The sequence below is a fragment of the Macrotis lagotis genome, chromosome X, assembly GCF_037893015.1.
Source record: "Macrotis lagotis isolate mMagLag1 chromosome X, bilby.v1.9.chrom.fasta, whole genome shotgun sequence".
Lineage (NCBI taxonomy): Eukaryota > Metazoa > Chordata > Mammalia > Peramelemorphia > Peramelidae > Macrotis > Macrotis lagotis.
The window spans coordinates 125894433-125966521 of NC_133666.1; the positions used below are offsets into that span (position 1 = coordinate 125894433).

General features: G+C 35.1%; 1 protein-coding gene across 7 annotated transcripts; it reads left to right on the forward strand.

Annotated features, from left to right (window-relative positions):
• The first annotated feature begins 20331 nt into the window (after nucleotides 1-20331).
• On the forward strand, nucleotides 20332-56403 carry LOC141502386 (small integral membrane protein 10-like protein 3). 7 transcript variants are annotated; one of them, XM_074207101.1, is made up of 6 exons: nucleotides 20749-20836; nucleotides 39049-39963; nucleotides 43126-43226; nucleotides 53350-53509; nucleotides 54817-54997; nucleotides 56226-56403. In XM_074207101.1, exons 2-6 carry the CDS (start codon nucleotides 39124-39126, stop codon nucleotides 56381-56383), a joined length of 1440 nt encoding a protein of 479 aa, XP_074063202.1. In that variant the 5' UTR covers nucleotides 20749-20836; nucleotides 39049-39123; the 3' UTR covers nucleotides 56384-56403. The 7 variants fall into 7 exon arrangements, with proteins under 7 accessions (XP_074063209.1, XP_074063207.1, XP_074063202.1 ...); XM_074207104.1 differs by having other exon boundaries at nucleotides 39049-39705; XM_074207102.1 differs by lacking the exon at nucleotides 20749-20836 and adding an exon at nucleotides 20889-21198.
• The last annotated feature ends 15686 nt before the right edge of the window (nucleotides 56404-72089 follow it).

Genomic DNA, 72089 nt, shown 5'->3' on the forward strand with positions numbered 1-72089 from the left:
AAATGAATGTTGACAACTGTCTTTACATGTAGTTGGAAAAAAATTTTTTAAAAATTTAAAGAAGAAAAAAAGACAAAGTTTTAAGTATCATCTTCCCATGTAGGGATTTGAACCATATAATCTTATTGAATTAGCATGTTTCTCTCTTTTCACCTTTTTATGCTTCTTTTGAGGTCTTGTATTTGAAGATGGAATTTTCTGTTCATCTCTAGTCTTTTCATCAGGAAAATTTGAAAGTCTCTATTTCGCTGAAATATTTTCTATTTTCCCCTTGAGAGATTATGCTCAGTTTTTCCGGCTAGCTGATTCTTTGTTGTAATCCAAATCTTCTGGAATGTCATATTCTAAGCACTCTGATTCTTCAGTTGTAAAAGCTGCTAAATCCTGTGTAATCCTAATTGTGCCTCCTTGATATTTGATTTTTTTTATTGGCTTCTTGTTTTTTTCTTTGATGCCATAGTTCTGGAATTTGGCTACAATATTCTCTGGAGTTTTTATTTTGGGATCTCTCTCAAGAGGTGATTGATGTATTCTTTCAATTGCTATTTTACACTTTGATTCTAGACTATCAAGGCATCTTCTGATAATTTCTTTTCTTTCTTTCTTTCTTCCTTTCTTTCTTTCTTTCTTCCTTTCTTTCTTTCTTTCTTTCTTTCTTTCAGGTTTTTGTAAGGCAATGGGGTTAAATGGCTTGCCCAAGGCCACACAGCTAGGTAATTATTAAGTGTCTGAGGCTGGATTTGAACTCAGGTACTCCAGACTCCAGGGCCAGTGCTATATCCACTGCACCACCTAGCTGCCCGCTTGATAATTTCTTGAAAGATACTTCTCTGTTCTTTTTTTGATCTTGGCTTTCAGGTAGTCCAATAATTTTTAAGTTATTTCTCCTTCATTTATTTTCCAGATCAGTTGTTTTTCCAGTGAAGTACCTTACAGTTTCTTCTATTTTTTCATACTTTTTATTTTTTTCAACTGATATTTTATTTTTTCCAATCATATGTTATGAAAATTTTTAACATTCATCCATATGCATATGTATATTTTTAGGTCACAATTTCCTTCCATCCTCCCTTCCCACCCCACTTCCTCTCAGCAGTGAACAATCTGGTGAATATTTTACATGCACATTTGTGTTTGATATGTTTACACAATAGTAATTTCCTGTATGAGGAATTAGGATTAAGGGAAAAGAAAGGAAATCATGAGATAGGAAAGAAAAACATAAGAAAAATTTTTAAAAAGTGAATGCAGTGTTCAATCAGACTCTGTAGGTTTTCTGTTTTGTTTTGTTTTGCTTTCTTCCTCTAGACATGGATAGCATTGTTCATAGCAGATCTCCTAAGGTTTTTCTAGAGCTCTGAAATGCTGAGAAAAGCTGTATCCATTAAGGTTGATCAACTCACGATGTTGTTAATGTGTACAGTGTTCTCTTGATTCTGCTCCCTTCACTCAACATCAATTCCTATAATTCATTCCATGTTTCTCTAGAGTCAAACCATTCATAATTTCTTATAGAACAATTAGTTTTTGATTTTTTTGACTGATTTTCGATGTCTCAAAGAATCATTAGTTTCCATGTACCAGATTCTAATTTTTAAGAAATTATTTTCTCAAATGAAAAATTGCTCTAAATCTTTACTGATAAGAGAAATGAAAATTAAAGCAGTTTTGAGATACCATCTCACATCTATCAGATTGGCCAATATGACCAGAAAGGATAATATTCAATGTTGGAAGGGATGTAGGAAATCTGGGACACTAATACATTGTTTGTGGAGCTGTGAACTCATCCAACCTTTCTGGAGAGCAATCTGGAATTATGCCCAAAGGCCAATAACAATGTGCATACCCTTTGATCCAGCATCACCCCTACTGGTTATTTACCCTGAAGAGATCATGAAAAAGGGTAAAAACATCACTTGTACAAAAATATTCATAGCAGCTCTGTTTGTGGTAGCAAAGAATTGGAAATTGAATGAATGTTCATCAATTGGGGATTGGCTGAACAAATTGTGATATATGTATGTTATGGAACACTATTGTTGTATTAGAAATAAGAAGGATGGGATTTCAGAGGAGCCTGGAAAGACTTGCATGAATTGATGCTGAGTGAAATGAGCAGAGCCAGAAGAATATTGTATACCCTAATAGCAACATGGGGGTGATGATCAACCTTAATGGACTTGCTCATTCCAACAACACAGTAATCAGGGACAATTTTGAAGTACCTGTGATGGAGAATAAATCTGTAACCAGAGCAAGAATTGTGGAGTTTAAACAAAGAACAAAGTCTATTACTTTCAATTTTTTTTCAAAAAAGTGTCTTATGTATTACATAATTTTACTATCTCTAATACTTTATTTTCTCCTCAAGGATATGAATTCTCTTTTGAGACATTCAATTTCAATTAATTTATAGCATGGAAACAATGTAAAGATTATCAGACTGCCTTTCTGTGGGGGGAAGGGCAAGGGAAGGAGGGTAGAGGAAAAATTGTAAAATTCAAAATCATTACAAAAAACTACTATTGTATATAATTGGAAAACAAATAAAATATTAATAAAAAAGAAATTATTTTCTTCAGTGAGCTTTTGTACTTCCTTTTCCATTTGACCAATTATACTTTTTTTAAAGTATGATTTTGGTTTATTTATTTTATATTATTACAATAATTTTGTTATAAGAGTAAACATTAACCCCCCCTTCCACTCCCCCCCAGAAGATGAGAAACCTCAAGAATAGTGAGAGAGAGAAAAAAAATGTATTTCATTCTGTGTTCAGATTGCAATGGCTCTGTCTCTGGGTTGAGTTGTCTTCTTTATCATAAGCCCCCCAGAGAAGTTGCTTCAATATTTTTTTCACAGTTGCTATATTTCCACTTTTCTTCCCCAATCTCATTTATTCTATTCTCTCTCTCCTTTTATCCTGGCCCTGTCCAAAAGTGTGTTGTATCTGAGTACCCTCTCCCACAATTTTCCCTCTCTTCTATCGTCTATTCCCCCTTCTTCCCTCCCCCATTCCCTCTTATCCCATCCCTTTCTTCTCATTTTCTCTAGGGTGAGTGAGATTTCTATATGCCATTAAGTGTGTATGTTATTTTCTCTCTGAGCCATTTCTGATGAAAAATGAAGGCTCACTCGTTCCCCCTTGCCTTTCCCCATTCCACTCCATTGAAAAAGCTTTTTTTTTTTTTAAGGTTTTTGCAAGGCAATGGGGTTAAATGGCTTGCCCAAGGCCACACAGCTAGGTAATTATTAAGTGTCTGAGGTCGAATTTGAATTCAGGTACTCCAAATTCCAGGGCCGGTGTTCTATCCACTGCACCACCCAGCTGGCCCAAAAAGCTTTTTCTTGAATGTGAATTTCTTAGCTTCTTCTTCCTCTTCTTTATCTTCCTCCTAGTACTTCCCTTTATCACCCACTGAATCCATCTTTTTATTATATTATATCATTATATTGTACTCCTTCCTGTGCCCTGTCTATATATGCTCCTTCTAACCACTTTTATAAAGTAAAAAGTTCATAGAAGTTATCAATATCTTCTTCCCATGCAAGAATACACAGTTCAATAACCAAATTTCTCTCTGGCATTTTGTTCCTTTATATAATCCATTTTTCCTTGGTTATAATTCTGTCTTCTCTCCCGTTAGTGATAGTACAGTTAAGTAGTATACTGGAACAGACATAAGCCTGGACATTAAGACTGACAGACACAAACAAAATATAGTTTATTTTAGCATTTTGCTTATATTCCTACAATTATTAAATTTTAACCTTACAAGGTTTTATATGTGACCAAAGAAAATGCACTTAAAATTGTCCTTATAGATCAATGGATTTATTCTGCATTTGTATATTTAATAAAAACTGTCACAAAGTATTTATGGTTTTTGTATGGCTTATGTTCATGGTATTCTAGGTTGGCACAATGAGCTAGTAATTAAAAATGAAATTATTTCTTTTTTAGTATGTGGCTATCAATCTCTTTGAGATTATTTTTTTCATCCCTCCCCATTTCCCCCCACCTCCATTTTGGCTGTGTCATTTATAATGAAATTCTTCATCCAAGATCAGGCAAAGAAATTATTTTCTCCAACTACCATGCCATATACCAACTATATTCCCTTGCAGTATTTGGAGCAGTAAGTTTCTTTTGTCCCATCTTTCTATTATATAGAAAATGATCTTTGCTTGCTACTATGACTGCTGTTAACTCAATTGTGTGTGGGCTACTGATAGACTTTTCACAAGATGGACTCTCTAAATGTTAATATAAAAATGGCATTTAATAATGAGTATTTTTTTTAGGTTTTTGCAAGGCAAATGGGGTTAAGTGGCTTGCTCAAGGCCACATAGCTAGGTAATTATTAAGTGTCTGAGACTGAATTTGAACCCAGGTTTTCCTGACTCCAGGGTCGGTGCTTCATCCACTATGCCACCTAGCCGCCCCAATAAGAAATATTTTTAATTGAGCTCTGTTAACCAATGGCATTACTTTCCTTTTATGCTGAATAGAAAGGTTGATAGCATAATTTCTATATGAAAGCACAGTCAAGATTCCAAACTTTTTGATGTTAGAAAGTTTAAATTCTGCTTTTATTCACATTGCAGAATGCGATTTGTCATGAAATCTGTGTGCAATTTTTTTATTTCTGCACTTTCACTGAAAAATACCCTTGCTTTTGTTAATGTATATTGGCATTTGTGATTTGAGACAGTAATTTAAGTTCCTAAGACTTTTTTTCCTAGGTTTTTGCAAGGCTAATGGGGTTAAGTGGTTTGCCTAAGGCCACACAACTAGGTAATTATTAAGTGTCTGAGGCTGGATTTGAACTCAGGTACTCCTGACTCCAGGGCTGGTGCTGTGCCCTCTAGCTGCCCCCAGTTCCTAAGACTTTAACTTGTTTATTAATGGGATACATATAATTTTTTAATATATTCCTTAATATTACTATGAGTTGAGTTAACTTTCTAATTAGCTAATTAAATAAACTAATTTTTACTCATGTAAAAATAGTTTTGTCTCATGGAACAAATCTGTGGTTTAAAGTTCTTAAAAACACTCAAATCATTTTGTAGTACTTTATAAAATACTACAAGTATTCCAATAGCAAGCTGTTTCAGCTGCTGGACTGTCTGATAGGCAAAGATTTCCTTTGAAGTTTCTTGGTGTTAAAGTACAGTAGAAACTATACTTTGAAGACACATCAGTACCCTATATAGAGTATGGTATTTACCCTATAGCCATTTAAAAGTGATCTTGAATATTGTTGTCTTTGCCTAAAGTTCATGTGAGTGTTCTGGGTATTCTGAAGAGCATAATTTAAAACAAAGATGCCTCTTAATTATTAAGTTGGTTTGAGAAGGAATGCTAAATTAGATTATATTTAATGCATATGATTCAATCTAGGTTGGTTTAAAGTCAACAATGTACAATTAAGAGTTAAGATTTTTTTTTAGGTTTTTTTGGTAAGATAAATGGGGTTAAGTGGCTTTCCCAAGGCCACACAGCTAGATGATTATTAAGTGTTTGAGACCAGATTTGAACCCAGGTACTCCTGACTCCAGGGCTGGTGCTTTATCCACTTCACCACCTAGCCGCCTGAGAGTTAAGATCTTAAAAGAAAACTGATAACCATATAATTTTAAAGACTAAAAATAGAAAAGTTAAAGGAATTCAGATGGAACTGTATTTATAGATAGGAAATAATAAATTATATAACCATCAGGAGGCAGACCAATAAAACCAGGATCAAACCAAGGGTGACGTGAGGAACTTCCAATCTCCTTGTAGTCAAGCACTACATAGTTCTTGTCAAGGCCAGGGTAATTTCTATTCTTATTAATTAGTACTACATAGGAATCATGACATATCTAAATCATGTTTAATGCAATCATAACAGTACAATAACATAAAACAGACAAGGGTCCCACTTATAGGAGGTCCCATTTTTTTATGCATCTAAAATTTTTATGCATCTAAAATTTTCAAATAACACAAAATTTAAATTGTCAAAAAACTTTAGGGATATGTCCATATAAGCATGTTTTCATTTGAATAGGTTATACTATTAACAGTTTCTGATGACTATATAAAATTTCAAAAAGAATCTTATTTACATATAGTAAATTGATAGTTCCTTATCTAGATACAGATCTTGATACCGAGACTCTTGTTGACAGATGTGCAGCCAGTTTGTCTCAGAAATCATGAAAATAATTATATTGCTTTATGGTCTGTATCGCTCCAGATCCTTTTAATTCTCTAAGGCTGTCAATTGTCTGCTGTGGTAATACTGTATCAAATAAGTATATGGAGGCAAATTGCTACCAGACAAGATTTGCCCAAGGCCTCCATGACAATGTTTTAAGGTTTTCCAGTTATTTTCAAGACATACTACAAGCTCCTGCAGGATTCCACAGCATCTATGTCAGGAGTAACTCCATCTGAGATAGGATGGTGGTGAATGATGATTCCATGCTGCTGATAGAAGTCTAAAAGGTTTGGTGCTGGATATTTTGACAACCCTCCTCTGGTACAGAATACAAATATATCTTGTATACCAGGAATTTTTGGGCTTCAGGGCAATAAAACTGTGCATACTCTTTGATGCAGCAATACATATTACTGTGCAGGATAAAAATGCACTAAAGAAAGTTTTCAGAGACTAGTCTGAGCATAAGAAAGTTTTTATTTGCTTTTCTTGAGAGGAGTGCAGACCCATGCAATCAAGATTATATAGGTCCTAATGCAGGTTCCTTGTCCTTAACCACCTTCTTCTTTAACTGGGTCTTTGGGGGTACAATCTTATTTGAGGAAAAATCTACCAGTAACAAAGAAAAGGATGCAATGTTTTCCTAAAATATTATCTCACCTTCCAAATAGTGAGAATATAAAAAAAAAAAAAGATTTTAATGACCTTTTATGCCTATCTAAATGAAGAAATGTCTAAGAATGCAAGGTCTTTTTGGGAATAGTCTATTGACCTCCTAGTTAATAAAAAGTTTTATTATAAAGCTTTATGGAATACAAGGTCTTTCTAGGAGTAGTCTACTGTCCTCCTAGTTAGTGAAAAATACCTTTATCAGAAGACAGGTGCCTTGCTTGGAATGCCAGGTCTTTCTTCTAAGAATGTCTAAGAATAATAGTTTGTTCTTGTCTTAAGGTTTCTGAACCCTGAGAGGACTTCACTAGGAATATTAACCCTAAGAAGGTTTGTTTTTTTTTAGGTTTTTGCAAGGCAAATTGGGTTAAGTGGCTTGCCCAAGGCCACACAGCTACGTAATTATTAAGTGTCTGAGACCGGATTTGAACCCAGGTACTCCTGACTCCAAGGCCGGTGCTTTATCCACTACACCACCTAGCCACCCCCCTAAGAAGGTTTTATTGGGAATATTCCACTCATCTCAAAGAGATCATAAAAAAAGGGAAAAAAGACCCACAACTGATGCTGAATGAAGTGAGCAGAACCAGGAGAACATTGTACTAGTTGACAGCAACATTGTGAGATGATTGACTATGAGGTACAGTTTCTCTCAGCAGTTCAGTGATCAAGGACAATTCTGAGAGACCTATTTTAGAAAATGCCATCACATGGGGCGGCTAGGTGGTGCAAGTGGATAGAGTACCAGCCCTGGAGTCAGGAGGACTTGACTTCAAATTTGGCCTCAGAAACTTAACAATTAAAAGCTGGCTCATCTTGGGCAAGTCACTTAACCCTGTTGCCTTCCCCAAAACAAGCAAACAAACAAAAAAAATGCCATCCCTATTCAGAGAAAAACTATGCAATCTGAATACAGAGCAAAATATATATATATATATATATATATATATATATATATATATATATATATATATATACTATGTTCACTTTTTAAAACTTTTTTGTTTTATCTTATCTTTCTCATGATTTTCCCCCCTTCATTCTAATTCTTCTTTCACAACATGACTATTATGGAAATATGATTGTACATGATTGTTTGTACATGTACAACCCATATCAGAATTTTCTCTGCCATGGGGAGGGGTGAGGTAAGGAAAAATGGTAGAAAAATTTGTAACTCAAAAGCTTGTAAAAGAATGAATGTTGGAGGTAGCTAGGTGGATAGAGTACCTTCCTTGGAGTCAGAAAGACTTGAGTTCAAATACAGACACAGACACTTAATAATTACCTAGCTGGGTGACCTTTGGTAAGTCATTTAACTTCATTGCCTTACCCCCCCCAAAAAAAGAATGAATTATTGAAAGCTATCTTTGGATATAACTAGGAAAAAAAAGTTTAAATAGAATTGTGAACTCTTTGAGGGCAGGGACAATCTTTGCTTTTGTAATCTTTAGTCTTTTGCAAAATGTCCAGCTTGTAATAAGCTCTTATAAGTTGGAAGATCTAGTAGTGAAAGAAATGATTATTAATAACCAATATTTGGGGGGAGATTCAGAGGTCCCTCCTTTTTCTACAGTTCTGATTTTAAAAGTCAGTCTCTTGAAAGACATGGATAATGAGATTGGACTAATTTTCTTGTTCAGGCCCCATCAGGCTAGGGTGGGGCACAAATTCTTTGAATAGATTGCCCAAGGTGGGGTGAAACTTAAGATGATGTTGAAATTTATCCTTCATTCTTGAAGAAGGCCATCACATCTGGGAGGTGATGCCATAAGAACCAAGGGAATTGGATTTGAGTGAGGGCTTGCTGTGCTAAGAAACCAAACTCTCACTTTTTCTTCCTGATTCATCTGCATCCATTGACCTTATATGAATCAGGATGACTGGAGATAGCTTTGGATACAAAGCAATAAGGGTTGTGACTGGCCTAAGATCACATACACAGGAAGTGTCTGAGGCCACATTTTAACTCAGTTCCTTCTGACTTCAGGAAGGGGTCTCTACCTCCTGTGCCATTTAGCTACCTTTAAAAAATAGCTTAAAGTTCAGGTCTAGACCCTCATTTAATATTCATTCTCTCATTAATTGTTAACTAATCAATGTTGATTCCCACCCTGGGGAATACCTACTTTTCAAAGGATATATGAACTGTGAAGCCACTGCCTTAATGTTTGTTGATATGTCCTTTTATTAAAGGACCATCTTTTTTTATTAAAATGCTGGCATTATTAATAAAAATAATTGAATTGCCCAGAAATTATGTCTTTCGAACATTTTTAAATGTCACAGTAGATTACTAAGAAAGTATGAAAGCTACCCCACCTCTGTAAAGAAGCAGGGAAAGGTATTTTCATATTGTATTGGGAGCCTTTCTTTAGTCATTATAATTAGCAATATTCAGCTTCAGTTGTTTTGCTGCTTTCGTGCAGGATGAATTTAAGATTTATAGCTTTTTTTCAAGATATGCTAACTTCCCAATTCAATTTAAAACTATTCAGTGGTAGCTTCTTATGTATTTAATATTGTCTCTTTCTAAACTGAGAAGAAAACAAAATGTATGCCAGATTCAGTAATTTTGTATGAAGAAGCAATGTTGGACTTGGAGTTTGGAGATGGGTTTGAATCTAGAACCTCAGCTGGGAAGTCAGGTCCTTTCCATTCTCAGAACCTGTTTCCTCATCTTAAAATGCGGTGAAAAAATATTTGTACTTTTTCTCCCAAGGTGGTTTTGAGGAAAACTCATTACAAACTTTTTGTCACAGCTATTTTACATATTTTAAATAAAATAATATATAAAAATAATTTTTTTAAAGGAGCAGCTAGGTTGTACAATGGATAGAACATCTGCCCTGGAGTCAGGAGGACCTGAGTTTAAATCCAGTCTCAGACACTTAATAATAATTACCTAGCAGTGGTCACTTAATCCCATTGCCTTGCAAAAGCAAAAAAAGCAGAACAAAACAAAAGAAAGTATGAAACCACAACAGGATATCCCCAGATAGTTTAAAGAGAATTGAAAGAAAAATTGAGCAGGGAACAAATGGAAGATATTATGATCTACACAGCAGAAATAATTAGCATAATAGAAAAATTAGCAATTTTTGTCCATGACAAAAAGTCTCTTAAAAGAAAGCAGAAGACTGGGAAAATAAATTTACTTAAGTGAAAGACAATCTGGAAGAAGAAAAGCAAAATATACTGACTTTATAAAAAATGCATGATATCTATGGAAAAAAAGCAAACAACCAAATACATTAATCTCAAAACCAGGATGTATAGAGATAAATTAAGGATCTTAGCCCTCTAAGAAGAATATGAAAAATTAAAAAAAAAACTTCTGAATGCTGCAAAGTAACAAGTAAAAGAAAGCTTTTTAGAGCTTTTAAATACAGAAAAAAAAGTGTCTGTACATCTAAAGGATCCACAGACCACCTCTAGAAAAATCAATTTAGACAGAGCAAAATACTTTCAACCTTTGAGAGAAAAAGTATATTGTGATTGGTTGAAGAGTCAGTCATGCCTTGTGGAGCTTGAATAAAATAATAAGTTAGATCCATATAGGCAAGTCTAACTGATGGGCATTCATTCTAGCATTGTCATTAGAAAGAATAAAATGGCTAACTGCAGAATTTACATTGGGAACAGGGGAGGACAAAATAGGTGCTTTATGGAAATATAACTTCAATATCCTACAAATGGTTTTTGTCCTTTGTTATCGAAGAAGACCAAAAGGACATCACAGTGTTTGAGACAAATTACAGAGTGTCTTATTGTGGCTGATCAGACCAATAGAACTTGGAATGCTCAATCACAGGCTGGGCGTAAATACTCCATCTGAATACCTGGGGTGGGTACTCTAAATTTACCTATTGTTACTTTTCTTTTGAGCTGCTTCAGTTCTGCCTTCCTCATAGAGTACAGCACCCTTATTGATGAGGGCACTCCATGCTAGGCAGTCTTATGTCCATGTCTCCTATACTGTGCAATCAATTCTGAAGTTCTTCAATGAAACTTTCAGGGTATCTTGTTATTGCTTCTTCTGACCCTCTTGTGAGCACTTGCCCTGTATAAGTTCTCCATAAAATAGTTTTTTTTTGTTTTTTTTTTTAGCAAGCATACATCTGGCATTCTAACAACATGTCCAGTCCATTGCAGTTGCACTCTCTGTAGTAATACTGGAATGCTAGGCAGTTTAGCTCAAGATAGGACCTGAGTGTCTGGTGTCTTCTCCTGCCAGGTGACCTTCAGAATCTTCCTAAGATAATTTAAATGGAAACAATTCACTTTCCTGACATGGTGCTGGTAGACTGTCCAGGTTTCACAGGTGTATGGCAATGAGATCAGTACAATGGCTCTGTAGACCTTCAAGTTGGTCGTTAGTCTAATACCTCTTTTCTCCCACACTTTTGTTTTTGGAGCTTCCCAAATACTGAGCTAGCTCTGGCAATATGAGTGTAAAACTCATTGTCATTATGTACCTCCCTGGAAAGGACACTGTCAAGGTAAGTGAACTTATCCACAGTGCTCAAAACTTCTCCATTTGCTGCAATTGATGGTTCCACATATGGATGGTGTGGTGCTGGCACCACAGGAGCACCTTTGTTTTCTTGATGAATGGGTTGACCAAAATTAGCACAAGCAGCAGAGAATTGATCCATACTTGTATCTCAGCTTCAGAGGATGCATTGAATGCACAGTCACCTGCAAACAGATCATGCATCAACATTCCTGCCACTTTGGTCTTGGCTTATAGCCTTTTCAAGTTGAAGAATTTGCCATCACTTCAGTATCTGACGTTGAGGCTGTGTTGATTTCTTTGAAGGCATTTGATAACATGGCTGAAAACGTCATGCTAAAAAGTATGGGAGCAAGGACACATCCTTGTTTTACTCCCTTGATGACTGGGAAATCTCGAGAATATTGCTGAGCAAGCATGCAGTCATGAAACTGATGTACAATACTGGTGAACTTTTCCAAGCAACCAAATTTGACATAAATGGGGTGTAGGGTGTGTTCAAGGAAGACTAGTACATTGGTGTGAGGGCTGTTGAGTCCTTATCAGGGCTGTTTTCCACTTTTGATGTCTACCTGAGTCACCTAACTCTCACCTATGGCTCCAAGGAATTGTAGCATGCACAGCAGCTACACCTTAGGCAGGCTGAACCCTACAAATAACTTGGAGGAGAGCAATGCCATATATACTTAATGGAAATTTCATTAAAAATATCACACAGAGAGAACTGGAGTCTTAGCAGACAAAAACTATGAGCTTCTCCCTTTGCCATATATGTTCTCTAGTCTCTTTTGTACTTTTGGGAGTTTATCTTTTGGGTTTCTTTTGGGGAAAATGTTTTGTATCAACTGTTCTTACTGTCCCATCTAAGTTAATATCCATTTCTTAAAAGTTAATTATGTCTTTCTGGGTAATTATTTTTGTTTGTTTGCTTGATTTTTTATTTTTAGTTGTTTTTATTGTTTTTTGAATTTTACAAGTTTCCCCCAATCTCACTTCTCTTCCCCCACCCCCTACAGAATGCAGTCTGATAAACTTTACATTGTTTCCATGCTATACAATGATCAAAATTGAATATTTTGAGAGAAATCATGTCCTTAAGGAAAAAAATAAAATATAAGAGATGGCAAAATTACATAATAAGCTACTTTTTTTAAAATTAAAGGTAATAGTCTTTTTGTCTTTGTTTAAAATCCACAATTCTTTCTTTGGATACAGATGGTATTCTCCATTGCATATACCCTAAAATTGTCCCTGATTGTTGCACAGATGAAATGAACAAGTCCATTAAGGTTGATCATCACCCCCATGTTGCTGTTAGGGTGTACAGTGTTTTTCTGGTTCTGCTTATCTCACTCAGCATCAGTTCATGCAAGTCCTTCCAGGCTTCCCTGAATTCTCATCCCTCCTGGCTTCTAATAGAACAATAGTGTTCCATCACATACATATACCACAGTTTCTTAAGTCATTCCCCAATTGATGGACATTCACTCAATTTCCAGTTCTTTGCCACTATAAACAGGGCTGCTATGCATATTTTTGTACAAGTGATGTTTTTACCCTTTTTCAAAGTCTCTTAGGGCCACAGACCTAGTAATAGTATTGCTTTTGTTGCCCTTTGGGTGTAATTCCAAATTGCTCTCCAGAAAGGTTGGATGACTTTACAGCTCCACCAAGAATGCATTAGTGTCCCATATTTCCCACATGGCTTCCAACATTGATCATTGACCTTTCTGGTCATATTGGACAGTCTGAGAGGTGTGAGGTGGTACCTTACAGATGCTTTAATTTGCTTTTCTCTAATAAGTAGTGATTTACATTTAGATTTTCATATGACTATGGATCACTTTGATTTCTTCATCTGTAAATTGCCCCTTTGCATATCCTTTGACCATTTGTCAATTGGGGAATGGCTTGTTTTTTTAAAAAATTGACTCAGTTCTCTGTATATTTTAGAAATGAGTCCTTTAGGGGCAGCTAGGTGGCATAGTGGATAAAGCACCGGCCCTGGAGTCAGGAGTACCTGGGTTCAAATGCGTCTCAAACACTTAATAATTACCTAGCTGTGTGGACTTGGGCAAGCCACTTAACTCCATTTGCCTTGCAAAAACCTAAAAAAAAAAAAAATTGAGTCCTTTGTCAGAAATTCTAGTTGTAAAGATTGTTTCCTAATTTACTACATTTCTTTTGATCTTGTTTACAGTGGTTTTGTTTGTGCAAAAGCTTTTTAATTTATGTAATCAAAATTATTTGTGTTGTTTTTAATGATGTTCTCCATCTCTTCCTTGGTCATATACTGCTTCTCTTTCCATAGATCTGACTTGATCTCCTAGTTTGTTTATAATATTGTCTTTTATGTCTAAATCCTGTACCCATTTTGATCTTATCTTAGTATAGGGTGTGAATGTTGGTCTAATCCAAGTTTCTGCCATATTAACTTCCAATTTTCCCAACAGTTTTTACTGAGGAGAGAGTTTTTATCCCAGAAGTTGGACTCTGTGGGTTTATCAAACAGAAGATTACTATAATCATTTTCTTCTATCTCTTTTGCATCTAGTCTATTCCACTGATCCACCACTCTATTTCTTAGCCAATACCAGGTAGTTTTGGTGACTGATGCTTTAGAATATAATTTTAAATCTGGTAGTGCTAAGCCACCTTCTTTTGCACTCTTTTTCATTAAATCCCTGGAGATTCTTGACTTTTTATTTCTCCATATGAATTTACTTACAATTTTTTTTCTAGCTCATTAAAGTAATTTTTTGTAATTTTGATTGGTAGGGCACTAAATAAGCAGTTTAATTTAGGTAGAATCGTCATTTTTATTATATTAGCTTGGTCTATCCAGGAACAGTTGATATTTGCCCAGTTTTTAAAAATCTGGTTTTATTTGTGAGAGAAGTGTTTTGTAGTTGTTTTCCTAGAGTTTCTGAGTCTGCCTTGGCAGGTAGAACTCCCAAGTATTTTGTATTGTCTGAAGTTACTTTGAATGGAATTTCTCTTTTAGCTTTTACTAGTAATATATAGAAATGCTGAGGATTTATGAGGGTTTATTTTATATCCGGTAACTTTGCTAAAGTTGCTAATTGTTTCTAGTAGTTTTTAAGATGACTTCTTAGGATTCTCTAGTTATACCATCATGTCATCTGCAAAGAGTGAGAATTTTGTTTCTTCCTTTCCAATTCTAATTCCTTCAATTTCTTTTGCTTCTCTTATTGCTGAAGCTAACATTTCTTTTTTTTAAGAAAGATTTTATTTATTTTGAGTTTTACAATCGCCCCCCCCATTCTTGCTTTCCTCCCCCACTCCCCCACAGAAGGCAGTCTGTTAGTCTTTACATTGTTTCCGTGGTATGCATTGATCTAAGTTGAATATGGTGGGAGAGAAATATGGTGGGAGAGAAATCATATCCTTAAAGGAAGAAAAATAAAGTATAAGAGATATCAAAATTACATAATAAGATAATGGTTTTTTTCCTAGTCTTTGTTCAAACTCCACAATTCTTTCTTTGGATACAGATAGTATTCTCCATGGCAGACAGCCCAAAATTGTCCCTGATTGTTGCACTGATGGAATGAGCAAGTCCATCAAGGTTGATCATCACCCCCATGTTGCTGTTAGGTTGTACAATGTTTTTCTGGTTCTGCTCATCTTGATCAGCATCAATTTGTGTAAATCCTTCCATGTGAAGCTAACATTTCTAACACAATATTGAATAGTTGTGGTGATAACTGGGCATCCTTGTTTCACCCCTGATCTTATTGAGAATGCCTCAAGCTTATAATGCTTAGTGGTGGTTTCAGATAGCTACTGCTTATCATTCTAAGGCACAATCCATTTATTCCTATTGTCGCTAGAATTTTTAATAGGAATGGGTGCTGTATTTTGGCAAAGGCTTTCCCAGCATCTATTGATATAATCATATGATTTCTGAGAGGTCTGTTATTGATATAGTTAATTAAACTAACAGTTTTCCTAATATTGACCAACCCTGCGCACCTGGATAAATCCTGCTTGGTCATCATGTATTATCCTAGTGATAACTTGCTGTTTATTGCTTTGCTAAGATTTTATTTAAAAGTTTTGCATCTATATTCATTAGGTAGATAGGCCTATATTTTCTTTCTCTGTTTTGACTTTTCCTGGTTTAGGTATCAGCACCATATTGGTATCATAGAAAGAGTTAGGCCGAGTTCTGTCCTCACCTATTTTTCCAAAAGAGTTTATATAAATTGGAACCAATTGTTCCTTAAATGTTTGATAGAATTCACTTGTGAATCTTTCTGGCTCTGGAGATTTTTTTTCTCAGGGAGTTCAGTAATGGTTAGTTGAATTTCTTTTGCTGAGATAGGGCTATTTAAGTATTTAATTTCCTCTTCATTTAAATTGGGCAACTTATATTTTTGTAAATATTCATCCATTTCACTTAGATTATTAAATTTATTAGCATACAGTTGGGTGAAATTTCTGGGTAATTATTAATCAATTGGAAACATACTGGTAGGAGTTTAGAAGTGCCAATATTAGATTTTGCAAACTTTTAGGGTTACCCCAGTCTCCTGAGGGAAGAAAAAGTTGAGCTCTTAAAGTCCTATCTTCCAATTCTATTGGGGGTGGTTAAGAGCTCATGTGCTGAAAGCTAGGTAAACTTTATCCATAGCATTCTTGATATACATTAGTTATTTTTCCTTGTTCTTTGATTTTTTTTTTGCATTATAGATCTAGTATTGGCATTTTTTTGATCAGAAGTTTTCTAGTCCTTTGAGCATCATTCTTAATTATTCTCTAAAATGGTTGGATCAGTTCATAACTCAGTATACCATTGTGTCCCAATTTTTTCACATTCCTTCCAGGATTTGTCATTTTCCTTGTCTTAGGCCAGGGGTTCTTAATAGGGTCTAGGAAACTGATGTTTTTAATATTTTGGCAACTATAGTTCACTATGATTGGTTTCCTTTGTAATCCTTTATATTATTTTAAAACATTATTCTTGGTGTTCATAGACTTCACCAGATTTTCCAAAAGGTCTTTCTTTTTTTAAAAATTTTATTTATTTAAGGCAATGGGGTTAAGTGACTTACCCAGGGTCACACAGCTAAGCAATTATTAAATGTCTGAAGCCAAATTTGAACACAGGTCCTCCTGACTGCAGGGCCGGTACTTTATCCACTGCGCCACCTAGCTGCCCCTCCATTGACTTTTAGCTAAATAAATAATCTTCATCTTTCTTTTCTCCCTCTGGTTCCTAAATTTCTTCCCTTGAATATGTCTTCTTAATATAGAATAATACCTCCTCCCCTTGTTTCCACCTTGCTATTCCTCTTGATCAGGTATATATGGAGCCTTAATCCATTTTATTCATGGATGGTTACTATTCTCAGTGATATTTATGAAGTTTAATTTGTTTACCTGCTTTTTAAGATCTTTGGCTTCCCAGGGTGGCTAGGTGGCATAGTAGATAAAGCACTGGCCTTGGAGTCAGGAGTACCTGGGTTCAAATCTGGTCTCAGACACTTAATAATTACCTAGCTGTGTGGCCTTGGGCAAGCCACTTAACCCAGTTTTCCTTGCAAAAACCTAAAAAAAATCTCTGGCTTCTTTTTTGGTTACCTAAAATTTGGGCATTTGTGTATGACTGTTAAAGCCATGGATTTTACCACTGGCTTTTTTTCTTGGATATTGCCTATAGGAAACTTCTGTGTTTCTCAGCTGCTACTCTTTTCTTCATTGCAGCTAGTCTTTATGGTATCTATTTTAGAGTATATGCATAGACAATCTTCTCTCTCTCTCTCTCTCTCTCTCTCTCTCTCTCTCTCTCTCTCTCTCTCTCCTATCCTTTATAGTTTAATGTCCTTTTGATTAGATTTGCATGATATACATCAATATCCCACCTTTGTTAGGTATATTCTGTTTCTGTCCAGGAATCTGTTATCCTTTTATTTTAAGCTGTGATTCAGAATTCTGAATCTTAAATATCACTTTTAAAGGATAACTTTTCACTCCTCAAATTTATTTTTCTTATTTAGGTACACATTTTTCCCTTAGTAGAATGTAATCTCATTAAGTGCAGAGATTGCTTTGTTTTTGTCTTTGTATCCACAGAACCTGGTACTCATAGGATCAAAGTCAGAATACTCTCTTTGTCACAAGGTAGGCAGACTCATGATGTTTTTCCCTGAAAATCCCACTTCAGTGGGCTATTCGAGGGTCCCCCAAACAAGATCCAACATGATACTGAAAGAAAGAGGCTGGAAAGCTCCAGACTGATTGTATAATTAGTATAATAATAATAATCAAAGTGGGATATTCACATCGGGCACTCTGGGGTGGCCAACCAGACAACAATCTTCAAACCCCACAAAGATCCCCCCAAATCCCTGTGGTAATTATATAAACCAGACAAAGTAATTAGTAGTTATATGGTATGTTAGCGTGGATTGGCTGATATTTTTGTGTTTACTTCCCTCAGCATTGGGCTCAGGTCCCAGACACTTGGGTCCCTATCAGTGCTGTTTAGAGTGGAGTCCTGGGCATATGAGATTTTGTACTAGTTACTGTGTTCATGCTCCAATCAGTGCGCTTTCTTTTGGCTGACAATAATTTTGGTTTATGTTATTCATGGCTTTAACTGCTTAAGGATTTCACATTATGGCTTTCACCATATGGACCCCACAAATGGAATATTTAGTACTCTCAAAGTAGGATTATAATTCCTTGAGAAGTTTTTCACTAAAAAAACTTTGGCATTCAATTTACTAGTAGAGATTCCTGAAGTATGTTTGGAATGTTAGTAGTGTTTGGAGGCTGCTCTGCTGTCAAAGTTGTTTACCATTAGAAGTAATAATACCTGATACAGTGCTTGAAAGTTGATTTACTTTATGATTTCATATGAGCCTTTTAACAATCCTTCAGGGGAAGGTTTGAATGGTATATTCTCCCTAGTTTATGGGTAATGTAATTGTGTTTCAGAAAGATTAAGTAATGTTTGCGAATGACTACTATAAAGGCAGGGTTGAAATCACTCTATACCCCATTTTAACCTTGGTGGCATAGCTAGATGGGAACATATTTCCATAAGTTAGCCTTAAGATCAAGTCAGAAAAGAACTTTCAATTACAGTGAAGAACAGGCTGAGGAAACACACAATTTACTAGGGGAGAGAGTCAGGAAAGACCTCAATTTCTGACTTGTCCAACTGGCTTCTCTACCTCCATCAGTTGCAGGAAAATTTTGTAAGCTTCCAGGATTTTGAGACTTCTCATCTTCTAATTGGTGTCTTAGTAGTGCACCCACCCAGAAGAATCTACTAAGGCAACCAAGCAGATAGATCGAGTTTTGCCTTCTTTAAGGAGAACTTAAGCACTCCAGGAATATTTAAAAAAGGCAGCATTTTGTACCAATTTTTCTTAGTGTAGTCCCTTATTAAGTACCCCTTTCTTAAGGGGTACTTAAAGGTCTATGACTATCCTACTTAAGGATCTATGACTGAATGCACACCTGTGAAAGTTCTACCCTTGATTGATGAAAGGTACCCCCTAGAATGATGGGGAAAAAGATATAGCCATTTTAACTCTAAGGATCATAGACATCAATGCAAGTAGGAGTAGGGATAAAGATGTGTCAGATCTTAAATGGGCTAATTTTTTTGCTAGGCAATGGGGTTAAATGACTTGCTCAAGGTTACACAGCTAGGTAATTATTAAGTATCTGAGGATGAATTTGAACTCCCATCCTCCTGATTCCAGGACCGGTGCTCTATCACTGAGCCACCTAGCTGCGCCCCCATGAATAACTCTTGTATCTAAATCTAGGACTTTTAATTAATCAATAGTTTTGCTTTGAGATCTATAAATTTATATTTGTATAGAATGTTTCACCTGCTAAACAGCTGGGTGGATTTACTTACGCAAATTAAACTCAAAATATTATTTAACTCTTTTGCAAAGACTACCTAGATATAAAGAATTTTTCTTTTTTTAAGTTCAAATCTCTATTTCTTTTTTAATTAAAGATTTTATTTAGAGTTTTTAGAATTTTCCCCCCCAATCCTACTTCCCTCTGCCCCCCCCCACAGAAAGCAATTTGTCAGTCTTTACATTGTTTCCATGGTATACATTGATCCAAATTGAATGTAATGTGAGAGAGAAATCATATCCTTAAGAAAGAAACAAAAAGTATAAGAAATAGCAAGATCAGACAATAAGATATCAGTTTTTTTTCTAAATTAAAGGGAATAGTTCTTGAACTTTGTTCAAACTCCACAGTTCTTTCTCTGGATACAGATGGTATTCTCCATCACAGATAGCTCAAAATTGTCCCTGATTGTTGCACTGAGGGAATGAGCGAGGTTGATCATCGCCCCCAAGGAATTTCTTTTCTTTAAACGCTTAAATCAGTAATATGCAAAACTCCAAATAAACTGCTTGTGAACTCATTTATTTAAAATTATACTATGCTTTCCGTGGGGGGGGGTAGGGAAGCAAGATTGGGGGGGAAATTGTAAAACTCAAATAATATCTTTAATAAAAATAAATTTAAAATTATAATAGCAAAATAAGATCTCAACTCTTGCCATATTACTGGGCTTATTCGACAAATGCAATAAAATTTTTAAGTAAAATTCTTCACATTTATTATAGCTACATCGTTCCATCCGCAGAAAATAATCAAAAAGCAGTCTTAGGGTACGTCTCTTTCCATTTTTTTAATCAGCCACTAGAGGGTACATCGAGACAAGGCTTTGAAGTTTTTAAACTGCTGGAGCCGCGGCTTAAACCGGGGGAGACGTATGTGCGCGTGCGTCAGGCACCTGGCGGAGAAGGTGGGCTAGGGGTGGGAGGCCGGGCAGAAGGGGAGCGGACTGCGCAGGCTCCGAGTGACGCGCCCGCATTGTGACGTCATGAGGCGCCGGGCCTCGACGCGAGCCGCGGCACGTCCTAGACGTTGCGCCGGGCGTGACGCAGAGGTGTCCGCCGCCGCCGCCGCCGCCTCCTCCCCCCGCCCACCTCCTCCCCTCCCCCTCCCCGCCGGCCCGGCCGCAGAGTGGGGCTTCCCGGCTCGGGGGCGGCCGCCGGCTGGAGGAGCCCAGGGCGGAGCGCCGGGGGCGGAGCCGCGGCCCGGCCGAAGGAGACGCGAGAGGAGGGGCCGCGGCGCCGCCGGGCCCAGCCGCCCGGCCCCCCGCCCCGCGCCGCGCTCCCTCCCGTGCGGCCAGGGCTGCGGGCGAGCAGTCGCGGAGCGGGCAGCTGCGGGGTATATGGCGGCGGCCCTGTCCGCCCTGGCTCTCCGGCTCTCCCGATCAGCCGCCGCGCGCTCCTATGGAGTCTTCTGCAAGGGGCTGACCCGGACCCTGCTCATCTTCTTCGACCTGGCCTGGCGGCTCCGCATCAACTTCCCCTACCTTTACATCGTGGCCTCCATGATGCTCAATGTCCGGCTGCAGGTACCCTCCCCTCCCCCGCCCCGGACCCCGGCAGGGACGGGGGGGGGGGGGGTCCTCGGGCCGAGGAATCGCGGGCCGAGTGTGCCGCCCGGGACCAGGAGCAGCGGGCGCGGCCCCGGCGGCCGAGCCTCCCGGCCCGGGCACCCCGCTGGGCCCACCGGCTGTTCTGCCCCCCGACCCCAGTGAGGACCCGTCCGAGCCCCTCGCCGCGAGGTGGGGCGGGGGCTGCGCGGGGGCGCGGCTTGGCTTCGCGCCGCGAGGTGCATCCCGGCAAGAGCAACACCGGTTCAGGTGTCCTGACATTCGGGGACAGTGAGGACGGGGCTGCCTGGGAGGCTCCATGAGGAAAGTTGCCTAGACAGGTGCAGTTATTGGTATTTGAGTAAGTTTTGATCCCTTTCAGTTAGTCTCTATTGATTTCCCCCGCTGCAAGGTGAAAGGCAGAAATAATCCAAAAGACATTTTCATTCTTGAAGTAGAACTAAGGGTCCTTGAGGTGATATTTCACAAAATAAATGCCTCATTTTGGTTAGAAAGAAAGTTGTTATAAGGTTGAGTGAAAATGAAGGAATCTCCTTCCTTTGTATCTTTCAAGTGCTGTATCTTCTATGGTACCGCTATGATACCTGGTAGTGATTAGTTTAAGTGGGCATACCTTCTGGTGTTTTCTCTGATTTAGCTAGACTCGACTGAGATTCCCCTTAGATTTTTTTTTTTTAGTTTTTTCAAGGCGATGGGGGTTAATGGCTCACCCAAGGCCACACAACTAGGTAATCGTTAAGTGTCTGAGGGTGGATATGAACTCAGGTCCTCCTGAACCCAGGGCCGGTGCTCTGTCCACTGTCACCTAGCTGCCCTCCCCTTCAATTTTTTTGACTCTTCTATCCATAAAATATAGGTCAGGCCATTTGGCGCTTGAAGAATTAAGATAAAATTGGGGAAATTCAGTAAAATTGAGATAAATGGATTGATTTATTTCAGGGTCATTGAAGTGAGCATGTGGCATGATTGTTTTTTCTAACTAACACAATTGTTGTTGGGTTAAAATAAAGGTAAGCTAGTTAGACTTAGCCAGTATCTTAGAAACGTAGACCAAACCCATGTTTGACAGAAGAAACAGAGCCCACTTAGTTAGACTGCTTTTTAGAAACAGGACTAATAAATACATATATTTCAGGTTTTGTGTCTGTTTTTTAATAATGATCATTAATGGATTTATTTAGATACTTATATAGCTATGGAGAAAGGAGGGGAATTTCAACAATTTCATTTCTTAACTACATTAATATTTTTCAAATTCTTCTCAGGTTCTTTGGATTGAATGTTAAATTAAATTAAAATCATCAGCCCCTTCTTGATTTTCTTTGATTGTGGCTAATTACTAGTACCTCCTGATGTGAATATAGATAAATAGGTAGTCATACCTCAATGATATTAAATTGCTATGGAAGTGTAATGGAGTAATTCTCTTTTTAACAGAACTGTTAAAGAGCAATAATACTGCTTAGCAATAGTATATGTCACTTTAGGGGCAACAAGTAAGGAGTGCCCTTCTCATTTCATGCTGCCATAGCATTAATTAATTAGGCCATATATTTAGTAATTTTTACCTAATTTTTGCCTTGTTTTTCTGAACTTAAAAACTTTAATGACTTGTGACTTTTTCAGGCAATAAACCAGAAGTCAACATTAATTCTGAAAATTATTGTGCTTTATACTATAAACATTACTTTTCATTCCTAGTACAGGAATGTGTTATATTTTGCTTGATTTTTTTTTTTGTTGCTGTTGTTGCACAGGCAAATTAGCTTAACTAGTTCAGAGATACAAAGAAGCAAGAAATTTTGTTACATTTTGATAATAGATTCACAGATGAAGATTGCCTATTCTGTCATTGCACTTGTCCTTGTTGAAACAACATGAGTATATATATAGTTCCTCTGTTCTAAAAGCTTGCAATATAAGAAGTCAACTGATGTGGATACATGTATATAGGAAACAGAGTAGACAGTAGAAGAAAAATATTAATACTGGAATGGAAAAGGATTAATTTATAAGAGAAGGATGAGTAGAAGTAACCATTTCTTCTCTGTTCAGTCTTGAAAGCTAAGTGAGGAAAAATATTGTAGGTACATTTTGAATTGCTTTTGGAAATTCCCAATGGGAGGAATAGAGCAGCAAGATTTGACTAGGTGACTCTGGAAGCAGAGGAGAGAATATAATGAAAATAAAAAAAAAACAAAAGAAGTAAAATATAATCCAGGGTTTCAAAATAACAAAGGAAAAGAATCTCAAGCATCGATATCAGTGCATAGGTGTACTTATCCATCTAAGCAATACTCTCAGAAACTGAAGAGAAAGAAATATTCAAATATTACTGGAGAGGTCTATAACTGCATAAAATACTGTATTTAAATACAATACTAATTTAGGCAAAACTTTTAATTTGAAGGGGAGTCATCATTTGTTGACAATTACTCATCCAAATTATGGAGGAGTAATCATTGAGGAGCCATTATTTGCATGAAAAAGTAAATCAGTTATTTCCCTTACCTCTGGATGATGGCACTGGGACACTAGTTTTATTCCTTGTCTGAAAATGTTTTTTGGATTATTTTTACCTCTCATCCCACAATGTCATTTTCCTTCATCTCTATCACCAAAGGAAACAAAATGGAATAAGTAAAGGTATAAAAACTTAATAAAACACCAATAACTCTATTTCTCTAGGCACAATGTATACATTAGCTGTTCATGTTATTAAATAGATAAAATTGAAAAGCTCTTTTACTGACCCAAGTTTCCCATGATAAGTGAAGGCCCTTTTCAGTGCTAACATTGAACTCTTCTGACTCTGAAAAAAACTAAAGATGAGAATCACACAGAAGACAATGGTAGATATGAGCAAGTTTCAACATGTAAGCAATAAGGACATCTGAAGAGCAACATGAGTAAAAGATATCAACAAGTAACTTTATAATGGGAAGAAAAGATGGGCAAAAAGCAAGGGATGATCATTGGATAGCCAGAGTGCCCTGATAATGTTAGGAGGGAGACTTTTAGTATATTGGTTATATGGCCTATGCCAAAGCTGACAAGCGTCATACAAAATGGGGCAAGTATAGATAAGTTGTGCATCCTGAATTGATGAGATCCATTTGAGTGTTATTATTTTTGTTATTCTTTAAATGATCCCCAAATCATTTGCCCTCTTAGTGTTTAATGCTTGGACTATCAACCAACTACAGAAATTTGAGTTGTAGCCAATATAAAGAAAATGCAAAAAGTCAGTAAGATAATCAGGGCAAGACAGATAGCCCTTCCTTTCTCTCCTCTATTCCTGAATATTTACATTAGAACTGGAAGGTCTCTTTTAGATCTTAAATTCTTGATTTTTACTAATTAGGAAATCTAATATTGCCCTGTTAGTTAGTGCCTCCATTATATTCCTTTTGTTGTTGTTTTTTTTTTTTTTTTGCAAGGGTTAGGTCACACAGGCTATCAAGTGTCTGAGGCTAGATTTGACCTCGGCTCCTCCTGACTTCAAGGCCAGTGCTCTTTACACTGCATTATATTCCTAAAACATAGATCCAAACATTTATTTTAATTCCCCTACTCAAAAATCTTCCATGCCTCCCTGTTGCCTCTGATAAAATACAAACTTTTAGTTAAAAGCCCTCACAAACTTGGAACTGCCTGTGTTTCATCATTCCCCTTAGTGTAATCTCTGTTCCAGTCAAATTGGCTTGTATTTCTCATACTAGACATCCCATTTCTCACCCCTTTGTCTTTGTACTGGTATGGATTCCTGTCTCATAGAATCTTTGCCTTTCTTCAAAGCATAGTTGAGGTGCCATCAGACTTTTCCCAATTCTTCTTTACCCTATGTTTCTGGCATCCTTTCCCTTTTGAAATGAGTTTGTATTACTTGATATATACTTTTTGAATATTTTGTATCCTTCCAGTAATAACTTGGAGACACTGCCACTAACTGTTGACCAGGGGCATGGTCTTGAGTTTTCTGAACTATAAAGTTAGATGAATGGCCTATAAGATGGTTTGTAAGGTACCTTCCCTGTGCCATTCTAGGAATTTGTGAAATCTGTTGAGCAATGGTATACTTAGACTGAGACAGAAGTCAGGAGAATAAATATAGAAGTTAGAAATGGAATGATTTGGAAACTGCTCAGATCAGTTTAACAAAGGACATAGGTGAGTTGATGATTATTGTGATTCTTAGAATTTGGTGACATAATTCGACAGGATGAAGATGTTGAGAATCTTGTCAAAAATTGTTAGGGAGGTCTATTAGAAACCTTCTTTGCTATTTAGGGCACAGAATGGGATCATAGGTTTATATCTGAAAATGAACCTTAAAGATCATTTATCAAATCCCCTTATTTTATAGATGAAGAAACTGAAGCCTAGGGAGAGTAAATGATTTCCCCAGATCAAACAGGTCTTAAGTTACAAAACTAGACTTAATGTTTTGACTTCACATGTAGCACTTTACTACACTATGCTACCCATATATCTTATGACACTTATTTGATCCTTAGAACAACTCTGAGGTAGGTATTTCAGATAACCATTTAGTTTAGGAAATGAACTAAAGAAACATAGCAAATTTGGAAAACAGATTTGGATCCATTCCACAATATTCAAATTAATTCATTCAAATTAATTCACTCAAATTAATCACTCATTATTGACTTGAGCCTTGATCTGATACTTGATTGTGATGTAGGTCACCCTGGTTTCATCTCTCTTTTTTGTTTTTTAACAGTATTTTGTTTTTCTCAATTATTTGTTAAGACACATTTTGGCATTCTTGTTTAAAATTTTTTTGAGGGGGCTCCTAGGTGGTGTAGTGGACAAAGCACTCACTGGCCCTGGAGTCAAGAAGACCTGAGTTCAAATCCAACCCCAGACACATAATAATTGCCTAACTGTGTGACCTTGGGCAAGTCACTGAACCCCATTACTTTAAATTAATTTTAACAAAATTTTGAAAATTTATTTTTAAAATTTTTTCCCCAGCTACATGCAAAAACAAGTTTCAACATTTACTTCCTGAATCTTGATATCCAAATTCTCCCTCTCTCTACCCCACTCCCCATCTTTGAGAAAGCAAGTTACTTGGTGTAGGTTAAAAATATGTAGCCATGAAAACATTACTGCAGTTATCATGTTGTAAAAGTAAACATAAATACCACTCCTGACACACACACACAAAAAGAGAAACCTCAGGAAAAATAAAGTGAAAAAAATATGCTTCAGTCTTTATTCAGACACCATCAACTTTGTTTTTGGGATGATAGCATTCTTTATCAAGTCCTTCAGGGTTCTCTTGGATCACAGTATTGCTGAGAAAAATTAGGTCATTCACAAGCTGATCATCCTGTAATATTGCTGTTACTTTGTTATAAAGGTACATTTCCCATTGTATCTCCTCATTTAAGTTTTTTACTGAGAATCTCCTATTCATCCTTCCCTTAATAGAATATCATTCCAAATCAATCACATATCACAATTTGTTCAGCCATTTCCCAACTGCTGTGCCTCCCCTCAACCTCCAATTCCCTGCCACCAAAAGAGAGTTAACATTTAAAAAAAAAATAAATTTGAATTCCAAATTTGTTTTTCTTCTCTCCTCTTCCTAAAACAGTAATTTGATATAGGTTATATATGTTCAATCATATAAAACATTTTCCCATATTAGTTATGATGTAAAAGAAGAAACAAACCAAAAGGAAAAAAATGCAAAAAAAAAGTGAAAATAGTATGCTGTGATCTGCATTTAGATGCCATCAATTCTTTCTCTGTATGTGAACAGCATTTTCCATGACTCTTTTGGAATTGTCTTGACTCGTGGTATTGCTAAGAAGAGTTAAATCTATCAGAGTTGCTCATTGCAACAGCAGTGTTGCTGTTACTGTATAAAATATTCCGGTTCTGCTTACTTCAGTTTCAGTTCGTGAAACTCTTTCCAGGTTTTTTGGAAATCTTAAAGCACAATAGGATTGCATTATTCATATAACATCACCCTGGTTTCTTAAGGGCTATGCCATCAGAATATAAAACACTGGAAAGTTCCACCATTTTATAAAGATTTTGAGGATGACTGTTTTCTCCTCTCCATGGAGCAACCTAGATGACTGGCGAAGCTGATCATTAAGGTTAAGTCAGGAGATGGTGAAAGTTTGATTGTGGAAAACTATGAAAGAAAAACTACCAAATGGTCCTTAGTCATGTGTTGACCCCTTCTACTAAATATAGTGCAGAAGAAAGTTGAAGAAAAGTAGATAGGATCTGTTGGAAATTTCAGTTTATAAATAGTCTCTATACACATTCATTTAACTCAATAGTCATATTTTCACTATAAATGAAATCAGAATGTATATATTTATATCTTATAAATCAGAGCTAAGTGGAAGATGCTTTGGGTTCTCCCTGGAAAGATAAATAAAAGAATAGGTGGAATTGGTTTTACCTTGTGTCTTAAAGGCAATAAGGGGAATCATTTCATGGAATTATTTGGTCATTTGCATTGCCGATCTCCTGGGCATTTGCAAAAGTAGTACCATGAAAATAATAGTGGCTTTTTGCTCAGAAACTTCTTGCAGACAATAAAAAGGTTTAGAAAGAATTTGATATGATTATCTAAATAAAATTAACCTTAATTTTCAATGCTTTTAATGAAAAGTTTAGCATAGGGGAGGATATTGGAATATGACTCAACACTAAGAAATGAGGATTAACAGATCAAGAAATACTCTGTTATATCTATGGAATAGGGAGAAATTTATGACCAAAGAAGAAATAGAGTACATTATAGATTGTAAAACTTTACTTTTTGAAAAAAAATTTCTTTATTTCAGGCAATCGGATTAAGTGACTTAGCCAAGGTCACACAGCTAGGTAATTATTAAGTGTCTGGGGCTGAATTTGAACTCTGGTCCACTTGACTCCAGGGCTGTTGCTTTATCCACTGAGCCACCTAACTGCCCCTTGACTATATTAAATTAAAAAGGTTTTGCACTAATAAAATTAATACTGCCAAAACTGGAAGGAAAACGGAAAGCTGGGAAACAATTTTCACAGATAGGAGTTCTGATAGAGGTCTCATTTCCAAAATATATAGGGAATTGAATCAAATTCATAAGGTTACAAGTCATTCCCCAATTCATAAATGGTCAAAGGATATGAATAGGTAATTTTCAAATGAAGAAATTAAAAACTATTTATAATCACATGAAAAAAATGCTCCAAATCATTACTGATTACAGAAGTGCAAATTAAAATAACTATGAGATATTACCTTACACCTATCAGATTGGCTAAGATGACAAAAAGGGAAAATGATCAATGTTGGAGAGGTTGCGGGAAGATTGGGATGTTAATGCATTGTTGGTGGAGTTGTGAACTGATCCAACCATTCTAGAGAACAATATGGAATTATGCTGACCCAGCAGTACTAGGCCTATATCCAGAAGAAATCATAAAAAGTTGAAGAAGTCCCACATGTTCCAAATTTTCATAGCAGCTCTGTTTGTGATGGCAAAGAATTGGAAATCGAGGGGATGCTTATCAATTGGGGAATGATGGAACAAGTTATGCTTCTCTACAGAAGCAGGAAACAAATTACAGGAACTGATGCTGAATGAAGGGAGCAGAATCTAGAGAACATTGGACCCATTAACAACAACATTGTGAGTTGATCAACCTTGATGGATGCAGCTCATCTCAGCAGTTCAGAGAGCTAGGACAATACTGGGAGACCTGTTATGCACAATGCTATCCAGGGGAAGAAAAGCAAAACACCCCCCCCCCCCCATATACACTGTGTTCACTTTTTAATATAAATACTTTGTTTTCTAATTATATACAATAGTAGGTTGTTCCTATCATCTTTTGGTAATGTTTTGAATTTTACAATTTTTTCCCCAACCTCAATCCCCCCCCCCCCAGAAGGCTGTGCACACTTTTTAAAAATTTCTCTTGTTTTTCCTTCCTATCGCGTTTTTCTTTCTTTTCCCGTAGTTCTGATTCCATATACAGAAAGTGACCAATCTGTAAATATGCTAAATACAAATGTATATGTACAGTGTTTCCTAGTGCCGAGGGGAGAGGGGTGGGATGGGAAGGTGGAAAGAAATTATGTAATATAAATAAGCATATGCATGTGGATGAATGTTGAAAAACTTTTATAACATGTAACTGGAAAAATAAAATAAAATATTAATTGGGGAAAATAGAGTATAGTTATAAAAAAAAGAAGGGATAGGTAATATTATAATCTGAGATATAAAAACAATCTAACCATGGAAAAAAAAAAAGAAATGAGGGTCCAAAGTCATGTAGACTGTTTAGAAGTTTTATACATAAAAATTATGAATGCTTTTTTCAAGAAGAAAGTTGGGAAGTGCTGGAGGTTACATAATTTAAACTCTTGAAACAATATCACAAAAAAAGTCAAATTTGCTATTTTTCACCAGCAGAGTAAATGGTTAACATAGGAGTAATTTCTGAATTGATTGTTACATGCTCTCATTATATAGGGATTTGTTCAATGAGAGGTTAGAATAAATATTAAATTAGGGGAAATAGATGAGAAGATAAGAAATGCATTTAAAAAAAAACACCTTACCTGACCTTCTAAGTAAGCTATTAATGTTGAAAAATGGGAATTAGATAAAAGAATATCAAATTTACAGTCATTTCTTGTGAAAGTTTAGCTGGTGTACTTTTAGATAGGTTTTAATTTTAATCGAAAACTCTCCAAATAAACAAAAAGAATATAATGCAAACTTGTTATTGGCATGCCTATTGAACCTAGAAGTTTGGAGAAATTAGAATCTGCTATGAGCCTATGCAGGGTTTATCTACAATTTAGGGCCCAAATACCACCATTCTGAAGTTTTTTTTCAATTGAGAACCCACTTGGCTGTCTTTTGATGAGTAAGTGGTCAGAGGTGTTTTTAATGAGATGTTTTTAACTCTTTGAAGATCGCATCATCGACTTCCAATCCTTCTGGACTTCAGTGACTGTCCTCCATGCCTAGATTTCTTTCAATTTCAAACTGAAATTCTACTTTCTACAAGCATCTCTTCCCAAACTCCCCTTATATTAGGGTTTTCCCTCTATTGACTTTAATTTATCCTATATAATCTTTTACATATTTGCATGTTTTTACATGTTTTACATGTTTGCATGTTTTTTCTCTTTTCTTAGAGCAGAAAATGTCTTTTCCTTTTTGTATCCACAGTGTTTAGCAAGGTGACTGATGTATAGTAGGTGCTTAATAAATGCTTATAGACCGTCTGAATGACTTAATGAAAGCATAATAAGAATTGGACAATTAATGTGAAATTTTCCATCTAGCTATGTAGTTTGCTCTAACAGGGACACTAAATACATTTGTGGGGACATTTTTGTCCTCCTTAAGGTTAATTTGTAAAATTTTGTAAGTATATCCCCAATCTGTCTTCATTAAGCACCAGAATAGAGTCCTAGACACTGGGAAGATGCACAATTTAGAAGTCATGGTCTTGGCCTTTAGTAGGTTATAGTTTAGTGGAGAGATAAAATGATATCAGCAGAAGTAAGTACAATATTATATATGTGGATTAGAGAAAATAAAAAGGTACAGGAAGTCTGAGGGAGGTTTTTACCACCTTAGGGGTCAGTGGGTAGAGAGGAGAGTTAGGGAAGGTTTTCTGGAGTAGTAGTGTTTGGGTTGAACCTTAAAGGGTGGTAAGGAATATAATAATATATCTTTTATCCTTTTACACTGGATGCAAAGAGAATAATCTTTGTAAAGGCACTGAAGTGTGGAAATATATGGGTCTGGGAGAGTGTCTGTCTAGGTTTGCTGTGGAGTCAAGTGTGTTTTGAGTTGTTTAATGGAAGGCAGAGCCCAAGTTGGGCAACTGGGTGATGCAGTGGATGGAGCACTGGACCTAGAGTCAGGAAGATCTGGTTCAAAACTGTTGTTAGGCAATTAGCTGTGTAACCTTTGGCAAATCACTTAATCCTCTTTGCCTCAGTTTCTTCACCTATAAAATAAACTGGAGCAGAAAACTCCAAAAGGGTCCACAGAGTTAGATAAAGCTGAACCACAACAAAGTAATTGTTACCTAGGAGGCTGGTGGAAACTGAAGATTTTTAAAAATTATATATATTTTTTCTCCTGCTCATTCTTCCCATTTTGAAACAAAGCCCTATTACAAACCTACATACTCAAAACAAATTCCAGTTTTGGCAATGTCTAAAAATTATTTGTCTCACCACCTTTCTGTTAATAGGGTGAGTGTCATGCTTCAACAACTGGTCATCTGGAATCATGGTTGATCATTGTGTTTATCAGTTCTTAAGTCGTTCAGATTTCTTTGTCTTTAGAATGTGTTATTATTGTCTAATTGTACTTATGATTTTGCTAACTTTTATATCCTTCAGTCCATACAAATCTTATTTCTCTGAAATTCTCCTTTTCATCATTTCTTTCAGCACAAAAATATTCCATTACATTTATACACCATAACTTGCTCAACCATCCCTCCATTTATTTATTTAGTTGTTTGTTTGCTTGTTTATTCATTTATTTATTTACGCACTACTAAAATAGTCTTGTAAGAGTGAACATAATTCCCCCCCCCCACAAAAATAGACCATTCTCCTTTTGATGGGCAACTTTGCAACTACAAAGAGTGTTTCTAAAACTATCTTTATACATGTGATCCTTTTCTTGTAGTCTTAGTTCTAGACTCAATACTGAGATTTGGGGCAGATTAATGACATGACCAGATCCTATACTCATGTATCCTAGTTTTCTTTAGTTATTCATTTGGACTCTGGTATTTGTCAACTATAGATTTTATGGTCTCTATTTTTAGGCAATCCAGTCAATATTAAGAGACCAAGGCCATGACTTCCCAATTTTGTCTCTTCCTTGGTTCAGAATAGTGCACTGATGCTTCCTTTATGTGAAGAGTAATTTTATTTATATTGAACATAACACTCTTGAAACTTAAAAGTGCTTCTTCATTTTTTGTTCTTCAATTTTGTGAACAAATTTATAGCTGACTCATTTTTCTGTTCTTGTTTTCTAAATGCCATTTGGGATGGTATTTAGATGGAACTTTTTCTCTCCATCAGATTGCTGGATCACTTTACTTTTTGGCATTAGATTTCTGGTCTGTGTTGTCTTTAATTTAGGAATGAATCTCCTTTTTAAAATTTGAGATTTTTTTTGAAATCAGAATTCATTTTCCTCTGAAGTATGTAGTAAATGGTGGTTATACTTTCTATATTAGATTACAAAAGGTTATTTGATTCGTTATATAGCTGCATTAATACTACCCTTAGTTTTAGGATCAGTGGACCAACCCTCGCTGAAATCCAATTCACTTAATTGTCATGGCATCACCTTCCTGCTGCCATGGTCTTCTTTGAGAACAAAGGACAGACAAGTTCTGGCAGTATTTTGAGACAAAGTTAGGTTTTTGGTGCCCTCCCAACATTTTTGGACCCTTTCCTCCATTTCTATCCAGTACACTTAATTCCCTCTAGCCTTATGACACAGGAAGACTAGCTTTAAGACAGTCAAAATGCTCAGTGGTCTGTATACCTTCCTTTTACAAACTCTTCTCAATGTAGCACATTCCAAGTAGGAAAGCTTATATGATTGAGCTATCAGTATATATGATTTGAGCTATTGCCCTTCCCTAGATCTTCTTAAATATTTATTTATAGAAGATTCTCATTTATACAGATTTCTTAAATATTAGGATTTCACAGAATGTCAGATAATTTCAGACAGGACATTACTAAGATGAACATGGCATTATTTCCTGGAGATCAGATCATTGAGATCAGATTATCTAAAATTTTATGCTTCTTCTTTGGGAAGCACAACTTATAAACTTCTTTTGCCCATTCTCTACCCCTGCTCCCCATAGTGGGTCCCATAGTAGCTTTACTAGGGCTCTGTAAGTAGAAGTGGAGAGAAAGGCAGGGATATTGGAATTTTGGGGCTATTTATAAATCAGAGAACACCTGTATAAGTAAGAATGGGCAAAAACTTTTGTGAACTTATATTAAGGAAATAACTAAAGTTGTTTATGGCTAAAGAAAAAGGCATCCATAGCACTTAATCCAGAGAGGTGTTGATAAGAATAGTTGTAGACTTAGAGCCAATTATATTTTTATGATGACCTGCAAAAGTATTTTTGGAAAATGACCTAACTTCTCTGCAGTTTATTAAACTGTCTTACAAGTAAATGAAGGAACTTGAACACATATCTAGGTTTTTAATAAAAGTAAATAATTATGTTAAGGAATCTTTAAAGAATTTAGCATGAATCAATAAAGAGAAAAAGAACAGAATAATTTTCCTTACACAATAAAGCTATTTTAAGCTAAGCTAACATACTATGCAATGGAGAAAGATTTGAAGCAGTTCCATTAGAATGAAGTAAAAATAGTTTTCCTATTCACTGTTTCTATTTTACATGGTGTTGGAAATTCTAGCAATTTCAGTAAGAGAAGGAAAAAAAATTAGAGGGATTAACATTGGAAATGAAGAGGTTAAAATACTATTTTTTATTATGATAGCTTATTAGAAAATCCAATTGCCTCACCCAAATATTTAAGCCATTAAATGAATTCAGTAAATTTCCAGGATTCAAGATTAACTCATAGAATCATAGACATATTTATTTTAATAATAAAGATTAAGAAAATATAAAACTTAAATTATAGTTAATTTTATCTTTCCTTTTCCTCTAAAGTTTTTTAGTTGCTTTTTTTAAATATATCATCTTCACTTTCCAGTGATTCCCTCCCAAATACACAGTCAAGAAAAACAAATCAACACATAGGCTAAGTCTGGAAGTGTTCACTTCATTGTTTCCTTAATACTTTACTACCAAATCCTCTAAAGTCATAATTGTCATTGCACTGATTCAGTCAACATTAATTTCCTTCATACTGTGTTTATTAAATAAATTGTTCTCATGGGTGAACTTCAGTTCATACTGATTTTCCTTGAATTCTTTATATCTGTCATTTCTTACCTCACAATAAAATTCCAGAAATGATGGGAATACATCTTCGCTACTATAAACAATATTTCAGCACTTTTGTATGGATGGGGGGGGATGGAGAATCCTTCCCCCCACCCCATATTTGATTTACTTGTTGCAAATGCCAGGTAGTAATATCCCTTAATTAATGAGAATGCACTGCTTAATTTTTTAAAATATAATTTCAAATTGTTTTCCAGAACTGTTCCACCAATAATTCATTAGCCTGCCTCTCTTCTTAGAAGCTTGACGGCATATGCTATTTTTGTCTTTTCATCTTTGCCAATCTGATGATTGTGAAATGAAACCTCAGAGTGGTTTTAACTTGTCACTTTTTCTCTGATATTTTGGAGTAATCTTTCATACTGTTAAAGATGGCTTGTGTTTCTTCTGTTAAATAGTCTTCATATTCTTTGATGTTTTATCTATTGGAGAATAATCCTTGTTTTATATATTTGCATTGTATGTATACAGATAGATAGATATACATTTACATATCTTTTAGATTCCAGACCATTTTCAGAGGTGATTGCTACATAAATTCTGTTCCCTTTACTGCTTTTCTTCTAATTCTGTCAGCATTGCTTTTGTTTGTAAGAAACTTTTCAATTTTGTATAATCAAAAGTGGCCATTTTATCTTCTTTGATAACTTCTACCCCTTCTTCAGTTAAAACTTCTATCCCTAGTTTTGCAAGGTACCTTCTTTTAAAAAAAAATGTGACCTCTTATTATGGCATATTGATTTAAAATTTCCTTATGTCAAACTGCTTTCTACTTTTCCCAGAAGATTTTTGTTGAATATGGAGTCCTTACCGCAGTAATTTTTGTCTAGGGTTTTTTGGAACATTAGATTATTACATTTAATTGCTTCTCACTTGCCTAATCTGTTTCATTGTTCAGCTTTAACATCAAACTTAGTACAGCTAATTTTTATTATGTTATACTTTATAGTATAATTTGAGATCTTGTTATACTAGCATCTTCATTGCTGCATTTTTCTTTTTTCATTTGAGATTCTTGATCTTTTTGATATTCTATAAGAATCTCACCAACAAAGTACATGTGTTTAAACAGTTTTTCCAAATTAATGCTTTTTAAAAAAATCTATAGAAAATTTAAAAATGGGTGAGAAGAGTCAAAATATAATAACTTTTTTTGTTATTTGGTTGTATATCAGATAGCGTTTACTCTGTTCCACTAATCTGCTTCTCAATTTTTTGGCCTAAGCATCAAGATAGAAATTATTATTAAAGCTCTCTGGTGCTGAGAAGAAATAGAGAAGTAGTTCAGTGGAACATAATTAGAATTATTGTATATGCAAAAAAATACACACAAAAATTAGCATCTCTTCTCCCCATTTTTTATTTTCTATAAGTTTGGAGGTAGAGTCAAGATGATGGAATAAAGAGGCAGGGACTCGCCTGGGCTCTCCCCAGAGTATCTCCAAATATCTTTAAATAATGGCTCTAAACAATTTCCAGAGTATCAAATTCCACAAAAATTTAGAATAGAACAATTTTCTGGCCCAAGATAACAGGTCAGCAGGAAAAAACTGTCACACCTGGATGTGAGAGGGGTATTGCACAGTATAGCATAGGTTGTACCAGTTCAGCCCTGACCCCTCTAACCAGGAACAGGCCTCAGTAGCCACTGGATTTAGGGGCAGTGGCAGCTGCTTCTGGAGTTCCCAGCCCACACTCAAGGGGATTGCACAACTGGTCAGAATATTACAAAGGTCTCTTTTCTAGCACTGAGGCAGGATTCTATTGCTTTGTCCATACTTGTATCTAGGTCATAGTCCTGGGTGGCAGTTCCAGTGTGAGGAGAGCAGTAGCATATCAGAGTTTGGGGCCATAGTGGGGTGAGGACCCTCCTCAGAATTCCAGGGCAGAAAAGGGTACAGACCAGAGCACAGGTCAGGAGAGTAAGCCAACACCCCTTTCTTAGGTCATATCACCTTGGAAGAATGAAAAACTTACAGGTTCTTAGAAATATCTCTGAAAACAGCAGCCCAGAATCCCCAGAGTCTGGGGAGAGTGTATCATCTACCCTGGAAGCAAAGCCCTACTTTTAACAAAGATTTAAAATAAGAAGTAGACTAGGAAAATGAGCAAACAACAGAAAAAAAATCTGACCATAGAATGTTACTATGGTGACCGATCAAAAACCACTTTCAGAAGAAGACAGAAAAGTCATAGTTTCTACATCCAAAACTCCCAAGAAAAATATGAATTGATTTTAGACCATGGAAGAGCTTAAAAAGGATTCTGAAAATCAAGTAAGAGGAGAGGAACAGTTGGGAAGAGAAATGAGAATGGTACAAGAAAATCATGAAAAATGAGTCAACAGGGAGCACAAAAGGAAAAAAAAACAATACCTTAAAAATACTTTAAATTAGTGCCTTAAATAAATACCTTAAAAGACAGAGGAGACCAAATGGTAAAAGAGGCATTTTCTATAAGTTAATTTTTTTTTAACACATTACTTGGGAAAACCTGGTTAGTAATATGACAGGGAATGAATTTAGACCGACCTTCATATTGCATACTTCAGTTTGTAATATTATTCCTGGAGGATAATCTTAAAAATAAAAATTAACTTTAACATGTGAAAGAAACTGGAATAATGTGTTTATATCCTTTACAGAAGAAAGAAGAATTTTTCTTTTAAATGAACAGAAAAAATTAGTGACAAGAGAGATGTACTTTATTACATTAAAATGAAAAAATATTGTACAACAAACAGCATAAACCACAATAAAAAGAATTGATGATGTATTTGACAGAGGAAAAACTTGGCAGTAAAAATACATAAGGAACTATTAAAAATTTAAAAGATACCTTGGAGTTCCTAATGGATAAAGTAATTAAGGAATATGAACACGTATTTTACAAAAGGTGAAATACAATTACTAATCACTTGAAAAATGTTCAACCTCACTTATAATCAAATAAAAAAATAATCACTTATGCAAATCACATTAACCTTGCTTCCTACAAATTGATTAAAATAATTTAAAGCAGTGAAACAGTATTGAAGGGGTTGTGGAGAAACAGGTTTCCTCTTTTTTGTGTATGTGTGTGTATGTGAGGGGAATTGAAAAACATTAATAAGCTGGAGAATGTCCAGGAGAGCAACTAGGATGCTAAAAATTTTGAAATACGTTTATGTTTAGCCCAAAGAATAAAAGATTGAATAGTTGCAGGATGAGTATAATAACTGTCTTCAAGTATTGAAGGACTGATTATCATCAGAAAGAATGATTATTCAACTTGACCTCAGAAATTAAGACTTGGAGCCTTGGTTGCAATTTTCAAAGAGATTTGATATCAGGAATTTGTTGTTCAGTCGTTTTCAATAATATCAGATTCGTTGTAACCCCATTTGGAGTTTTCTTGGCAAACATACTGGAGTAGTTTGTCATTTCCTTCTCCAGTTCATTTTACAGATGGGAAAACTGAGGTAGATTAGATTAAGTGACTTGTATCATACAGCTAGTAAGTGTCTTGAGACTAGCTTTTGAACTCAGGAAGATGAGTCTTCCTGACTGTAAGACTGGTACTCTATCCACTGTGTCATCTGCCTGTCCAATTAAAGCTTTCCAAAAAGTGGAATAGGCTGCCTTAAAATAGAGTAGGTGGTTTCTTCTTGGAAAAGGCTTCGAGCAAAGACTAAATGATCATTAATCAAGGATAATGTGAAGAGAATTTTAGGGTCTAGGCTGGATTTAGATGGCCACTTGAAGTTGCTTCCAGCTCTGAAATTCTGTTTCTGATTGTAAAAATGCCATTTTATTTAATATCTGCCAACTTTTTACAGAAGATACTGAGTGATATTAAGTGACAATTCCTGTATATATTCCTGTGCTCTCATTTGTATTAAATGTATGATTAGGTATTTTAGTAGATATCACTACAGAAAATAGTCGTTATGATTTGGAATAAATTTAAAGTAGTAGTCAGACTTGTAAAAACAAGCAGTTAGTACTTCAGTGGCATACTGACTTTTTCTTTACTGCAAAATTCCAAAGCAATGAGGAACTAACTTAATCTTCACATTTTGTGGGCTAATCAACTTTTGTCTCCACAAGGTTCCTAGGTGGCCTCATGCATCAGAATTCTCAAATTCAAATTAGAAAGGTGAATATTCTATTGCAACTGTACCTAAGACATAGCAGGGAAAGTCTGGGGGCTTTTTAAGAAACATTTTATTGCCTTCTCTTTTCAATTTAATATTCAGGTTTAAATTATTCTCTAAGTTCTGATATTCACAAGTGCTTCTACCTTTCATCTCTCCTTTTTCTCCAAAAAGAAGCTTATACATAACCTATGGAGTATATCATGTACTATGTAAGTTAATGCAAAGATATTTAGTAAAACTCATCCCGAGCCTTCATGAAAACATATTTCAAATATGCAGTTGAAAGACATAGTCTATTAATTTCCTACAGAAATGGTAGTAAAAAGTACTTAGAATAATTTCTTTGCTAATGCTGATTTCTTGATTTTAATCAACACTTTCTAACCTATATTGGCTTATTTTTTAAGTAGTAATGACAAGTCTTTTAAATTTATGAAAATCTCTATATTTTAATCTATTTAGGATTTACTTGATTTGAGACCTCTGTTGTGCTTTTCATATATAGGAGTCAGGTATCACTATCTTTCACATTTTTTTTTTTTTAGGTTTTTGCAAGGCAAATGGGGTTAAGTGGCTTGCCCAAGGCCACACAGCTAGGTAATTATTAAGTGTCTGAGACCGGATTTGAATCCAGGTACTCCTGACTCCAGGGCTAGTGCTTTATCCTCTACGCCACCTAGCTGCCCCTCTCTTTTTTTTTTTAAAGTTTTTTTTTTTTTTGCAAGGCAATGGGGTTAAGTGGCTTGTCCAAGGCCACACAGCTAGGTAATCATTAAGTGTCTGAGGCCAGATTTGAACTCAGGTACTACTGACTCCTGGGTTGGTGCTCTATCCACTGCATCACCTAGTTGCCCCTATCTTTCACATTTCTTAAAGAATTTATCAGTTCCTAAGTAGCAATATATAAAAGCTGTTCTAGGTTTTTATTTTCAATATTTTAAGATTATACTTTAAAAAAGGTACTAATTTGATAATTTTTTTTCAGGTACATATTGAGATCCACTGAATATATTCGACTAACTGTAACAAAGTACTATTTCTGGGTTTATTGCTTCATAAGATGGAAACTATGAGAGACCGAAGAACTACTCTGGGCACTTGCCTCATTAACATGAAAGGGGAGGAAGATATTGATTCCAACAAACTATTTTGTAAAGTTAATATAAGACAGCAGAAGGAGATCCCTCATCTATCAGACACATGCTCCTGGTCAAATAAACCTGGAGTTGATTTCAACAGAAGTTTACACAAAGAGCTATTCTCTTCTGATATGAAGAATTATTTGAGTAAGGCTGATCCATTGCCGCATATTGGTAACAAAATGCCTCCTTTTTTAAGAAAACCAACAAGAAGAAATTCAACTAAAGCAGCTGCTCAGAAAGAGTCAGTTAATGTGGTTTTTCCTGCAGAAGAACAGTTTACTAAGATTTTCTGTGGTATTAATGAAGCAATAATGAGTGACTGGTTGGAAAGAGCTATCTGTTCTATTGATGATCTCAGAGAGTGGTGTCATGTAGGGGATAATTTTGTACGGTTTGCAAATTTCTGGCTGTCAGAACTGCCACACAAACAAAAAGTAAACTTGCTGCAGTTAGAAATGGGCATCTTTGAGGATGAACTGCAAAGTGCATTTTTTGAGGAGGTAGGCACTGAATTAGAACTCTCTCATCTGCGCTCCGTCCTCTCTGCAACACTGTGTGAATACCCTGAAGTGCTTCTGAATGATGAAACAAAATATGTTTTCCTTGACTATCTCAGCCTCATGTCTTCAAAGCAAACAATAGAACATAAGAAAATGCTTTCAAGTTTAAAATGTACAACAAATAATCTTCAGATAGCACTGTGGTTGCTAGCTGTACGAGCATTTACATTAGCAAACCTTTGGCATGCAGTGGTTAAGGTAAAAACAAAACAATAAGAAACAGTAGTGAGGTTGATATAAAATCAGTTCTTTAAAATGAATGTTTCTAATTGAAGTTAGATGCAAAAAAAGTACAGTTATTAAGTTTCTGCTTGGGTTTGTGTGTTACTAGGTGAATTTAAAAGAAGTAGAACTAGAATTTTTTGTTGAAACTGGTTGTTAAAACAAGGAATCATTTTTATATTAGGAAACTTTTTTTGAAGTATTTAATGTGCTAATGATGTATTCAGAGTTGGGTAAACCTTTTAGAATATTAATGTCTTTGACAGCATTGATTTCTAACTAGAACTATTGGACAGAAGGTACTCTTCAATTTCTATTTTAAAGGGCTACTGTCAAAATTAAATCTTCAACATCTTTTTGCTTGTGACTCCTGTAAAATTAAACTCATCTATTACTAGCTCTACTGGTTTAACATTAGGTTGCTTTTTTTGTTTTGTTGAAATGTTTTGATCTGAAGTCAAATTTGATTTCCTTTCTCACTATTGCAAATCTGTTTTCCTAACCAACTTAAAACAATTTAAATGGAGGTCCTAAGATAAAAATTGCAGTATTGGACTTCTTTTTAGCATAAACATTTCTCTGACCCTCAGAAATCTTATAGTATTATTTTAATTGAAAAGTTAACTTGAAAGTGGACTTGAGTAATCAAAGTATTTCCAGTTTTCTGGGAATGAAATATGTTCTCCATGGAAAAATTTAAATTTTCAGAAGGTCCTTTTTGTTAACAACAAATTTGCTTCAGCGATTAAACTACAGTTGGTGAGACTATTCAGTGTCATTGATATATTATGAAATAAGGGAAAGAAACAGTTGTTTGGTATGGTTTAAAAATAAGAAATGTTTTCTTGCCAAACCCTTCTTTCATTTCCAATTCTTTTCCTGTTAATCTTTCCTTTTTTGGTTCATAACTTTCCATGCCTCCTCTTAAATATTTTTTTTTTTTTACCTTTGTAGATTGTAGAAACATATTAAAGCTCATTTGCCAAAAAAGCAGTATAATTAGTTAGGTAGCATTCAATGCTGAAATGAAATTTTACTTGTGGCTATATGAGAATAAAATATGTCCTTTGAAATAAAAGCTTAGATTGAGGGAGGGCAAAAAAAGTCATCTTAACTTCTATTTTTTTTTTATCTTTACTTCTTTATCTTTACTTCTTAATTCATTAGCTGCTAATTTTTGGTAATATTCTAGGTTACTAGGTCTACACACACACACACATCCTTGACAGCAGATCATTGTGTCATGTGAAAACTTCTTTATTAAAATCTATCTAGCATTGAGAGTTCTACTTCACTTAAATACTAACAAAGGTAGTTCGGGGAAAAAAATTGGTTCCCAGTCTAAGGGCTGACAGTTCATAAAGGTACAAGTTAGAATTCTGTGAAATTATATGACTTCTCTTTATTCTTTCAAAGTAAAGTAATTTGGCATAAACATTTGATTTTGAGGCCATAAATGCATAAAGTCATAAGATGAGATTCTCCTAGCCTAATTGTCTCCACATTTAATTTATGTTAAATTTTATAGTTTTGTCAGTATCAATGTTAAAAGAAACTACTTTTAGAGGAATTGTACTTATTAAAATTTGTTCATTTTAACAGTTACTCCACTGATTATGTCAATGGAAGACTTTTTGAAGGTTAAATAGCAATTCTTAAATTAAGACATAAAATATAAAAATAAGATTTTTATTAGGAGGTTTTAATTTATGTTTGGAAATCATAATCACTTTTCTGTCATATCAAAGCAAATGATTGGGGGGGATAATTTCTATATTGCAAACCTGTAGACACTAAAAGACAGTTGAAAAAAACTATTAACTTTTAAAAATTAGGTCATTATTGCTTTTATGTCTACTTAAGTTTATATCAATATGGAAAAATATATTTTAGGCCTTAATTCAAATTTCTTACTGCTCTAAATTCAGAAAGGACTTTTACAAGTATAGCATTTTCACATGCATAAATGTGTAGTATTCTCTAGAATTTTTCTCCATACTTTTCCTCAGATTTATATACCAAAATGTGCCCACCCCCCCAAAAAAACCCAAACCAAAACAAAAAAAAACTCCTTTTCTGATCTCTTGAGCAGAAGAAAATAAAGGCCTTTGTTGAAAAGTGCCTGAATTTATTATCTGAAAGCCGTAGTTCTATAGTCTCTAGTTTGTAGAAAGTATGAGGGACTGAGATTGGAAACTAGTGCCTAAGCATCCCTCACTCCCCAGTATGGCAGTGACAGAGAATGCAAAGTAATCCTGAATTCTGAAGCTTATTTAATTTATAGAGTTATTAATCCTAGTGGAATCTTCTTTTCTTTCAAATTTAAATTACTGTTTCTTTCAACATTTCATGTTTATCGAGGAATAAGACAGTCTAATTCGTTTAAAAGACATGTTTACTTACATTGCACTTTATCCTACATATCCAATTCATTGAGAACAGTATGTTTGCACTACTATAATTTCACTGGAAAAAAGTTATTTTCAGTAGTCATGGCTCCCAAGGGAAAAATACTTGGAAAAATAAGCTCAATGGAATAAACTTTCACTCATTTTTACAAGATGATTTTAAAAATAGAAGTATATACCTTTATTGGCTCTGAGGCTTGTTGCATTTGGGGAAAATACTTTTTAAACAAATCTTTTGAATTAGCTGACAATAGAACTTTATAGCATTGATAAAAGTCAGACATGAGAATTATTCTTGTTTTTCTGTTTTGTTTTGTTTTTTAGATTTTTGCAAGGCAAATGGGGTTAAGTGGCTTGCCCAAGGCCACACCACTAGGTAACTATTAAGTGTCTGAGACCTGACCTGAACCCAGGTACTCCTGACTCCAGGGCCGGTGCTTTATCTACTGTGCCACCTAGCCGCCCCGGGAATTATTCTTGACAGTTCATTCTTTACTTACCAAGACTGAAAAATTCCTGATCATTGGAATGTCTTCTATTAGATAGAGCACAAGCTGTAATTTTCTAGCATTTTTAGACTGTACTTCTGTATAGAATGTGTGGTAAATTTTATTTTTAAATTGTTTGGTTACCTAATAACAGGGATATTTTTCTAGAGCAGCTGTAGATCAGCATGGTATTAACAAAATAAAACACTCTGGTTAACTATTTAATGCTTTTTGAAATTTAGTTTTATAAAGCAGTGGTCAGTAGCCAGCCTCCTCCTGGACTACCTAGCAAGAGATCTGTTTCTGCTACTAGAAAACAAAAAAGTGATCTGTTTAAAGAAAGGTAAGAAAACTGTCCTTGTTCTGACTTTTAAGAGTATGCCCTTAATCGTGTAGGAGTTTAAAAAATGCTGCACTGTTCCTTTTAAAATTAAGTTTAAAAATATAATTATAAATTTCCACGTGTTTTCAGGATCTTATTTAAATTTTATAGTGTCTTCCTTATTTCTTTTAAAATGTCAGGTTTCTTTTGGGTTTTATTTCATATAAAACCTTTAGTGGATTTATTCCTACTAGAGCATAGGTTCTTAATGTTTGCTATACTTTTAAATGCCCTTCAGAATGATTGCTTTTGCTAACTTTGCAAATGAATAAAAACTAAAAATATTGTCAGTCATCTTCTGGGGATAATCCAACAAAAGGATAAGTTTTTAAAAAAAAAATTTAAGTAGATTTTGTATTCTGAGTGACTGGTAGTTAGGTGCCTGTTACATACTCACTGGTTTCAGATTATTTATGTAAAAAATAAAAAAAAGGCTGCAAAAATTACAGCTGGAATGATATGTGTTCAGCTTTTATGGAACTCTTTGAGGAGTATGTCAGTTAAACTTGTATTCCCAGAGTTTCAGACTAGCAGCAGAGCTCATATTGGAATTTCTCTTTACATTTTTGGTCACTTTTCAAAAATTATGATCTAGTAATTAAATATTTTGGAATATGATGCTTTTTCAGTGTATAATGTTGCAATCACACTTGGAGGTTTTTTTTTTTTAGGTTTTTGTAAGGTAAATGGGGTTAAGTGGCTTGCCCAAGGCCACACAGCTAGGTAATTATTAAGTGTCTGAGACCGGATTTGAACCCAGGTACTCCTGACTCCAGGGCCAGTGCTTTATCCACTATGCCACCTAGCCACCCCTGGAGGTTCTTTTGAAATCAACTCCTTTTCCCAGTGTCATTGTTAAAGAAAATTTTTTTAATCAGGAAAAGTCCAATCTCATTTTATGGCTCAGTTAAAGAATTCTGGAATTCAATCAGGAACAGAGCTCATTTTGTCATAGTTTGCTTCAAGTCAGAAATATTGCACCAAATTTACTTTTTTAAAATAAATTGCCTCAGAAGGGGTAGAGTGAGTTTTGTTTTTCCAGGGTTGAGCAAAAAAGTGATTTATTTCATTAACTCTGACCCTGATGAAATGAAATTAATATAGTTGCTATTCTTTTTGATGTGTGAGTCCTTTAGGAGTCAAGGGGAGAAGAAAGCCTAGGGATAATAATGTCTACTTTTCATATGGAAGGACTCTTCATCAAATGTATAAGGAATGAAAAGTTTTTTAAATCCCTCCAAAGTAGATTGTTTTCTTCATTGATTTTTTTTTAAAAGGAAGCTTTCTTGGCTTTTTCATATTTTGCTATCCTTTTAATAATACAACTTTTAGCATGAAAGTGAGAAGACCGTTTTTGTTCAATATTCTTGCTTAATGTCAAGATTTGGGTTTTTTTTTTTAAGGGATATGGGCAAGGAGAGGTTGTGCTAGGCCTATAATCTGATTTTCTTCCTGTGCCATTTTAATTTTTGGTTAATTATCTCTGTTGGGTCAAAGCCGAACTTCAGTTGTATTTAATCATATCAGATTATGAAATTTTATTATTAGTTGTTATCATTGTAAATTATGGAATGTTTTTTCTTATGACTCCCACTAAATTCAAGTTGATTATTTAGCTCAAACAACTGGAACAAGCCATAGTTGGTGAACTTGTATAGACTTTGTGTGTTCATTTAGAACACTCGTAAGCAGCCACATTGAATTGAGGTTGATTTTTGTCTACATAAAATGATGTTTACAACTTTGTATTGATTTTTAGCAGTTTGTTATTTAACACATTTTTCATGAAATGTCAGTTTATTTCTGTAGTAATTTTAAAACGTGTTTGTTCACATGTAAAAGTAGTCTTTTTTTGCAGTAGTGCATTCCACAGTACTGAATGCTATTAAAGACTTGTGATAATGCTCATCTGTGCCACAAGAGGGAGCCAGGCATTCAGTTTTCAGATTATTTGCCTAAGTAACAGCCTTGTTTTTTGGTTTTTATTTTTTCTGGTATTCCAAATTCATAATGACAACAACTCTGCATTTACCTTATATGAATTGTTACTTTGTTGAGTATAATGTATAAAACACTTACAATAGGACAGTAACATTGTAACTGTTAAATCAAAACCAATGGCTAGTTCTGTTGAGGTGTTTTTTTAAAAGAAATAAAGTGTGTTGGAAAAATATTATGTATGGTTTTTTGTATGGATAATCATTAATATATAAAACACTTTAAGTGCAAAATGTTGCTATCCTACATTAGTATACAGATATTTTCTGAAATGTATTTCTCACTATTTTTGCCTCTTAATCATATACCTCCTTAGTTGGTTTGGTCTCTCTAAACTGAATTTTCTACTGACATCTTTTCCATACCAAAAAATAGTGTTATACCACACTAAATACTTTTACTTTATTAGTCACTGAATTTCTAGGAATCCTTTTTTCCTCTTCTTAGACCTATGGCTTTTTATGAGGGCTTCTTGAAAACACATGAAGGGTAAGTTGGCATATAATATGTTCTGTACAGTCTTTACCAAATTCTCATTTTTGAGTGTGGTACATTATATTAAGTAATGCTTTCATTAAGATTTTTTTTTATCAACTTCTATACATGGTTCTTCGTGGGTTTTTATATTTAAATAGTTTTAGAATTTTTATAGTGTTGAACATTTGGAAAATAAAGTGTTTAGATTGAAAAAAATCACTTCTTAGTAATTTATGAGTGCTGCTTAAAATTTAAAAACAATTCATGGTGAATCAACTATAGTCTCTTTCTCTGATTTCCATTCTCTCCTACTGACGAAATTGGGTTAAGACCCATTCATCATTTAATTAGATAAAGAACGGTTGACTCAAGATCTTTTTAATATTTAAATACATCTTATTTCAAAAATTCTTCCTATAATTGTTTGATTTACCAAAAAATGTAAAATTTTAGATATGAATTTTTAAAATATTTCTTCTCAGTTACATTGAGAGGATCTTCTTACATTTCTCACTTCACAGTAATGAAGATGAAATCTTCAAATTCTTTTAAAAGCATATATTGTATAACCTAAATCTATTACCCTTTAAAAAAAGGAAAAATTTTTTTTAAAGAAAACTTTTATTGAGTAATATGGACTATTAAGGTTTTTTTAAGCAATTTTTTTTTTTTTGCTAGGTTACTCCCTTGGCAGATAAGTCAAATTTCTTTCCTGGCTGAGGAACAGTAATATGAATAAGGAAATTGAATGTCTTTCCTTGAATTCTGGTGAAAATTATCACTTCTACTTTATGTTTGACACCAGTCTTCCTTGACCTGAAAGCCTTGGATGGTTGTCTTTTCAGCAGTTTTCAGCCTTTTTTTTTTTTAAGCCCCTCTTATCCAAGGTTAGAATTTTTAGGTTTATTTATTTTGAATAGGGTTTGTACTTTAAAAATTATGAAAATATAGGTATGCTAAAAAGATACTGTCACTTCAACATATTAAGCTCATATGTGAAAAAAATTTCTTTCTAGAAAACTAGTAATTTAGAGTATATAACCTAGGGATGGCTAGGTGGCACAGTGGATAGAACACCGGCCCTGGAGTCAGGAGTACCTGAGTTCAAATCCGACCCCTGAGTTCAAATCCAATCTCAGACACTTAATAATTACCTAGCTGTGTGGCTTTAGGCAAGCCACTTAACCCCATTTGTCTTGCAAAGAAAACCCCAAAAAACAAACCCTGAACAAAATAGAGTATATAACCTAAAACTGATCTTTTCTTTTACATTTAACTTCCCCTTAGGAAACTTCCATCCTCTCTCTCTCTCTCTTTTTTTTTTTTTACTAGAGCTGTGATTTCTTTGGCAAAGAGAACTCCATATGAGTAAAATCCCTTTATCAATGCAGATCAGCACCTACTCTACAACTTTAAAGTTTGAGCATTTCCTGGGATGCTATAGAGGTTAAGTGACTTGCCTTAGGTCACATAGCCAGTATGTGTCTAGAGTTCCTAGGTCTTCTTGGATACTATGGCTAACTCTTTTTCCACTACTCCATATACTTTCTCTATTGGAGTAACTAGGTGGTGCAGACCTTGGAGTCAAGACAGGAGTTTAAATTCAGCCTTAGACATTTGACACTGTGTGACCTTGGGTAAGTCACTTAATCCTGATTGCCTTATGTCCAGGGCCATCTCTGGTCCTCCTGATTCATATCTGGCCACTGGACCCAGATGGCTCCAGAGGAGAAAGTGAGGCTGGTAACTTAGCACAGCACCCCCTCACTCAAATCCAGTTCATGTGCTTGTCATGGCATCATCTCCCTGATGTCTTGCTCTTCTTCGAGAATGAAGAACAAACATCAACATTATCATCATATCACTATTATTTTTAACATGGAAAATAATACCCTTTGTATATGACTTTTGCATAAGTTTTTATTTTTTATTTTTATTTTTATTTTTTTTAGATTTTTCAAGGCAATGGGGTTAAGTGGCTTGCCCAAGGCCACACGACTAGGTAATTATTAAGTGTCTGAGGTCGGATTTGAACCCAGGTACTCCTGACTCCAAGGCCGGTGCTCTATCCACTGCGCCACCTAGCTGGCCTGCATAAGTTTTTAATGTTTACTTTTTGTAAAATTTGCATTTTTGTTGCTTTTTCATAATTTTTCTGAAAATAAATTTTACAATACTCTTTTTTTAGGGTTTTTTTTTTGCAAGGCAGATGGGGTTAAGTGGCTTGCCCAAGGCCACACAGCTAGGTAATTATTAAGTATCTGAGACCGGATTTGAACCCAGGGACTCCTGACTCCAGGGCTAGTGTTTTATCTATTGCGCCACCTAGCTGCCCCCTCAAAGACTTTGTAAGAGAACATATTCAAGTATGAAATAGAATATTGGGGTAAATGATGACACATCTGTACATCAGAACATGGCAGTTAATCACTTCTAGGATGATTCATAAGAATACCATGTACCCTACAGTGCTGAGAAGTTTGTAAGATCAGGAAGTTCTGTGAATGATGGAAATATCAGAAATTTCAGAGCATTTATCCTACTAGAGCAGGGTTGTCTAAAACATTCCTTGCAGGCCACAGTGCGATTTTATGCAGCCCCTTGTGGATTTACTAAACCAAGCTACTACAGAACTCTTACTAAAATAGTAAATCAAAATATGTTGTCTAATGTTTCAATAAAATTTTTAAAAGTAAGGTTGGCTAGTTCTGTCCTAGAGCATTCTTTTTGATGTCAAGAGTTTTATCCTGTGATTTGTTTTCCCCTTTTCTGCCTTATTCTAGTGATGAAATAGCTTCTCACAAAATTAGAATTTGATATTTGTACTCCATGAAAAAATTCATGTCATATACAGGATGTGAGTGTTTCTCGACCAAATCTGAAATCCTCAGGAGACAGTGGAGAGAATAATTCATTTTCAGGAAACTTGTGACTATTTTATCACATCTTAAAAACTTTAGAATCACACAGAGATGTAAAATATGAATTTGAAAGCTCTTGTGGGATTTATAAGTACGAATTTTAGAACACTGCCCAATTAAAATTATTTTCAAAGGTGTTAATGTTAATTTTTTGTTATCATGAACTTGACAAACATTGACAAACATTAATATTTCCATATACTTGGAGCTTCAGGAAAGGATTCTTATCATAAGTATCTACCTATACTGAGTCTTCAACAAAAGCTAAGGATTTGAGAGTAGGATTGAGGAGGGAGTATATTCTATGTATGGGGAATAGCTTGTTTGAATGTGTACATGCAGTAAATGAAAAATAATTGAGTTCTCAACCCAGTACAGTTTGTACTAATATATGAAGGGATGTAATATGAAATAGACCACAGCCATATTATGGAGGGCCTTAAATGTCAAGATGAGGTAAGTGGTATTCTAGAGGCCATGAGGAGACCACTAAAGATTTTTGAACAGAGGACTAAGCACTCAGTATATTATTTTGGTGACTCTGTAGAGAGGATGGGCTGATGGGGGAAAGACTGGAAGCAGGGGGATCTTTGAGGACAATATTATGATAGGTCAGCTGAGGGGTGATAAGGACATGAATTAGAGCAGTGGTCATATGGAGAATAAAGAGAAGGGAAAGGTTGCAACAGTTATGAAGATTGAATCAGCAGGACTTGACAATTGATTGAATAGAGAATCAAAAATGCAGGGTGAAGGTGATAATGGTATTTCCCTCTATAGAAATAAGAAAGTTTGGGGTCAGGGGAAAAATTATTTTTATTTTTGAAATGTTAACTTTGAAATATTGATTAGGATATCAAGGCAGAGATATAATAGGCAACTGGCAATAAATGAGAGTAGTTTTGGAGATATGCTATATTTGGGAGTCAACTGTATAGAGATGTTCATTGAATCTAGGGGAGTTGATGAGATTACCAAGAAAGACAAAAGAAGTCTTGCATTATAGAGCCTCAAAGGACACCCATATTATGGGGAGGTGGAGGGATGGGATAGAGTCAAAAAAAATTGGATAATCCAGTCAAGGTGATTTGTTAAGGAAGAAAATGAGAGAGCAGCCTCAAGGAAACCTTCCTAGGTATCCAGGAGAAAGGTGTATGGACAGAAAGAAACTTTCCTAAGTATCCAGGAGAAAAGTGTTAATGGACAGTGTTATAATTTGCAAAGAGGTTAAAGAGGATGAAGATTAAGAAAAATGATCAATTATTAAATCTTTGGTGTACTTGGAGAGAGCTGTTCTAAAAAAATTGTGAGGTCAAAGCCAGATTTAAGGGCTTGAGAGAGGAGAGGATGGTGAGTATAGACTACTCTTTCTGGGATTTAGTAGTAAAAAGGAGGAGAGAAATACTATGACAGTTTGAGAGGTTCATAGTATCAAGGGAGCGATTTGGATTTTTTTCCCCCCTTAAACATGAAGGAGCCAAGAGCTGGGGAGAGAATGAAAATGGGAAAAATGGAAGCTTGTGAGTTCTGAAAATAGTAGAGAATGCTATCAAAGGTAAAAAAAGATAATTAGATGAGGAGGGCTTTCCTCTTCCTTAGATAGTAGAGTTGTGAGTTTTTTCAGTTGTATCTGACTTGTGAGCCCAGTTTGGGTTTTCTTGCCAAAGATGCTGGAGTGGTTTACCATTTCCATCTCTAGCTCGTTTTAAGTAACTTACCCAGGGTCACACAGATAGTGTCTGAGATCAGAGTTGAACTCACAAAGATGAATCTTCCTGATTTCAGGCTTTATACTCTCCACTTCATGCTAATACCTCTGATGTGAGCCCTTTTCAGAACTGCTCATCCAATCCACTTTGGACTTTTGGGATACACTTGTCACCCAGCTTTCTCACTTGTGGTTCCATGAAGCTGTTGCATGTGCAGCAGCCACACACCCATTGGCAGATGGGCTAAACCAGGTTGAGTATATAACCAAGAGACCCCAGTGAGTTAGGGGGATGTGTACACCAAATATGTGACAACTTCTCTGGATGAGAACAGTTTGTTTCAACAATCACGAAGACAGCTGAAGCAGGTCAGACATTATGCTTGGCCATTAGAGCTTGGCCAGACATTGTTCATTCCAGGTCATCACTGGTCATCTTGTTCTGTCACTGGACTTTGACACTGGAAGAGAGTGTGAGGCTGATGATTTTGTCTAGCTCTGCCTCAAATTCAATTCTTAAACAAGTCAAGATATCACACTGTGATATCATTGGTTCTCTTTGAAATCTGTGGTAGACAAAATTGGCAAGCTTATATAGTAATGATTCTGCCATTTTGGAGTTAAGTAGAAATTGAGAAATGGTGGGGGTGTCATAGTGTTAAGATTAGGGAAGAAGAAAAGGTAAAGAAAGAATTTGCCCAATTGAATTTTTATTGTTTTGTGATGCTTCTTTTTGTTTACATTGCTGAAGTCATGACATATATTATTTTTCTGGTTCTACTTATTTCTCTCTGCATTGGTTCTTGTAAGGCTTAAATGCTTCTGTATTCATCATGCTCTTTTTTTTTAATGGCATAAAAACATCATTATCCATTTCACATCTGCAATATGGTATGGGTGTAAGGGGTGTTGGGGTGTAGTGCCCTGCAGACCCCCCTCCCCAAATCTGGAAAATCAGAGTAAAATGTTTTGACTCTTCACACCAAAGGAGTCTGAATTTTTTTCTTTTTCTTTTATGGGTTGTTTACAGTATCTTATTGTAAAATTTCAGTTGATATATGACTATGGGCTCTGCTTCACCTGCTGACTTTTGAGTATTATCTGTAACTGCCATAAAACTTCCTAAAAATTAGGATTTAATTTCCTGTGCCAACCTGAGATCTATGGAAATGTAGGTGGGGAAAGTTGAGAAGGGTAAGCTTTACTACATTATATCCACATACTATAATTTGATTAGCTATTCCTCAGTTGGCTTTGTTTCCAATTATTTGCTACCACTAAATAGCTGTTTTAATATTTTGGTTTACTGTATTTCCCCCATGTATACAATACACCTTAATTTTGGGGGCCCAAAGTTTGAAAAAAAATGTTACTGAACGTTATATATAACTTATATATATATATATATATATATATATTATAAAGTTATTGAATTTGAATTTTATTTATCATAATATTCATACAACTCATCACTGTCAAAACTCCCATCCATTAGTTGTCCTCATCTGTATTGGATGATGAATCACTGTCTCAGGAGAGGCTCTGACTGCTCTCCTACCTGTGCTCTTGTCTGTGCTTGACTACAAGCATTCCCTGGACAAGTTGGGTGCGTAGATACATGCTTAGTCCATTCTGTTTCATCAACCTGAAGCATCAGTTGTGTCCTCCTTTGAAATCAGTCACTTCTTTTTCATCAGCAGTTCTTCTTGCCTTCTACTGAACTATCTTTGTGGGCACAGAAATTTCAATGGCCCTTTGCTCTTCAATCCATCTCTGCAATTCACTCTCTAACTCAGGCCATTTGGCTGACTTGCCTGTCATGGTTGCATTGTGCTATGGCATTTTTCAGTAGGGTTTCTCTTCCTGTAGCCAGTCTCGAATTGTTTTCTCAGGTGGAGGATGATCAAACTTACCTTCAGCAGCACAATTGCCATTTACTTTTGCAAACTGGATCACTTTGAACTTGAATTCAGCACTGTATGAAAATCTTTTCTGAGTTATTTCTGGGCAGAATGTGGCAAAATGGAAACTAATAGACTGGTAACAAATGTGAAACAATGAATGCAAAGAAAACAAATGCAAAAAAATGGGAAATGCAAGTAAAGCAATCTACAACCACTGCTTAAGATGCCCCCAGTTTTTAGACCCCAAATTTTTTGAAAAAAGTGTATGTCTTAATACATGGGGAAATATATATGGAGTCTGTCTTTTTGTCAGAGACTGTTTTGGTGTATAGAATATGAATATTCTAAGGTAGTACTTAATTTTAAGGGAGGAAGGCTTGAGATCCTAGCATACCTAACCCCCACTCCTCACCTTATCAACATTAAAAATAGAATACACGGTGTATAGTCTTTATCCCTAAGTTATTTTCCCTTAAATAATTTCATAATTTACAAATAAAAATTATCTATCACATAAAGTATTGAACATAAGTCTATTTCAAATACTAGACCAGAAATCTAGTTCAGAAAAGGGAAATTTTTATTCTATAACTTTTGTTTCTATTTTACTAGAGAATACTAATCTATATACTAGAAATTTTTAGTATGGAAAAGATAACTGAAAGTGAATTACTTGGTATGTATAGATTCCCACAAAAATCCCAGGCCTGAGGTTCTCATATTTCCACTTTTTTTTCCCATTTTTTTCTCTTTCAATGATTCGTTTGGAACTTTTTTTTTTGCAGTGGGAAACCTTAACCTATTATTTTTTTTTCTTTTCCCATTTACATATTATTAAAGTTTTCAACATTCTTCTACATGCATATTTATAAGTTACACAATATTCTTCCACCTTCCCTTCCCCCCATCCCCTCAGTGGTGAATAGTCTAGTAAACATTGTACATATTAGTGGTGTGTTAAATAGCTTTTCTAGGTGAATTTTGTTCATTTATCATAGTGCCTTCTTGCCTATGTATCCTTTTGGTCTGTATTTGTTCATTTGAAATGAATAAACTGTTCTCTCTTATCCTTTTAGAGCTTTCCAGTGCATTAAGTTGGGATACATCGATGTCTTACACTATCTAATAAAAAGCCACCAGATTGACCTTTATATCGTAGATGACAACAACCGAAATATGATATTTTTATCCATCATATATAATCAACCAAAGATTCTGGAGTACTTTTTGAACATGGTTAGTTGAGAAAGATGTTTAAAATAGTTAATTAAGATCTTTGAATACCATAAAATTATCTTAAGTAGAAACTGAAGATAATAATTCAAACTTTTGCCAGTCAATGAGGCAGTAGACTTTATTAATAATTCAAAAGAGATATTAAAGATAACAATTTTGATAAAAATATTTTCATTGTATTTTAATTAGCAAAATGTGTTAAAATGTTAGCAAGGTAGGACCTTCATTTAATTATCACCTCTAAATTTAATTTGGTCTATTGCCTAGGGCAGTTCACTATTGTTCTGAACCTATTTCCTCTATAACAGGGGTAGGGAACATTTGATCCTTGAAATCATTTGATCTGCTGCTGCCCTGGCAACCACAGATGGAATTCAAAATTCAACAAATTTAGGTGCTTTTTAGGGGTGGGTTAATATATAGGGGTGAAAAAACAGATAGTTTGGCCCCATATCGCAGTGTAATTTTTTTAAGTTGATAATTTTGTATGGCCCTTGAATGATATTATGAATATCCAAACAATCCTTGGCAGAATAAAGGTTTCCCATCCTCTGCAAAATGAGGCTAAAAATCTTTGTTGCACCTACCTTAAGGGATAAACTTTGAGTAATAAATGAGGTAATGGTCATACAGCACTGGTTAATCTTAAAGTGCTATTAAAAATACCAGCTATTGCTATCGTTACCAATTATTATTTATTGAGAAACTTTAGGCATAGTGGTTTAAAAGTGCTATGCTTTTAAGGAAGTTCTTACTGTTGTTATTATAGTTGAATCCTTTCAATCATATCTTACTTTTAAGGAAGACCTGGTTTCAAATCCTGCTGGAATCACTATATTAAGAGCTAGGGGTTTAATTGTTAAGTACTTAACCTCGGGTAGTTTCCTCTGACTACCAATGGGTAATGATCTGCCTCTGTGGAAGGGAGTTAGTTACAAAAGGAGCATCTAGAGCCAGAAGCAACCTTGGTGGCTATTTTATATGTGTTTAGATGAAGAACAAAGGCCCAGAGAGGATAAATAATTTGCTCAAGATCAAACAGCTGATAAATAAAAGTCAGGATTTGAATCTAGGCTCACAAACTACAAATCTAACACTCTTATCTCTGTAGTGTATTGATTCATATTGACATGTTATTTCCATAAATATTGAATGCTTGAAATATCTTGTTTAATTAGAAAGTAAGATATAACTAAAGTCATAATTTTGCTGTGAAAAAAATGAGCAATGGGGACCAATGTCCTTTTAAAAGAGTTTTGTCATTTCTTTTTCACAGCCTATAATTTCCCCTCTAATTTCTCTTCCAGGAGCCTCCTATTCCCAATGTAAACCAAGCAGCAGAAAATGGAAATACTCCACTTCATGCTGCAGTCAACTCTAGAAAGACAGATATCATGTCTCTACTTTTGTGTTTTGCTGAAATTGATGTCAATGCCCCCAATCACCAGTGTAATGGAGCAACAGCTTTACATCTTGCTATCATATATGGTAAAGCTGCTAACATTTTATTTATTCTAGTCTCATCTAATTAGAGACTTGTCATAGATTTGTATATTTTTTACATATTGTATTGGAAGAATTACATCCTAAAACTTAAGTCTTTTGGTCTTTCCAGTTGTTAGAGACAGAATAAATATTAGTTCATTGACATGAGATATCATAGTAGTATTCAGATCATGTTCAGTGATTTCATCAAGAACTTGATACTCAACTATCAATTAAATGAATTAAAAATGACTTACTGATGAGTAGGGAATAAATCCTTTATTTAGGGAAACAGTATGCCAACATTAGAGTGGTTATTAGAAGATTACTTAGGACCTATAAAATAGTATTTTGTTCTTTAGTTTTTGGGAACCAACATAGTAATAGGATTTCATTAAATTACAACAACAGCAACAGTACACTTACTAACCACTTAAGCCAGGTACTGGATGATGGGGCTACAAAGAAATGGAAAATAGCTCCTGGGCTCAAGGAACCTCACATTCTACTCAAGGAAAATTTGCCTTGAACTATTGAACACCTATTTTAATACAGAAAAGTGATAGCTAGAGTAAATTGTAAGTGATCTCAGGTAGGAACTAGCTTTAGGGGGATTTGAAAAGGCTCTTGCAGAAGGTAAGATTTTAACCAAGACTTGAAGGAAACCAGAAGGGACCAAGTGGACAAGGGGAAACATTACACAGATTTTGGAGTTGGAGTGCTATGTGTAAGAAATACTTAGGAACTCAAATGTCCCTGGATCATAGGGAACTTTTAGGAGAGTGAAGTATGTAGACCTGGAAAAGATAGAAAGGTACCTAGTTGTGAAGGGTTAGAAAGCCAAATAAGATTTTACATTTGACTCTGGAAATAATAGGTAAAAGTATAACTATATCAAGACTTAAGATATTTTAGCTTTTATTACTCTCTTTATCGTAATACATTTGCTGTAAAATAAGCAAGCTACCAAAATCTAAATTGTTTAACTTGTAGTTTATGACAACACATATCTTCTCAACTCTTTCAAAACATAGGCAGAATCTAAAACTTAAGGGAAATGATCTAGAATACTTCAGAGTCTGTGATAATATTAATGAAGCTACCTCCATTGATCTTATCCATAGTCTTTTAACCAACTAAAAATATGATATTTGATTATAGACATTTTTATGCCTATGTAAGTGAAATATGATTCTAGCTAGAATATTTTTACCATTTTTTTTCCATTTAGGACATCTCGATATTTGTTATTTGTTGCTGAAAGCTGCGGCTGATCCAGAAATTCCAATAGAAGAATTGACACCTTTGCAACTTGCTCAGCAAATGGGTAATAGAGCTATAGAAAGCCTAATAAGGTTTCATGTTAACAAATTGAGAAAAGGAAAATAAAACATTTTCAAAACAGGAAATTTAAAATCCCAACCCTTTTTTCCTTCGTTATGCATTTTATATTTTAATCAGTTTTATTGTATTTTTTTAAGTGTGGCACCTTGCCCATATATATATTTTTAAATAGCGTCCAAATCCCTTGTACAGAGCAGAAAATTCTTATATCAAAAGCCACTTCCTTCTGTTATTTTATCTTCTTCCTGGTTTTGTCTAATCGCATCCAGATTGTGACTTTGTTTCTTGGGGTAAATTGTTTTGTTTTTTTTTTGCTAAAGAAATATTAAAAAAAATCTAAAACAAAAACAGGACCCCCCCCCCCGACAACTGTGGATTTTGCTTTTTTAATTTTTAATTTTGCTGTGTTGGTCTTTTTGAAAAGATTTAAGTTTTGTTTTTAAACATTCCTTTGTGATGTCTGAAGATCATTTTAAATCTTGTTCAACTTGTTGAAATGTATCTACATTTCTTTTTCACTTGCTGCAGAGGAGGGAGATAAAACTAAGCTAAGAAGAGTGACACATCAAATTAACATACACATTTAGTTTTGCTAAATTTGATCTTAATTGTTTTGTAAAGCATTTGCTCACCTTGAAAAATAGTAACTTCAGGAAGATGATAAGTTATTGAATCTAGTGTAGATTATATAATTTCATAAAACTAAACTTATACTAGATCTACTAATTTTTTTCTCATCAAAAAAATCATTTCCCCCCCATTTTTTAGTAAAGATTATACTATAGGAAGACATAGCAGGGTTGCTCCATTAAAATTATATTCTTAGAAAAAATGTCACAGAGTCTGTAACTGTGGTTATGTGCAATGCAATCAATTCTTATCCAGTTTGTGATTATTTATGGCAAATGTAAAAGCAAAGGTTGGATTTCTTGTTTCCCAGCAATTTTCTGAGCTTGTCTCACTTAGCCATTGTTTAGTTTGTTCAGATCGAATGCTATCTGATTGGTACGGTGAAAACATCATTGGTCTTGAAACAAAACACTTGGCTTCAAGTGTGAGCTTTGCTGCTATGTGTTGTGGGTATATCAGTAACCATTTCTGGGCTGTAATTTTTTCATCTGAAAGAGGTTGGGTTATATGATCTGTTTCAAATCTCTAAAGTCAATGGTTCCAATTTTAATATTGGCTTAAATTAAACATAACTAGGAAGCTAAATCCTTTTTTCACCAGAGGTATGTAGAATGGAGTTTTGTTTGATAATTATCATTAATCCTCTTTGGTAACTTAAAAAGTTCCTCAAATCTTAGACTTGAGAGACCTTAGTTCTTTTGTTCTATTACTCACCTTTGTCTCCTACATGATGTTTCTGAGAGGTGTCTTATAGCTTGCAGTAGTAGCAATCTCACTACTTCATGGGGCACCCCATTGTTGGATAGCTTCAATTATTGGAAAGTTCTTCTTTATGTTGAATAGAATCCAGCCTCTTACACTTATTTGTTCTAGCTCTGGAACACCATAAAATTAAATTAGTCTTTATGCCTTATTTACAGTGGATTTGCTGTCAAATTACAGATTACACAATTTTTCCAATATAGTTTTCATTTTACTCACCACAGAAAATTTCAGATGATGGCAAGGTATATATATCCTATTGTATGATTTTGTAATCAAAGTGATAGAAATTCTTTGGTATTATTCTTTATTTTCTCTTTTGTGAAGCTTCCTGGCCTTAGAAAGTGAGAATCCTATAATAATCAACCTAATCTCTTCTTTTTCTTCCATTTAAAAAATAAATTTAATATTTTTATCAACAAATATTATTTTGCCAGGACACATAAACATATATTTCACCCCTACACCTATGCTTCCCCAAAATAAGCAAGGCAACTGAAATGAGTGATTATGACCAAATGCACATGAAACTATACAAATTGGGGGTTGTGGAACTTAGTGAATTGCAAAAAAGACCTGGGTTCAAATTTTGCCTCAGATCCATTTTAACCTTGTGACCATGGGCAAGTCACTGAACAAGTGCCATAAGCAACTTTCTAATGGCAAGTTATAGATAGAAAAGTTACTGAACCAGTTTAGATCAGTGGGAGGAATTTCTGCACTTGAGTTTCCCCCCCATTCATGACTCCCCCCCCCAACAAAGATCAATGTATATTCATGATTTTGAATCTACTTCGATTTTTCTATACCACTTCTTATAAACCTTCCCTTTTATGTGGAATTTTTCATATCTCTTAATCATGCGGTAACATTCTTTTATAGTCATTTTTGAGGGTCTATACTTATGATTTTCTCAATGTAGGAAACTCTTGCTGTGGAATCTACATCTAACCACGTAAATAGGCAGTTTATCAGTAACTTGCTCTTAGACAAGATTAAGTGACTTAAATCCAGATCTGCCTGTTTTTCGGAAAGATGTATAAAACTCTATTGAGGATTGAACATTGGATCCCCAAATAAATTAACATAAGAACACAGCCCAGTATAGTTTTGTTCTAATTTAAGTGGTATGTAGAAGGCTGGCAACTTTAATACTTCTGAAATAACACCATGACATGAAAAAAAGAAATCTTGACCTCAGAAATGAGAGCTGTTTTACCTTTTCCCTTCATTCATATGGCAGCTTAATTATCCATTCCGTAGTTGTTGGATATAGTTTGTTTCCATTTTTTAAAACAAATGTGAACAATCAAATAAAAAAATGAGGAGTAAATTTGACAAAACTATACAATGTTTACATGTTGATTTTTTTAAGGATCTGTAACTTTTGTCATTGTGGGTAAATTCTTCACCGTTGAAGATTTTTAACCCACTGCATCTTAGAAGCTTACCTTTCCCTCCATGCTCAGCCTGGTGATCTCTCCCTCTTAATTAGCTAGACTGTTTCTAGGATGACAAATAAATCTTTTTTTCTCTAATAATATTTTCAGAGTCAGACCTTAAGGCTTTATTAGTACAGCTTTGAAGAATTGAGTATTATGTCTGTCCTACAACATGTCTTGAGTATAATGTACAGAACTTGATTTAGATGGAAGTTTTTGTATCTGCTCTGTGCAAGTCACACAGACAAAAACCATGTAGTACACGGCCTCAAGGAGCTTACATTTTAGTAGGCAACATTTTAATGGGGGAAGGATTTTTTAAATTTTACAGAGACAACTTATTTGCTATCTCCTCAATCTTTTCCACTTACATATTTAGAAAGTGTCATTGTATTTAATGGGTAATTTCTTCTAATTGTTTTCTATCACCTTAAATATTTATCCATATTTGTCATTTTTTATAGCACAGTAATATTTGGTGATGTTGAAATTGTCAATTTATATAGTGTTTGGAGATAAAGATTCCTTCCAGATTTTTGCTATTAGAAATAAAACACTGGCCTGATTTTTCTAAGAAACACTTTGTTCTCAAGCCTCCAGGTCAGGCTGATACAAGATCTATAAATAAATGTGTCTTATTAATTTTTCAACTGAAAGAATGATCTTTACAGAGCTTTGTTATGTGTTATTGTTTTTTAAAAAAGTAAACTATGCAACAGAATTCACACTTGCTTTAGAAACTGGAAGTAAGAAGAAATTTCAAAAGTCAAGCCACCAATTTAAATATACAGTTTTTGAAACTTATACAGCCTCCCTATTTTGTATATATTACTTCAAAAGGAAGCATGTCCAAAGATTATTTAACCTCATTTAACTCTAAATTGTCTGATAGTAAGAGAAAGGGGGGGGGACAGGAAAAAATAAAAGCCAAAGGTAATTAATCGTCATCTTTATCAGTATTAGATTTTCATTCCTCCTCCACAATCTTCCCTACTAATAAATCAGACAGACAGATAATTGTTAGCAATCCTCAGAATGGCTAATTTGAGAATTTTCTTTTCCATTCTGATCTTCTGGTAGAATTGTTTATAACCAATGAATTTATCAAAAGGTAGCAGAAGGAAAAGCAGGAGAATCAACAAGACGTGAATAATCTATAAATGGGATTTGAATCTCCTAAATAATTAAAAACTGGGTAAATATTAGAAATTGCTTTTTATTCAGTATAAGAAGTAGCTAGGAATGACATTGAATTTGTTACATGTACTGCCTGTCTTGCAACTGATCTAATTAACTTACCTATTTCCCCCTGCCCTTTGTGTTTTTCAATAAGAAGACAGGTTTAAATCATTTGTCAACAATAAACTGATTAAACCCAACTACAGGATAGGTCACAACCTGAAAGCTCAACTTCCATTTTTATTTCACAAAAGAATAATTTAAGAATGTTCTGTAAGATGGAAGACACAAATAATAAATCAACAGTTATTTTTTCCTTTTTTAAGAGAAAAATTTGATTTTAGCACTTTCTTAGAACTAGCAGAACCTGGTTAATTCTCACTACATGTATTTGCTTTCTTATAATCTATCCACTTTGATTTTATTGCTTAAAAGTCTAAAGGGTATAAAGAGGAAAGATTTATATGTGTATTTCTTTATACATTTATATTTTCAATTTAAAAATACATTTTGATGCATTTTCCCTCTTTATTAGTAAAAAAGGTAAGCTTTATGAGTTTTCATCATTTCTATTAGTCATCATAGTCTGCCCTCTAGATTGAACCCCACCTACTATCCAAGAAATTAAGCAATAAGATTTAATACAGTAACCATATCTGACAAATCATATAATATTCATCATAGTCTTCCTCTTCCTCTCTGTTGTGAGTGGGATTTCATTATTTTTTTCAGATATTTAGAGTTCTACTTTCTTTTAGTGATTTTTTTATTTAAATGATTGTTATTATATATTATATGATACATATAATATATAATAATATATAATGCCCTCTTGTTCTGCTTATTTCATCATTGAATGCTTTTGTGATTCTTGAATTCCTCATTTCTCATTGTAGTCGATCTACATTTTGATACTGTTTTTTAAAAGTTATTTTCCAATTGATGGGCTTTTACTTTATTTCAAATTCTTTCCTACTATAAAGAGTCCTGTGATATGTGTGTGTGTATGTATGTATAAATATGTATATAACAATTCTGTTATGTTGAACCTTTTTTTTCCCTACCTTTGGATTTCTTTGGGGTAGATACCTGAGTTTATATTTCTAGAATTTTATTGCTTTTGTAGCTCATATGTTCTATTATTAAACAGTCAGCCTCAAAGTTATATACTTAGAAATAAAGTAAATATTTGATGCTCTTATTTTTTCCTTTTTTATGTAACAATTCAAAAAACCTGAGTCATTTTTCTCACTTAAAAGTATGATTCTGTTGAAAAGTTTGATGTATTTAACAATGAATTTTTTCTCATTATGATGTTGTAAAAAACTTAGTATTGCTTAGCCTGCTTTAGAACAATTATTATTTTATTGCTTGTTAATTTTATCATTTTCACTAACACAGTTAAAGGTAGATTTATCACTTGAAGTACTCTGTGAGTTAGCCAGTAAAAGAAAATGGACTTTTACTGAACTGTTGTAAAGTTTCTATTTTATTTCAGTTTCTTTATACTTTTGCCAAGAAGTATTATGACTGACATCCTGTGAGGTGTTTTCCTGCAACACCCATAAACAAAACTTGTTTGGGGTGGCATTTTGTGGCTTGTTAGACAAGCAGTACTTCTTTTGGAACCTGATTAAAAAAGCATGTTGTAGTACTTGCAAGCTAATTACTAGTTAGAATGCATATTCAGTTTACTCTTCAGGAAGTGAACAATATGAGATCTATGATTTGACTTTAGTTATATGATTTTTTTTTGGCTAGGCAATAGTGTTACATGACTTGCCCAAGGTCTCATAGCTAGGCAATTATTGTCTGAGACCACACTTGAACTAAGGTCCTCCTGACTTACAGCACCAGTGCTCTATTCACTGTGCCACCCAGTTAAATGATTTTCAAAGTATTATTTCATACATGTAGTTAGATAAATGGAATGAGAATTCAGGACCCATAGCATCTCTTGTGTCTCTCTTACTTTCCATGCTGGAGGAATTGTCCTAGCTATAGATTTAACATGATTGTTAACTCTGAAGAACCTTTAGATACTGTGGTTTGTTATTGAAGTGTTTGAGTATATTGAACCATCATCTGGAAATCAACATACACCAGTTTGGGCAGAACTTTTCCTTTTCTTCTCACTCATGTATGTTTTAGGAATTTTGGTCCCTTGACAAGAAAGATAGGGGAATGTAGTCAGATAAGCATGATAATCAAATGAAATTTATGACTTCAGTAGTATTTGGATTAATAAATTACTTTTGTAATGCAGTGAGCTTCTTTCATATTTATATAAAATCTAAAAATAAACATTTGTTGATTTGAAAAAAATGGGTCAAGAGGGAAAAGCCCTAATTGGTGGAGTGAAATGGTAAACTTTTCTGATTTTAACATAGTGACCCCTAAAAATTCAAGCAACATTAGAAAAAGATAAGAATTTGAGACTTAAAATTCTCTCATGTATGAACTACTCAGGGGTCTCTTCAAAGTAGTTAGTTGTTTCTAAAGTAAATTTGAGGGTAGGGAATAACTCTCAACTGGTTCTCTTTTCTTGTAGAATGAAGCATTTTATGTGCCTTTGGCAAAACCAAAGGCCTCAGATGCTTACAACCAGAGCATAAGTGAAAAGCAGGCTAATTGGAAAGGGTGGTGGAGGAAAAGATCTATAAAGGATATTATGCAGCAATTTATATCCACTTGAAAGAAATGGAATATACTTGAAAACTCTTAAATTTTTTTTTTAAATTGAAATCTTTCATCTTGATCCACCCTACACTTGACCTTGGGTATTTTCCGTCAAAGATTTTGGAGGTCAATCATTATATTCTTTCATTTGGGATTTCAACAAGGAAGGTTCAAAAAGAAGTGACTAAACATGTAGACGATCAGCTGATCCAAAGAAATTTTCTAATGAGGAGCAGTAACTGAGAAGGAATGAACAACAAATTTATATGGAAGCTTAAGAATGTGACTTTTGCTGTGCCAAGATTCTTCTTGTTTTCCTGTTCTCTTTATTTCTTATGTTAATAAAAGGATGAAAAATTTGAGAATATTTTCTTTTCTTAGAAAATATTCTACACTTATAATTTTGAACCAAATCTGTTCAGTTCTGCTACATAAAAGGTTGTTTTGTAGTATTTTTTCTTTGGATGATATTTTATTTTTTTTGTATAAATGATGTTTTTTATACATTACTAAAATATTCTTGTTTTGGAGTAAGCATAATATCCCCTCCCTCCAAAAAATATAGACCATCATGGGGAATAAAGTAAAGAGAAAAAATTAAAATTAAAATAAAAAAATAATAATAGTAATGGGGCAGCCAGCAGGTGCAGTGGACAGAGCACCAGCCCTGGAGTCAGGAGCACCCAAATTCAAATCTGGCCCCAGATACCCAACAATCACCCAGGTGTGCGACCCTGAGCAAGCCACCCCAACTCCATTGCCCTACAGAAACCAATAATAATAATAATAATAATAATAATAATAATAATAATAATGATAGGGGGAGCTAGGTGACACAGTGAACAGAGCACTGGCCCCGGAGCCAGGAGCACCCAGGCCCAAATCTGGCCTCAAACACCCAACAATCACCCAGCTGTGCAGGCCTGGACAAGCCACCCAACTCCATTTGTCTTGCAACCCCCCCAAACAATAATAATAATAATAATAATAATAATAATAATAATAATAATAATAATAATAATGTGCTTTAGTCTGTGTTCCAACACCACCAGCTCTGTCACAGGTGGATCACGTTCTTTTTTTTTTTTTTAAGGTTTTTGTAAGGTAAATGGGGTTAAGTGGCTTGCCCAAGGCCACACAGCTAGGTAATTATTAAGTGTCTGAGACTGGATTTGAACCCAGGTACCCCTGACTCCAGGGCCAGTGCTTTATCCACTACACCACCTAGCCACCCCATGTATCACATTCTTTAGGATAAGTCCATCACAAAAGCTACTTCCATATTTTTCCACTGTTGCCATTGCTAATTGCAATTCCCTCCATTCATACTTCCCCATTACTATATACTATATTTTCTCTCTCCTTTAACTCTGTCCTTCTTCTTAAAGGTGCTATGGGGTAGCTGAGTGGCACAGCAGACTCATCACTGGTCCTGGGACCAAGAGGCCCTGGGCACACATACCACCCCTAATACCTGATCCTGTGATCCTGGACAGGCCATCCAACCCCAGCCCTTTGCAAGAAGTAAACAAAGAAAATGTGTTATATCTGACCACTCTCCCCCATGGTCCACCCTCTCCTCCATTACTCACATCCCCTCCTTTCCCCCTCTTTCCTTTCTTTCCTTCTTACTCTAGATGTTTATACCCCATTGAGTATATATGCTGTTTCCCCTCCGAGCCACCTCTGATGAGAGCGAAGTTTCCCTCATTCCCCCTCATCTCCCCCTTCCATATCATTGCAATAGCTCATTGTAATAATGAAAAAAAATCTTATTATATGAAATGTCTTAGCTTGTTCCACCTCTCCTTTCTCTTACTCCCATTACATTTCCCTTTTAGCCATTGACTCCATTTTTACAATATATCTTCAAATTTGGCTCTCTCCTGTGCTTCATCTATAAAAGCTCCTTCTACCTTCTCTATTAAATAAGAAGTTTCTTATGATAATTATCAGTATTATTTTTCTATGCAGGAATACATGTAGTTCATCATCATTAAGTCCCTCATATTTTACCCTTCTCCTCCACTCTCTATGCTTCACCTGAGTCCTGTATTTGAAGATCAAACTTTCTGTTCTTCTCTGACCATTTCAACAGGAACATTTGAAATTTCCCTGGTTCATCGAAAGTCCATCTTTTTCCCTGGAAGAGGACATTCAGTTTTGCTGGGTAGTTGATTCTCAGTTGCATTCCAAACTCTTTTACCTTTTGGAATATTATATTCCAAGCCCGCCTTTAATGTAGTTACTGCTATGTCCTGTGTGATCCTGACTGCAGCTCCACGATATTTGAATTGTGTCCTTCTGGCTGCTTGCAATATTTTCTTATTGACTTGGGGGTTCTGGAACTTGGCTATAATATTCCTGGGGGTTGGTTTTTTTGGATCTCTTTCCAGGGGAGATCAATGGATTCTCTCAATTTCTATTTTTCCTCTACTTCTAGGATATCTGGGCAATTTTCCTGTAGGAATTTTTAAAAATATGATGTCAAGGTTCTTTTCCTGATTGTGACTTTTAGGTATCCCATTAATTTTTAAATTATCTTTCCTGAATCTGTTTTCCAGATCAGTTGTTTTTTTCAATGAGATGTTTCACATTTTCTTTGAATTTTTCATTCTTTTGGTTTTGAAATATTGTGTCTTGACTTCTCATAAAGTCAGCAGCTTCCCTCAGTTCCATTCTACATCTGAAGGATTTATTTTTTTCAGAGTTTTCTTATCTCTTTTTCTATCTGGCCAGTTCTGCTTTTTAAAGCATTCCTTCTCAGTAACTTTTTGAACTGTTTTATCCATTTGACCTATGCTGGTTTTTAACATTTTCTTAATAATTTTTTTGGAACTCCTTGACTAAGCTGCTGACTTCTTTATCACGTTTTTTCCTGCATCTCATTTCTTTTCCCAATTTTTCTTCTATCTCCCTCACTTGATTTTCAAAACCTTTTTTGAGCTCTGTCATAGCTTAAGCCCAATTTCTATTTTTCTTGCAGTGTTTAGATGCAGGAGCTTGTACTTCCTCATCTTCAGACTGAGTATTTGGATCTTTCTTGGGATCATAGACAATGTATTTCTCAATGGTATTCCTTTTTTTTCTCTGTTTACTCATTTACCCAGCCTGTGCCTGGTCTTGGGGTGGTTCTTGAGCTTTTGAGTATTGTTCAAACATTCCCCCCCCCCACGAGGCTCTCAGTGTGTGAGGCTCTGTCTTCCCTCCTGGTCTGTGAATGACCGCAAGTGCACCCTGGGGCTGAGGTGGAGGGGCCCTGCTATTCTATGGGGGGCCTAGACTGTGATCAGGAGCTGAATGTGGTCAGAGCCCCAGGTACAGAGGACAAATCTTGGAAGTCTTTCTCCACTCCCCTCCCTTTGGTAAGCTGAGCATTCAAGGCTCAGTTGCCTGGAGGGCACCTGCTTACTGACTCTACCTGCTTCCAGTTCCTGGACCTGGGCTGCCACAGCCACACTGCTGGCTGAGTGCCCTGAGGGCTGGGCTTCACAAGCTCGCTCTGGCAGAATCCCCTGCTGATCTTCCAAGTTGTGCCCAATGCTCCCCAAGGTGTAGGTCAGGAAACTGCCCCTGTTGCCATGAGCCTGGCTTCCAGGCACCTTGGGGCTGCCTCTGAGAGGTTGAAGTTCCTTCACTCTTGCGGCTGTCCCCTAACCCTGTGGAGTGGAGCCTTTCCACTGTTTTTCAGGTTTCCTTAGGCTGGAGAATTGCCTCACTGGATTCCTCTGTGGGTTCTGTCTCTTGAAAATTTAGTTAGAGCCTTTATTTTATAAGTTTTGAAATATTTTATATATATATATATATATATATATATGTGTGTATATATATATATATGTATATATATATATATATATATATATATATATATATATATATAGAGAGAGAGAGAGAGAGAGAGAGAGAGAGAACGAACCTAAGAGAGGTTCTTCTCCTGCCGCCATCTTGGCTCTGCCCCCCTCCAAACAAAAAAAAAAAAAACCATGACATTTTATTTTTTCAATAACATGTAAAGATAGCTTTCAACATTCATCTTTTTCTAAGCTTTTGGGTTTTACTTTTTCTACCTCTCTCCCTTCCATCCCCCTCCCATAACAGCGAGTGATCTGATTTAGGTTATAATGTGTGCAATCATATTTAGCACATTTCCATAAGAATCAGAACTAAAGAGGCAAAAACACAATAAAAAAGAAAAAAGACAAAACAAGTTTTAAAAAGTGAAAATAATATGCTTTAGTCTGCATTCAGATACCATGTTTTTTCTTAGGATGTGGATGGCTTTTTCTATCACAAAACTTTTAGAATTGTCCTTGATCACTGAACTGAGAGGAGCTGTGTCTATCATAACTATTGACTATCACCTGATATTGCCTTTTTTTAATTTAAAAAAAAAAGAATCCTTCATTCTGTATTCAGAATCCAACAGCTCTTTCTCCAGTCTTGGAAAGCATTCTTTATTATAAGTCCTTCAAAATTTCTTGGGTCACAGCATGGCTGAGGAAAGGTAAGGCATAATATTGCTGTTACATTGTATACAACCCATTTTATATTGCATCTATTCATGTAAATCTTTCTAGAACATTCTGTTTATCAATTTTTTTATTTTTGCCAGGCAGTGGGGTTATGTGACTTGCCCAAGGTCACACAGCTAGGTAATTATTAAGTGTTTGAGGCCAGATTTGAACTCGGGTCCTCTTGACTCCTCCATGGGGCAGCTAGGTGGCATGATAGATAGAACACTGACCCTGGAGTCACATTGGATAGAGCACCTAGCTGCCCCTGTTTATTATTTCTACAACAGAATAGAATTCCATCACAATCACATACCACAACTTGTTCAACCATTCCCTAACTGATTATTATCCCTTTAATTCCCAATTCCTTGTCACCTTGTAGAGCTGCTATAAATATCCTTATACATATAGGTCCTTTTTCTACTGGTTGTCATCTTTTTGGGAATACAGACTGAATAGTGGCATTGTTAGGTCAAAGGATATGCCCTTTGGGCATAGTTACAAACTACTCTGCAAAATGGTTGAATTATTTCACAACTACTCCAAAAGTACATTAAAGTCTCATTTTTCTTACATCCCCTCCCACATTTGTTATCTTTTTCTATCCTATTAGCCAGTCTAATAGGTATAAGGTAATACCTCAGAATTATTATAATTTTCATTTCTCCCATCCGTATTGAGTTACAACATTTTTTAAAACTATGATTGTAGATAGCATTGATAACCTCATCCAAAAATTCTTCATTTCTTTTGACCATGTATTAATTGTGGATTTGTATTTTTTTATTAATTTGATGTAGTTTTCTGTTTCAGAAATGAGATCTTTATCAGAAAAATGTGATTCAACTTGTTTTTCCCCACAGTTGCTATTGTTAATTGTATTCCCTTCATCCAACCCCCCTCTCCTTCCCCCACCCCATTTATTCTATTCTCTCTTTCACCCTGTCCTTCCTCAAAAGTGCTTTGCTTCTAACTACCCCCTTCCACAATATTTCCTCTCTTCTATCCACTCTCTCCCAAGCACCTTCCCCTCCTACTTTCCTGTAGGGTAAAATAGATTGAATGTGTATGTTATTCCCTCTCTGAGCCAATTCTAATGAGAGTAAGGTTTACTCAGTGCCCCTTTCCTTCCCTCCTCTATCTTCCACCACAGTCCAGAAACTTTTTCTTGCCTCTTTTATGTGAAATAACTTACCCCATTCTACTTCTGCTTTTCCCTTTCTCCTAATACATTCCTCTCTCACCTCTTAGCTCCCATCTTTTTTAATACATTTATCCCTTCTTATTCAACTCCCTCCTTTGCCTTGTCTATATATACTCCTTCTACTTGTCCTAATAAATAAGAAAGTTCACATGTTAGTAGTATCATCTTCCCATATAGGAATGCAAACAGTTCAAGATCATTAAGTCCCTCATGATTTCCCTTTCCTATTTCCCTTTTTATACTGCATTTGAGTTTCATTTTTGTACAAATTTTCTGTTCGGCTCTGGTGGTTTCATCAAGAAAGTTTGAAAGTCTCCTATTTCATTGTATGTCCATCCTTTCCCCTGAAATAGTATGCTCAATTTTTCTGAGTAGTTGATTCTTGATTTTAACCCAAGCCTTTGCCTTCCTGAATATCATATTCTAAGATAGGTGTTGCAGTGAATAGAGCACTGGCCCTGGAATCAAGAGGACCAGAGTTCAAATGTGGCCTCAGACATTTGACACTAACTAGCTGTGTGACCTTGGACTTAACCTTGATTGTCTCCAGTCATCCTGATTCATATCTGGCCACTGAACCCTGATGGCTCTGGAGGAAAAAGTGAGACTGGTACCTTAGCACAGCAACCCCTTACTCAAATCCAATTCATGTGCTTGTCATGGCATCATCTCCCTGATGTCATGGTCTTCTTTGAGACTGAAGGACAAACATCTTTCTAAACCCTACAATCCTTCAATGTAGAAGCTACTAAATCCTGTGTGAACCCAACTGTGGCTTCCTGATAATTAAATTGTTTCTTTCTGGCTGCTTGCAAAATTTTTTTTGACCTGTGAGCTCTGAAAATATATACTGGCTATATTTCTTTCCTTTTGGGATCTCTTTCGGGAGGTGATTGGTGAATTCTTTCAATTTCTAATTTACCTTCTGCTTCTAGAATATCAGTGCAGTTTTCCATGATAATTTCTTGAAAGATAATGTCTAGGCCCTTTTTTTTTTTTGGATCAGGGCTTTCTGGTAGTCCATTAATTTAAAAATCATCTCTTAAAATGATCTCTTATGGAGATAAGAATATTTCCAATAAGATCATGTCACATTGTTTTCTAGGTATTCTTTTGGTTTTGTTTTATTGTTTAACTTTTCATAAAGTCATCAGATTCTCTTTTTCTTTTTAAAAAAATTTTATTTAGTTTAATGAGAAAAATGTATTAAAAACTGTTACATTTCTACTTATCCAGTTTTATACGCTTCATATTTTACCTAGTCTTTCAAAAATCATTTATTGTTAGCAGATAGGATAAATGTAAATTAACATCAAAATGTTAAAACATAAAATTTAGCCAGCTTACATATAATGACTTCCATTTAACAAATAATCCAGGAATAAATGTTCCCAAGTGAAAAATAGCTCCTGACTGAAAAAGTGATATTTAGTTTAACTCCAAAGGGCCCAAAATTTTATAATTATGTTTTTAACTAGTAAAAAAAGTCACACAGCAAATTTAGCAAAGTTTAATTTTTTTAAGAATAGTTTTCCAGTACTGAAAATGAACCAAAAACCTTTAAAAAAAACCCTTCAAAATCCTCCAAAAAAAGACAGTAGAGGATAATCTGAAGATCCAAGATGATGCTTCAGAATAATAATTCTATATTAAATTTTTCTTGAGTAAACAATGTTTAGTCCCCTAACCTTGCAACCAACTACTTTATTTGACAAATGAAAGGAACTATTGATCATTGTCGTTCATTTATTACAAATTAACCAGGAATATATTCTATTACCAGATCTATATTCCAAGGACTTTTCTTCATTGTACCCCTTTTTCATTTGATTATTTGGTTAGTTTTGCCTTTTAAGGCCATCTCACTGACCTTTTGGACCTCTTTCTTCTAGTCTGGTTTATTTTGTTAAAAAAATTTTTTGTGCCTCCTTCACCAAGCTACTGACTTTTCATACTACTTCCCCCCATCACTCTCATTTCTCTTCCCAATTTTTCTTCTACCTCTTCTATTTAATTTTCAAAATCTTTTTTTGAGCTCTTTCATGATCTGAGACCAACTTACATCTTTCTTGGATATAGGATATAGGAACTTTGTTATCTTCTGAGTATATATTTTGATTTTTCCTTTTACTCATAGTAACTTTCTTGGGCCATATTTTTCCTCTCTTATTTGCTCATTTCCCCAGCATATGACTTGCTTTTAAGTCTTTGTTAAGGTAAGGCCCTGATTGGTGGAGGGGATACACTGTCCCAAGCTTTTGGGCTTTTTTGCAATTGTTTTCAGAGATAGTTAAATGTGTCTGCAAGTTTTCAGTTTTTCCAAGGTGGTGTGATGTAAGGAGAGGTATTTGCCACTCTTCTGATCTATACCCAAATCTGTGGGTACTAGTCTGAACCTGCGAGGAGCTGTAGCTCTAGCTGCAAGGTCTGTTGTACTATTGACTCCTCTTCCTGAGACTATAACTTGGGGGACTAAGACACAGACCAGATTATGGGGAAAGCAACAGAGTCCTGCCTCAGTAATAGCAAAGAGATCCCTGTAATCACCTTTCAAACCCTGTGAGCTGAGAACTCTAGAAATAGCTGCTGCTGCTGCTGATTCAGTGGCTCCCAAGGACTGCTCCTGGTCTCTTGGTCTAAAGAGACCTTTGGGATTATGCCTCATTCTCATCTTGGTGCAACAGACCTTTCCTGGCCTATCCTCCAAATTGTCTTGGGTTCTGCCACTCTAGAATTTGTTTAGAGTCATTATTTAAAGGTAATTGGAGAGGTTTGGTGAGAGCTCAGTTGATTCCCTGCCCTTATCTGTCTTAGCTTTTCTATAGTATTCTTATGATAGGGGGTAAAGAGGCTCTCTGTATGACCTATGTAAAGGACTCTACTTGTCCTATACCATTTAAGAAAAAAAAACCTTGACATTCAACTGAAGATTCAAAATTGGTTCTCAGTTCAGACCACTATTATACCAGAAGTTAAGAAAAAATGTGGTACATTTATTAACTATAATATAAAGTAATAGATTTGGGACAGCCATTCTCTTTTTTAATTCTAGCAGTGACTAAGGTTTGACTTTCTCCACCCAAAAAGCAGATGTGATATTTGTTATAAAAAGTATTAAAATTAGTGGGGGAATAGATCCAACAGACCTGTATCTTAAAAAAAAAGATTTTCATGGAAATCTTGTTTTTCTATGATGGGGATAGTTCTCAGCATTACAATGATCAAAGACAGTTCGAAGGGACTTGTGATGGAAAATGCCTCCATATCCAGAGAAGGAACTATGGAGTTTGAGGGCAGACCAAAGCATACTATTTTCTTTTTTAAAAAAATTTTATTTATTT

Coding starts and splice junctions, on each gene's coding strand:
- LOC141502386 (XM_074207101.1), top strand. CDS start 39,124: ATGGAAACTATGAGAGACCGAAGAACTACTCTGGGCACTTGCCTCATT. Junction 43,227..53,349: donor AGTGATCTGTTTAAAGAAAG/GTAAGAAAACTG, acceptor TTATCCTTTTAG/AGCTTTCCAGTGCATTAAGT. Junction 53,510..54,816: donor TGGAGTACTTTTTGAACATG/GTTAGTTGAGAA, acceptor TTTCTCTTCCAG/GAGCCTCCTATTCCCAATGT.